The 72,089-nt window shown below is 40.3% G+C and overlaps 3 long non-coding RNA genes across 5 annotated transcripts; 2 read left to right on the forward strand and 1 right to left on the reverse strand.

The window, feature by feature from the left end:
- Positions 1-8,314: 8,314 nt before the first annotated feature.
- LOC109145520 lies at positions 8,315-12,460 on the reverse strand. The gene is made up of 3 exons (XR_002046927.1): positions 12,375-12,460; positions 9,734-9,814; positions 8,315-8,574 (listed from the first exon to the last, which is right to left on the reverse strand). It is a non-coding gene; the product is annotated as an uncharacterized LOC109145520 (long non-coding RNA).
- Positions 9,797-22,846, forward strand: LOC109145518. Of its 2 annotated transcripts, none has more exons than XR_002046921.3 (3): positions 9,797-9,940; positions 12,427-12,682; positions 13,810-22,846. It is a non-coding gene; the product is annotated as an uncharacterized LOC109145518 (long non-coding RNA). The 2 variants fall into 2 exon arrangements; XR_002046922.3 differs by having other exon boundaries at positions 14,863-22,846.
- A 906-nt stretch (positions 22,847-23,752) lies between these two features.
- Positions 23,753-39,444, forward strand: LOC109145519. 2 transcript variants are annotated; one of them, XR_005603961.1, is made up of 7 exons: positions 23,753-25,453; positions 27,993-28,094; positions 31,662-31,890; positions 34,334-35,236; positions 35,348-35,516; positions 37,339-37,537; positions 39,227-39,444. It is a non-coding gene; the product is annotated as an uncharacterized LOC109145519 (long non-coding RNA). The 2 variants fall into 2 exon arrangements; XR_002046926.3 differs by lacking the exon at positions 34,334-35,236 and having other exon boundaries at positions 35,348-37,537.
- The last annotated feature ends 32,645 nt before the right edge of the window (positions 39,445-72,089 follow it).

Here is a 72,089-nt window from a genome sequence, read left to right on the forward strand (position 1 = left end):
CAAACAACCCAAAAAGCTTCTTTAGAAGAGAATTCATAGGTAAAAATATGTTTTAGGGTCACATTAAGTTAATATCTAGGACTTTTTAAATTTCATACCCTGATTCCTAGGAACAAAGCTCCACTGCAGACTGGTGTATTGTGTGAACGTTAATTAACTGCATACACGGATTTTAGAAGTACGAATCTTGGAGTTTAAATCCTGCACAGCACCAGGTCCCTTGGCCTGTTCTGGCAATAAACATTTACACATGTGATTCACTGCTTCTCTTCAAAGCTTGAGCGCTGAACAGGCTACACAGACATGACCAAGGGAATAAACCAGAGAAATTCAGAAGGAAAATGTCAGGTCTCTGGTCATAAGGTATGTCTGTGATAGGAATATAATGAGAAGCCAAAGCACCTTTGTTCAGATCAGTGATCACCAGTCCTACGAGCCACCTTGGTTATTAATCTTTGTCTTGGCTGCTGAGATCTGGTCTCAAGATGAAGACACGTGGGATCGAAACTTTTGAGCATTTGGTTGTGATCTAAAGTGAGTAACAATTGCTCCCCCAGGGCCTGACTGAAAAATGAACACGGAACCTTGAGATGTAATGATCAGCCAACAAACACCATCAAATAATTCATATCAATTAAGGCATTGTGATGCCGTATTGTGATATAATTAGGGATTTTCCCCCATGTAAACTTGATGGTAGATTTAATTGGAAAAAATCTATCACTGTGGGAAAGAGATATTAGATTGCTTCTATTATAGAAAAGAGAGTGGCTTTCCATTCAAATATTTATCTGCTGTCCATAATCTCTCCTTTTGCCTTTGTTCCCACATCTGTGAATTGGTGGTTTTGCATATTTCCCTTTATTCAAGCATGAAGCCTCACAGAACAGAAATATTTTCTCTGGGTCATTGCTCTGTTTGGTCTATTTGATACCATTTGAGTTTTAGAGTTACGTTATTGCTTATTTAGTGTTAAGAAACTATCATAAAATAAAGCTTATAGATGTGAAATTTGCAGGTGCTAAATTCAAGCTCAGTTGCTTTTGGTTGTTTCAATACTTACTAATTTCTACAGAGATAAATGTACCTTTTTTGCTCAATATTTATTCTTGACATTAGGCGTTACCTTGAGTAACATCTAATAAATATGTGTGAAAATAAATCTGCTGACAAAAGAGTATATTCATACGGTCAGAGGATTTTTTATATGATCAGTCGTTTGCAGCACCAAGATTTTAAATGTGGGATCTTGGAATTTGGCCCATGTTTTCTCACACATTGAGTGAATTCAGTTGGCAAACACTGTGGGTGAAGATAACTGCTATTTCATGTGATATGGATTTTTGGTATTGATGTGGGTGGGGAAGCAGATATTGTTTCTGAACGGATCTTTATGCCAAACAACCCAAAAGACTTCACTAGGAAAAACTTCATAGGTAAAAATATGTTTTAGGGTCACATTAAGTTAATATCTAGGGCTTTTTAAATTTCTTTCAAACGTTACTGTACAATTAGTAACGACGGAGTAGAGAAGAAAAACACAAAACACTATAATGTAATCCAAACCAAAAATTACTTGTGGTTAATCTAAAAATAATAAATTACCAACTTCTGATCCAGCCACCTCTCTCTCTCTCCCCCCACTGAACCCAAATGTATGCAATGTGAGACCATGTAAAGTAAAAGAAAAACGTTATCACGGTTCCCTGACTGCTTGTTTTTTCTCTCAGCATCAGCTGTGAAGCTTAGATGATTTTTGTAGGTGATGTTGTTGATCCTGACATACCTGGAGAGAGCAGCAGCATGTAATTGTGCTGCTTTGAAAAGAGAAATTATCTCTGTGACCATTTCTTTCTCTGCGGCTGTTTATCTGAGTTTTTCCAGGGATGGGAAGGATGAGGGCTAAATCTCCCTTCCCCATCTCCCCTGTTTAGTTTCCTCCCCTGTCATGAGCATGTTTTGCTCATGGAGAGGAAGAAGTCTCTGCCACTCACAATGCAGAGAGCTCATACTCATTTAGTGCTTCCTACTTATCTCCAAAGAAATTTCTTCACTAGCCATTATTGCAAGAGCGTTTCAGTCAAATGTTGGCACTTTTCCTATTGCAATGGTTTTCTGCTGCTCTGGAGCTTTCAGATCACAGGGTTGAAACTGAGTCTCTTCTTACCCACTGTTCTTCTTTAAATTTCAGCCTCTGGAGACAGGCAAATAAGTGAGAACATTTTTTGTTTTAAGTAAGATTTGTTTTATCTTAAGTAACAAAGTTTCTTACTTTTTTATGGAAAAGGAAAACAAAAAAGGCAAGAACACATAACACAACTGCATCCATGCCTTCAGAACTTAAGGAAACACTGAGATGTCAAGCCACACTTCAAAATCATGGTTGTTTCAAGGCATTTAAGGAAGCAGACAACCTAATACACAATGTCTGAACACTTGGTGGGTTGAAATGGAGGTAGAATATTATTTTTTCCAATTAACTCCAGACTTTAGGACAGAATAAATGCGAGGTGTTTATGAGCTTGAGACAAGATGTTGTTTTTAGATGAAGAGCAAAATAAGGGAAGGTAGAATGGAAACTCCAAAGTTCTTATTTTTTAGTTTATAGGCATTAACCAAACATTACTTACCACTATCTATTTGGACCATACTAGAGAGTGATAAAAGTCTTTGAATTTCCATGTAGCTCCTGGCATTCACATGGGAACTCACAATAGGTTTTTATCAAATTTGAAAAGGTTGCTTTTCTCTCCAGGGATGTGGTCATAAAGAGTTGCTAGGCAAGAGGGAGGGATGGTTGTCAACATTTAAAAAAAAAAAAAAAAAGAGATTTTTCACCTTTTGTGTGTTGACACACAAAGTTACAAGCACATCACAGGAGGTTGAAGGGGAATCTCTGCCGTATGTCACATGCAGTCCTGAAATTAACCTGTCCATACCTGAGCTGTGGGATGAACTCAGTGCACCAGAAAAGCACTCAAATTACCACAACTCATTTCCTTCATTCTTCCCTTCCTATTACTTCTTTTTCGGTTTTTTTTGTCTGAAGTCAGCTTTCTTCTTTATTTGGTGACTCAGATCTTTAGCTGATATAGCTGATATTGTGGCGTATTAATGTATGTATTCTGGATTTCCCTTTACCCAAAACACCATTTATTCTGCTTTAAGCACATTCCTAACATAACTACATTGTGATTCCTACAGCTTCCCAATGTTCCCATTTGCTTCTTGTCCCAGATCACAAGGTAAAAAAATATCCTCAATAAACTCACTGTCACTCATAAACATCATCTTCCTGCTCCAAAGCCAGAACTTGCCCAAGAGTTTTCATTTGGATCACAAACACACAAATAGTTCAGCAGCAGTCCATTAAATACCATGGTAACCTGCTGCTTTTAATTATCCTCCTCTGTGCTATAACAGCTGCGAAGCACAGGGTGACAAGCCAAATGTAATTTAAATACTGTGGTGTGCTCCAGATGTGGCAGCAATTTGCCAGGTGTTTATTTTTAATGTATAACTTGAGGCCTTCCCCTGTTAGCTCATCTTTTGCCATAGAAAAAGTCACTAAAAGCACAAATACCTTTGTATAGTAATGACTGGGATTCTTTCAATTTTGGTGACAGGGGACAGCTTTTTTTCTTCCCCTCCAGGTCTAAATATTAATTCAGGACACTATTGCTACTATTTTGAACCAAGGCCACACCACACAAGACATGATCCAAAAGCAACTGAAGTGCAGGGAAAAGTTTATGGTGTTGCTGTATTTGATTGCCTGTGGGGTGCAGATTTAGCCCTTAGGGCAGGTACATATCCCATGCCCATAATTGCACATTTGCACACAACTTTTCCCACAATTCACTGACATGAAAAATATTCAGCTTTGGATGTTTGGTTTTTTTAGTTGTTTGGGGTTTTTGTTTTTTTTTTTTTTTCTGTTTATCTGGGATTTCAAAACCCTCTTTTTGGAGCCAATAAAACAAATGGTCAGGTTTGTCATGTGATAATGTGCTTTTCTCCACCTGGACTTGGAACTCCCTGTACACCTGGTGGGTGTCCTTTAAAATATTCTGTGAAAAGAGGAAATCTGTTGGCTTAGGCCTCATGATGATGAAGAATAAGAGGTGACTAGGCATTTTGCTGATCTTTTCCTTTCATGCAAAAAATAAGAGATTTTTCACAATGTTGGCAGAAAATGGCCTTCTCATGAGCGCTTTATTGAAATCGGGAGAGTGATCATTCATGGCAGGTATTGATTTGGCAGGGCCGAACAGGCTGGTGAAGATTACCAAAAAGCCAGGTCCCAACATGCCTAAAAGAATCTGTATTGTAGTACATGCATCTGTAAAATAAAGTGGTGGCTGTCTTTTATACTTTAAAAAAAACATTTTACATGCAAATGTAAAATTGCATTGCATTTCTGCCATTTAATCTTCCCAAAGAAATGAAGTGCTGACCTTAAGGGCCTTGTCAGCACCAGAGAAGCTGCAGCCATGCGTGGGCACCAAAAATTGGTGGAGGGAAATCAAAATGGGGCTCAGAGGATTTACAGCCGCATTTTCTACGGAGTAGGATGGATGCTGAACACTTCTCAAAAGACTTTTCCTGTGAATGCAGCTATTTCCAAACAAAAGGGACTCCATGTCCTAAAGCAGGTGACTCAGGCCTGGGGAGTCCTTATTCCAGTCAAATGGGAACAAAACACTAACTCCTCCTTTTTGAGCCAAACTTGAGGTGGTCTTTACTTCCCTGCCTCTGCTCTTGGTGTTCCAGATGGGATGTGTCAATATTTAAGTGTTTTTTCTTTCAGGCTTGGAAAACATGAAGGTTTGGGCCTTCAGTTTATTACATTTTTATTTGGTGACTCATCACGGCAACCCTGCACACACAGACACTGAGAAATGAGCACATTTGGCTCCAGAAATGTGGCTCGGGGAACAACCCAGAAGAACCTATGCTCACAGCTGTCACTGGAGAGCAAACAGCAGAAGGTGATGCCATGAAGATTTTTTGCCTTTTCTTTACACCCCTTTTATACCTTTTTTAAAACTTCTGTATTCTTAGTGCTTTTTGCCTACATTCTTAGACTTGTTTGTCAAACTGAGAGACTAAACATTTTAGAAGCTTCGTAGCTAGGCATCAGTGTGCCCCAGACCCCAAGGTCTTCTCCAGAACACGTTCTGTAAACCAAGATAGAACCATCCAGGGGAAGGTTCCTTAGAGAAGGGGGCTCACTTGAGCGTCTCATTGGGGAATCTTTGGTAGATATGCTAATTAGTAAGATCTTTAATGTTATACCAGATCTTTTGGGGGGTGCATTTTTGCGGGGTGCATTTCAGTGCATATGACCTGGACGTGTGCACCTAAGGATCCTTAAAATAAATACCAAGGTAAAATCCCTTTTCCCCTTCTAACTGTGTTTGACTCTTGATTTTAAGACCAGGAAAAGGCATCAAAGGAGTTTAGCAGAAAATGAGGTTAAACCAGCTCCAGGGCAAGCAAGCTCTGTGGTATCACTCAGGAGCCACACAGCTTCCTAGCACTGCTCTCAAGAGATAGTTTCCAAAAAGAGCAAAGCAAACCCTTTCGCCTGGTTTTCCATGGAGTAAATGACCAGCCTGGATTCTGGGAATGGCAGAAAAACTCCAGTGCTGCTGAAGTTTTCTGGTTTGGGGCAGAAGCAGATTTGGGATAACGTGTTTTCTGAGAAATGGTCTGCACTTCTCAACGTGTCTTTAATATGAGAGTTATTCCCACTTGCCAGTGAGCTTTACTTTTCCTCCAAATTTGCTTTGACAGTATTTATTAACATTTTGAACCTCATATTGTTTCCATTACTTTGTTATTTTAAGCTGGAGGTCTAACTTTAGACAATGTAATTCTCAAGTTTTAAAAGCAGAGGCACCATATATTCCATTTTCTTCCACAAAGAAAAGACACAACTTAGTCTGTCAGCTGATATGATAAATATCAGGCAGTTACCATTGGCTTTCATACTGACAATCAGAAATTCTGAGTCTTTTGGAAAAAAAAGTCCATGCTTTAGACATTCAGTCTGACCTATTGCTTAAAAATCTGAATGCAATGCTAAATTAAAAAAAAAAAAAAAAGTAATGATTGCCGTCAACAGCTGCAGGATTATTAATGTAATTCTATAATATATTTATTTTGGAAGTGAAAATGAAAAAGAGTGAATCAGAAACATCCGAATTTAACTATCAACACTCCATGAAAGAAAATTTGGAAGCCTTCTCTCTACATGCAGATACAACAGAACTTTATAGATTCAATTACTGATTTAACAAGAAAAGGATCTGCATGGATTGTGCTCAAGGGACAAATGTTCTGATCATCTGTGCCTTGTTTATTTTTAATTAAGTGAGGGATTTAATTCATGAGATCCTTCATATCTTTCTCTGGTGTTTCTGTCCCTAATGTTTTATTTTGTGAATGGTCACACCATTAGGACAATTATGCCTTCTGAGGAAGTGGCACAGCTTATTTACCTGAGTTATCTGAAGGTCTTTCACTACTGCTCAACACTGTCCAAGTGAAGTGATTTTAGCCATGCTCACCATCATGCAGTGGTACAAACACTTTGTAAGGGTTTATTAATCACGGATAAACCACCAATGTTGCTTCTTGTCCTGGACTGGATTTTGCACAACCTGCACAGGTTTTTCTGTGCTGTGACCTTTGGTTCCAGGGTGATTATGGGCGAACCTAACCATGGTGTCCCTGAGCCTGTGTGTGTGTCAGGTCAATTCACAGCAAACCTCAGCTCCTTGCACTTGGAGCCACTTCTGAAAGGCACTACTGAAGAGAATTTCTGGCCCTTTTCTGTCATATATTTAACCTTGGGCTTGCTTGTCACAGGCCTAGACAGAAAAGTGCAGGAAGTTGTCCCTCAGCCTCCTTTTCTTCTAGCTCAACAAACCTGAAGTCCAGAGCTGCTCTTCACAAGACATTCATGCCAGCCCTTAAATGGCAAACACTCTAATTACAGCACATTAGGCTGGATCTGGTTGTGGAAAATAATAATAATAAAAAAATTGCAGACACCATAATAAACTACAGCCTAGAAGACAAACTGTGGAGGCCAGGAAGACAAAGCAGTAATTGAAATTACATCTGGTGCATAACACTGTTTTTACAAGCTTCCAACTTCAAGGAACATTTAATTATTCTAGGATTATAATTACTGCATGAAAAAGCACTGAATCATTACATTTCCTTGAAGTTTTTTATATATATAGTTTGCCTGAAATCTTATCACAGGAGAGTATCATGGAAATGTACCTCAAAATCCTTGTTTCCAGAAGAACATGGAAATTGTCACACACAATAAAAATACATTGAAAATCAAGGATTTGCAGCAGATGGCTAATTTTGCCCCTGCTTGGATCTGATAAATGCATTCATCTGGACAAACAGCTGGCATAAATAATTAGGGCCAAAAGCACTAATAGGGTACACAGAGCTGCTCCACAGAGAGGCTGAAGAACACCTTCAAAAGGGGGAATACCTTGATATTGCTCTTTTTGTTGGTTTCAGTTTCCTTCTTCAGACACAGGAGATCTAGAAGTATTCCTGAAGAGTAACAGGCGCAGTTTCTGTTTCGTTCACAGGCTCAAGCAGACAAAGCTCAGTATTTGGACATGGACTCATCTTAGAATCCCAAACCAACAGCACTAATTCAAACTAGCCAAGAATAATGTCATTATTCTTCTATTTTCCATCGAGACAACTTTTGATAATTCACAGTTTTGCCACCTGGTAAACTCATTGACATAAAATTGCCCCTTTCTGAGCTATCCCTCTCAGTTAAGTGTGGGTTAATACAGTACTTTCCTGTATATTAAAGAAAAAAAAAGGGAAAAAAAGGAAAAAAACCTGGTTGTGCATAAAAAGTAGTCTTGTAGAAGATAAAAATCTCTAAGAAGGTTACATCTATGACTGCCCTTAATTTCAAGTTATGCAAAGATGCAAAATTACTGAATTCCAGTAGCCTTTCACAAGTGGACAGAAACAGTGTGTGGGGTGTTGCCAAGATGTTCTCAATTATTTCACCTTAGCCATTGCTTCTCTCTTTGGGAGCTAACATCAACTATTCAGATCTAGTGGCTGTCAGTGCTATTACCTGCACTTCTGCAGCCAAAGGCCACCTTCCTTCCTGTTCAAAACCTTACTCACTGGTGGAATTACGCAAGCACAGCGTAATAAGAGGGATCTAATTACATTGTTCCTTTTGGGTAGGGCTTCCCCCCTCTCCAGTCAGAGAATTTTTTTTACAAGATACCTTGTTTGTAGATTTTGTGCCAGTAGAGTTACAAGTCCTTTCTTAGAGTACTGCTGAGTGCAGTTTACTGATGGGTTTATACAATTCCAATGGTTTATTAGCAGTTTGAGGAAAGAGGTGGAAAACTACTGTCATAGCTATGACTTAATATTAAATGACAACATATGAAGATTTTCTGCAAGTTTTGCATGCTCCTTCCTAGTGGCAGGCTTTGTTTCATTGACGTGGCTTCTTTCAGAAATCTTTGCAGCCAGAAGATGGTTCGGGGAATGCACCTACCAAAATCAGACCAGGTTTTGTTTAGATGACTGTTTGGAAAGAGATCCTGCTAAAGCCACCCACAAGATATGATTAGTCCAGCTGACTTTCAGTCTCATTTCCAGTCTGTCCCCAGTAGTCAGAGCAGAATCCACGCATATGTGGGACTAATGCATTTGTCTGTTTGATATTTTGACCAAGCAAATGGAATTTAAAAACATTAATACTAGCTGGAGAGCAAGAGACCAAGGAAATCTTGTAAAGAAAAAATTTCAGTTGTGCCATGTCAAAATTTGTTTAATTTGTTTAGTTGTAGATTAGTGACTGCTTTCCAGGTTGGGTTTTCTCTTTGTTTCACCAAGAATTGAATCAGCTCGCATGCATCTGACTATCACGGGAGTGTTTGGGCTTAGATGAACAGTGTAGTGTGCAGAAAGGCTCTGGATGTGATCAGAGGAAAAGAAAAGAAGTAACTCTGCAAGCTCTGTTGAAAATATTTTTTCTTTTTTTTAGCTGTAACACAAAACTAACATAAAAATTACTGAAATCCATGCAAAGAATATTTGTTTGCACATGCAGATCAGTAGAACAGCATACACTCCATCAACAACAATTTGTTTTAAAGAAGTTTGAAGACTTGGTTTCTGTGTTATGTAGTAAATATTTATTCACTATTCTACTAAGTTACAAAAGGAAAAGAAAATCTACCTTTTTATTGCAATAACCATGGTGATATTCAGAATAATGGTACAGCAAGGGACATAGCAACCTTATATTCTCCAAACAGATTTTATATATATTTTTCAGATTCTATTGCTGTATTAAACTACTGAATATTTAAATGGCCAGGATAGGGAAGGACAAAAAAACCCCCAAATAATCTCTTCTTTATTCAGACTGTAGTTCATATTAGGCCACCTTTCCTGATAGGTTCTTCTTGAGGAAATTGCAAACTGTCATAAGGATCTGCAACCAGAATGGCCTTTCCTGTGGTATCTGTTTTCCCTCCTTCTTTATGAATCCAGTAATAACATAGATAACAGAACAAGCATCTTTCCTTACCATACCCTTGTGAGATAAGGTGGAGCTGTCATTACCATCTGACAGGGAGGGAGAAACCCCAGGGGTAGTTTTGACGTAATAGTGCAGAACATATTTCTCTGCTTAGTGTCTTACCTTCCAAGATAAGGGCTGCTCTCCCACTGCAGTGTAGATTGGTAAGAGGTGATTAACTGTGCTGGAAATTTCTTAAGGTGGCTGAGAGTAAACAGAGAAGAGAAGGATATTTCCTGAATCCACATCAGCCGCAACTAAACCCCTATTACTCTGCTTTACAGAAAGAGGCCTTCCCTCCTGTGGAAAATTTAAAGGGGTACTTTTGAGGTAAGCACATTTCTTTTCTCCCTTCAGGTCAAGAGCTTAGTCCATTTTTTTTTTTTAATTATTTTTATTCCTTTAAAAAAATTATTTTTATTTTTATCATATTGTGACTTTTTTTGACTTCTAGCTATTTTAAGAAAGCCTCGTGTTCAATGTCATGCTTTTCCTGGTGGTTCTGCATTGCCTGACCGACCACTTTCCATATCCATCCCCATTGCAATAAGTGCTCTAAAAGACAAACTGTGAGATAAAACAGGGATGGGAAACCTGCTTTACAGCTGACCACTGTGTCTTTAATCTGGTGTACAGTCTATTTTTCTAACCAATACATGAACCAGTGAAGCTCTGGATGAAAAAGATGTTATAGCCAATGTTTTGAGCAGGGACTGTTTGGGCAGGAATGTGCTGAACACACCCATTGGTCCAGCTTTGCGGGTCAGATGGACAAAGAGATTTCTAACTCAGTGTTTTCAAGTGTGAGGCAGTCCTGGCCCCACCAAGCAGACCTTGAGGAGCCAGGAGATTTTGTGGCTCTCGTCTCCAAGGTGAGACCACAGCTGGACAAGGAGTTTAATAAAATCAGGTTTGGAATTTGTGGCACTAAATGTGTCACTCATGGACCTGGAACACAGATGTTCACCACGAGCACCCAGTCCAGGAAAAGCAAGGTCTTGCTAACACAGACATGTGTGGACAGCCCCGAGCTCCTGTGAGCCATGTGTTGGAGCGGTGCCACGTGGCTGTGTTGCCATGACTTTATTTTCAATCTAACAAACCCAGCCTGTGAGCACAGGGCTTCCCAGGCCAAGCACAGCACCCTGCTAGCACAGGTCTCCACCTCCCCAGTAACATCCAGCCTCCTCCAAACTGAGCTGGATCTGCAGTTGGATCTGCTTATTCACCTCCATGGACACGTGTCTAAATGACTTCCCAGAAACCACAGAGCAGTTGCTGGAACAGGAGAGATTTATTCTCATTCATCAGACCAGGAAAGTGCTCTGCATAATGCAAAATGGAAGGAAAACAATTTCCTAGTCTTAATCCCACGCCTTAATCACTCTTTTAGCCTTTACAGTTGCAGTTTAAGTTTTCCTAACCTTCAGAGGGGCAGAGGAAAACAAATTTACTGCCAATTCCAGTTTAAGCCTTATTTTTTTTTCAGAAATATAATCATGCTCTTGAAAGCCAACAAAACTGCACTTTATATTAAAACGATATTATGTCTTGGTACTCCAGGCAACCCTTCAGCAAGATTTTCTGATCCATATTTAAGATCAGACAAGGGCAGGCAGTGTCAGGTGAGAACAGTGTTCAGCCACATCAAAAGGCTTCAGTCACAGTGAATTTTGATCACAAAAATAATTACACCTGCTTGTGTCCTGTACCTCAGAAACCTTACTCTCATACCACTTTGCTCTGTCAATAATCAGACCAAATAAGCTCATATGGCAATTCTTCATCCATGTTATACTTCCAAGTACATATACTTCCAAGTACATATTTGTTACATGCATTTCTCAGAGGTCAATGATTTATTAAGCATTCACCTTGTGGCATTTACATCAGTACCCTATAATAATGATGTGCAAGCACACTTTTACAAGACTTTCATGGGACACCACAAATAATATAATGGAATGAATCAAGCAAGTGATGACAATTAGTTAAGTAACGCAAGAACATCTGCTGTAACTTGCAGTTCAAGCAAAATATGAGGTGGAAAAGGCCAGTAGTATTAGGTCATCTCATGGGACAAGAATGTTTATAATACACTAATTGTGAAGTATTTCCTATAGATGTTACACAAATTCATCTGAAGAGCATCTCATTTCATAGCAAACTTTGCTGCCTTTGGAAGTTCTCACAGCTTTGCCTCCTGTTAAACCATCTTTGCTCATGTGATGTAATAGTCTATTCTCAGGAATTAAATGCATATTCTTTCCTTGAGGTAGGAAGATGAGTAACTTTCCATGAATCAAGCTGATGAGAAAATTTCCCTGAGGGAAAGCATTGTCCATTTACCTCAGCTTTATTTAAAAAAGAAGAAAAAAACCAGGTTACATCTACCCATTGCAATCCAACAGGCAGTGCTCCCACGTCCAAGCTGATTGTGGCCTAAAATGTTAACCTGGACAGGAAGACGTGCTGGATTTAACCACAGACTCATGAGCAGTTCTTATTACTGACAATGCAATTGCCAGTACATGCAGAAGTCTTAGACAGGCACAGGTCAGGAATTTCTAATGAAGTCTAGAGAGGAGTACAACTTTCTGCAACACCCACTCCCAGGGTTCATTCTTAAACCCAAAATATGCTACTTTCAACAGTTTAATCTTTGCCACTCACCTGAGCACCACAGAGAGAAACAGGAATCCCAAACCCATACACGTTGTCTCAAAGGAGAGATGATTAGCTCCATGGTTTTAAAAATACTTACCTGGTGTTTTTATGGTTTTTTGGTTTTTTTTAATATTTTCTCTCTTCTTCAGCCTGATGCAGCAAACATGCTTGACCTGACTGCTAGTGACACCTCCCTGTGCATTTCTGCAGTCCCTAAGAAAGGCAACAGTGTGCTCAGGTGTTACCAACAGGTGACTGAACTTGTGAGGCACAAAGGCAAAGATGACTCAGAAGTTTTGTCCAAGTGGAGAAGGGAGCAGGAACCTACAGGTACCACTGCTTCCACACAAACACCTCCCAGCCAAAACCATCTGTGGACCTGCTCTGTGTCCCTGGCTCCTGAAGGTAAAGACCAATCCTAAATATGCTCCTCTTACCCCCAGATTTTTTACAGCCAGAAGAGCACGCTGTTCCCTTGCTAGTGTAATAAATTGAATTAGCGTGACTAATTTAACAAAATTTGGTTGGTTTCCTCAGAAGCTGGGTTCGTTTTCCAGTGCAGGATCCATACCCTGTGTGGGGACAGCCCCTGGCTGTGTGTGTCCTTGGTGGGTCTCCACCAGCCAGGGTCACAGGCGCTCACATGCCCACGGGGCTGCATGCAGCCACAAGCTCTCCTCCGACCACGTAGGAGCTCCCATCCCATGGCAACGGGGCACAAACAGGAGTGTTCTGGGTGGCTGTTTGCAGGTTGTGGCTGGCAGTTGCCATGGTGCCTGGCAGGCAGGTGAGAGAAACCCTTCTGAGGGGCACTGCCAGCAGCTGGCTGCTCCTACCCGCCTGGCACGCAAGGTTTCCCTTCCCACCCTCTGCCCGGAGAGCAAAGGAGGTTGAATGGACACACACAGGTGTGTGTTTGGCCACGTGGCAGCAGCATCCTGCAGAGGCAGGTGCCAAAGGAAGGTGGCATTTCTGTTGGCTTGCATTTTGGATACGCTCTGCTGTCAGTCGAGCACGCACCTTCTGCCAGGAGGACAACGGCAGCGCTGTTCCTCCCACGTGGTGGAAATCCTTCTGCACAGTAACAAATGCTGCTTTCCTTGTATCTCCTGCCGGTGCTTCTGAGAAAGCCTTGGTATCCTGCTTTACTCAGAAATGTAGCATGGTCCACACATCAAAATTAGATGTTCTTGGAATGCTGCTTTGTATAAGTACGTGTTGAAAAAAGGCCCAGAGACAGCTTGTTTGCAAACCTGGGGTTTTGCTTTGTTCTGAGTTTTAAGGACAGGACTGACACTGAAAGCCATCCTGTCCCAACCTGCAAATAAATTCCTTTCAAAGTGAATAATCAGTATCACTAACCCCACTGAATTTCCATGGTGATGCCGACCATGGGGGTGTGACAAACCCATTTGCCTTATTTCAAAGCGACCCCTTTCAACACCACCCAACAATCACAATCTGCCAAGGTACAGATTGTACTCTCCCTCTGAAGATCCTCTCACCACCTCTCTCTCCTTTTTTACATGCAGTTCTTCTCGGCCTAGATGGCCTTTGACGATTTCTGGGAGAAGGAATGAGAGAATTTTGGATGCCTCTGAATTTTATGAATCAGCCTGGCAAGTTACTGGGAAAAGCATTCTCCTTCAGATTGAATTAGAGTTGACCATAGCAACAGGATATCTCAAAATGTGTTTGTCAATTAAGAAAGGAGCAAAACACTTCAGATTAACCTGGATGATTTGTTTTAATTGAAAAATTATTCATTTTATATTTGGATTTGTAAAACCTTTGATCCACTTGCCCTTCTTTAAGAAGTATAAAAGAGAGTATAAAAACAATGCCTTTCTAGGAAAGGAAATTTTCCTGCAGAAAAGTGTCCCAAGTTTAATTTTATAGATTAAAATATTTGAACTGTAAAAAAATTGATCCAACCTTAAAAGCACATTTGGTCTTCTCAGCATTTCTCAGTATAAATAGAAAAGAAATTAAATAGTATTTCTATCTCTATATCCTCTGGATTACTTAAGAGCTCAAGAGGTAATGAGAACATTCTTCTGGCTGTGTTTTAGGGTCTAACCTGCAGCAAACTTTTGCTGAGCTGCCAGTGCTCTTGTCTCAACAACGTTCTGTTTGAGTGAACTTATTCCAGGTATACACCACCACACTTTGAAGAGCATAAGGCCTTAAAATCAATGTCTGCTTTGTGTTCCTGTGACAATGGTTTACGGTTGCCAAAACCACAGTCCTTTTCCACAATATAAGTAAAAATTGGACATGCAGGATTAAGATTAGATCCCATTCCCTTTCCCTTTGGCTCTTGTAAAGAGCAGGCGTTTGGAAGAAAAAGGAGGAATCAGGAGTCTAGGAATCAGGAAAAGAGATAACATGTCCTTAGTGGGGGAAGAAATACAAAACCTGGATTTCCAGTGTGATAGCAAGCAGCCTTCTGAGTCAACAGTGTCAAAAATCCCTGTGTTTCACAAAGGGAAAAGGGCATTTGCCAGAAAGTCTGTCCAGAACATCATGTTTTCCTGTGAATCTGTGCCCCACAAGTTCAAACCCATCTGTGATCTTCTGTCCAGACACACTGACCAGGTGCTCTGCTGGTGACGGTCAGAGGAGCTTCCCAATCATCAGATCCTCATTTCCACATGCTGGTGAGGCCAGAGCTGTGCTTCCTTGGGAGGCGGTGACACAGGGGTGACACGGATTTCACCGCGGGATTAACGCAGCAGTCAGGTGCACGAATAACCAGCGGCTCAGCACACCCTGCTCAGCACACACAGGCGTAAACAGCCCTACCAAGGGGTTCCAGTCAGCAGGACTGCCTTGTCAAGGGGGAATAAACCCACTGCTAACAACAGGTTTACTCGTGGCACTGCGTTGTACAAGCTGCAGGAAATTGCTGACGTTATGCAACGAGTCTCGTCAGAGCCATGAAACCGACCGTGCTCTGTGTCAATTTACTTTTATCCCTGCTCATCAAAGGCAGAATGAGGTGTCATTATTTCCAGCGTAGGACAGAGGTGAGAAAAGTGCCTTGGACAGAACTAACAAACAGGAAAATGAAGCTTCCCTTGTTCTTTTTTGTTTTGTTTTGGTTTGGTTTTTTGTTAGATAGTCATGCCACAAAGCACTGCGTAAGATTTGTGTTTTCCAGCCAATAACATCTTAAACCACAAAACCTACTGATTTTGTGGAAAACACAAGTTAGGGCACTAAAGGATTTTTTGACCTGTTCTTTAAAATAAAACATGTTAATCAGCAGTGTCAACAAATCAAACAGATTGATGCTTTCTGCTGTTTTAAATCTTTAGGGTTTTTAAAGTCACCGTGCCATCAATTTTCCTTTCCTTTTATAATTAAAAAATAAAGTGATTAGAAATATAAGGTATTCACTTAGAATATATTCACTCTTTTTTTTTTCTTTTTTTCAAGAGAATCATTTCCTGTTGGCAGGACGGTTTGAAGCTCTGAGTTGCAGAATATTAAAACAAATGTGGCCTTCCCTGGTTAGTTCACTAGGAGCCCAGTTTGTGAAAACTTTCCTATTTGGCTGCTTATAATGCCTCTTTCAGCACAGTCCTAATTATTGGGTCAAATAGCTGCTGTTATCATATAGATGTCTTCACAATTTTGATAGAAACTATAACAACTTAAACACATTTTTCCAAATACACTGAACAGAACTGTGAAGGCATTTTCTGTGCTGTGAACTTTCTGGCTTTTGTGGGGTTAATTTTTTTTAATTACTTTTAATCTGCTACATTTTTATCTTTCCTTTACTGTGTTGTTACGTTAGTCTTTAAAAGCTGGTGATAAAACTCCAACAGTTTTCAACAAAAGAGAAAGAAGAAAAAAAAGAAAAAAAAAATTTAAAAATTGCATTGGTTCCAGACGACCAGAAGGCAAAAAGTGTTGGTGGTCCTTTTCCCTTTGGTCCTACAAGGAAACAAGAGTTTTTATTTCTGTTTAAATGCTTAGAAGGGGGGAATTAGTCTATCAAATACAATCTCATAACACAGTTTTGGAAGGGGTTGTAAGGAAATGACATTTCTATTGGCATTTTGGGGGCTACTGAAAACATGGATCATTACAGTAATGTCTAAAATATATATTTGAGAACTTCTAGATGTTTATTATTCACCCGAAGTACCACACCATAATACCAAAATGAGCATTTTTCATCACAAAAATTTGTGTATTGTGGACTGTGCAGCACAGCACAACCAGACTTTCTCAGTATTAGATCTGTTTCTGTTTGGGCTTAGATATTTTTGGGAGAGGAAGGAAAAGAAGGAAAGGAAGGAAGGAAGGAAGGAAGGAAGGAAGGAATAGAAACATTAAGACAATAATAAACAATAACATCAGAAAAGCCCTCTAAGATCGAGTCCAACCATTAACCATTACAGCACTGAACCATTACAGATGACCATGGCTCCTTGCAACATCAAGGAGGTTTATGGTGCTGTCCATTGTGAACAAAGACTGACAGATCCAGCTGTCTGAAAGACTGCAGAGGTATAGATGTAGTCTTACATAAAGTATCTGTACAGATGTGGGCTGGGAAGTATTTCCAAAAGAAGCTGCAACTTACCTTGGTGCCAAATCCATTCTCCCCAGAGAAGACACAGCTCCATTTTTGTATTTCAGACTCAATTGATTCAGATTGTGATCCATTGCTACTCCTCCCCACAGCAGTCTAATTAAGTTTTTGATGGAATTCTGTGAATTCAAGGTGGGGGATCCTGTCATCCAAGTCAAAGGCTGACAGCTTAACTCCACTGACCTGATTATGATGATATTTACAATGGTTTAGAACCCACTTTTGCAACACAGGTACTCTCACTCTTATATTGCAACTGCTACTTTTGGCTTTAATGGCAGATTAATTTCTGATCTATGAATACATTTGTGGATGTGTGCTGTGTACACATATACATCTAAAAACCCATTTTTTGAAGCCCACTGGAAAGATGAGTGGGACGATCACTCTCTTCCTCTTCCTAGGTGCTGGGTCAGGGCTTTGTTCCAGAATCAAAACCTCCTGGTTCCTGAGAAGCAGCAGTGACGAATTGATTCTGTTCAGGAAAGCTGACTCAGAGTCTGCACTTTTTCTTTTTTTGCTAATAGAATCTAAATTGCAGTGAATCAGAGGAGTTAAGTGGAATGAGACAAAAGGAAAGACTTGAGTCAGTCAGATGCTGCAGTCAGTGTGGCTCACCTTGAGCTGGTACTTTACAAAAGACTTTAAAACACAGGGAAGTTATTTTGTTCTTTGGTGACAGTGCAGTGCATCTTTTCCGTTCTCTGGCTGCTGTGCATGCTATAGGCTGTGGAGTTGATAATAGGAGTAGATGGTGAAAAGCCCATGCTTCTCCAAAAATGGATTTGCTTGGGTAAAAAACTGCGTTCTGGCAACACATGTGGGCTTATTTATTGTCAGTGTTTCTAAAGATGCCAGTCAAGGTCACAAGATTCAGTCACTCGTGTGCAAATCCATCTGGAATGACACATCCTCTGTCGAACCACCTCCTGTGAAATTCGATGTGAGCAACACTAAGGATCATGTCAGAGATGGGAAGAGATGAAATGACTCTCCCCGAGGCATGGAGTTGCCTGCTGCTTTCCCTAACACCACGTCTGTCATGCAGCAGGTAAAAAAAGGAGTTAAACCCAACAGTGTTGCTGAGGCATCTCTTGGCACAGAGGCATCTGGCTGGACACTGAACATTCTCCACCTGGATTAGACATCTTGGTTCTTTAAATTAGATTTAAAAAGTGTTACCTTCACTGGATTCGCATAAAATTGGTAACTCTCCATCATTTCCAGAGCAATACTCTCGTAGCTGCATCTCGTGGCACACAGAGTCTGGGAGGGCTCTGCCTGCTCCAAGTGGCTCTGTGCTCTGCTCAGACAGGAGGCTGATGAAATCAACCTTTAATGGGTCACACTGAATATGTGTTGGTGCCTTAATCATGCCCATTTGTGGGTCACAGGAATCCTGGGCTGAATGCTAGGTAAAAACTCCTGTTGTTGTTTTGTATTTATCCTGCAGGGTCACATGTACATTTACAGCTTGTTCCTTAAGACCTAGCTATGCCACAACTAGATTTTTTAAATCTACTCTATGCTAAAAGCACCAAATAAATGGGTGCTTAAACATGGGACATTTTCATCTGCTGCTACCTAGACCCTCTTTTCACTTTCACAGAACAAGACTCTGGTCTGAATTCCTAAGTAAAATTCTGTTTTTGCTGTGGCAAGCTTCCTTTTTTTCATACACCAAGGGAAACACTGCATTAGGCCAAATGACTCAATGTTGTTTGGGAAAATGTATAACTACTAAGGGCACTTGTTATGAAAGTTCATCTGATTAAAGCTGGTTAGGAAGCAAATCTAAGGATGAAAGGAGGCTTTTGTGAACTTTTCTCTGAAAGCACATTAATCCTTAATAAGATATGGTGTGATACAGAGCATGTTGCTGGTTTGACCTGTCGTAACACTTCTGAGATTATTCAAGGGATGAGTTTGTCAACAACAATCTGTAATCTTCTATTTATAGGCAGAGTTCAAATGGATTTTATTGTGTTCCTCCTCACCTTCCCTTCTCTAAAAGCCCAGGGGCCAAAAAAGGAAAAACACTTGTGTGGTATTAGTGGAACTTGCCATGAGTGACAATTTCACTTTCTTTCCAAGTCATATCCCAAAGCAAACTCTGCGACCTGCCAAAGCCTAGTCCTTAGCAAACCACTGGTGGTACTGCTACAGGGGGAGGAAACACCAGTGGTGAAAAGCCTATGTCCAAACAGAAACTTTCCCTATCATGAAGGGAGCAGTGGACAAAAATTTCTCTCAGCAGCTGAACATCTGATCTGAATTCTTGCTTTCCAGACCATTTAATCCATGCACAGATGGGCAAATGCCTCATTCCATTTAATGAACTCTTCCCTGCCTCTGTGCAGGATACAGAACCATCTGCATTGTTTATTTATATATCTTCCCTATTTTCTCTGTTTGCCAAATATTTTTTTTCCCTCTGTCTTTTTGCCTTCAGTGGTGTCATAATCCCAGCTCTTAGATTGAACTCTATCTCTTTATCTAGTCAAGACAATTTTCTCTGCCTATAAATTTCATGAAAAGCTCATAGAAAGTTTCTTGCACTAGTCCTCTAGCTAACTCAGCCTGGGGTCACCACGGAGCAAGAACAGGACCAGAATATTGTAGGTTTATATGTGAATTTTATTGTAATTTGCAGAGATAAGGTTCACAATATCATCTTCCAGATATAAATTTGATACAGACACTCTAGACCCGGGTGGAACTGAAAAAGAAGACACTCTGGATTTTTACATATTAACTAATCTTTCATAGGTTCTCTCATTGCCCTTGCCTGTGGGCAAAAAGATGAGAGGAGCTGTAATTGGGTTAATCCTCTGTATTGTGCTAACAGGCATAGGAAAACACATCCTGCTCCAAGATACCTAAATAAACTCCATTTATGATGTTCTGACTCTGCAGCCAGATTTTTTAAAACATGACATGTCTTTGGGGATAATGCTATCAAAATAGCTCATCCTTCTCTCAAAAGGAGAAAATTCCTGCTGGCTTGCTGCTAATCCAAGGTTTGCATGTACCTTTGCACGATTTATTTAGTACTGGGATCTGCCCCTTCCGAGTCACCTTCTCTTCACTTCACATTTTCATCCTTTTAGCCATATTTTGTGTCTTACAGACAGTTTATACACCTTGGGATTAACCCACTATGATGTCTTCCATCCCTAAATGTACTGCTACAGCTAATTTTGATCCTGAGCCTGTAGAGATTGAAGTTTCCTTGCTCTCCCCACTGCCAAATTCTCTTTATCATTAATTTATTCCAGCTTTGCCTTCTAAGAGGAGGCTTGACACTTTCTTGCCCATGAATCGTCTTCCTTCATTGCACTTTTACTTTTCTTCTAAAGCCCTGTGTAAACACTTCCTCCAGAGGTTATTCAGGAAATGTTCAACCAAGCCTGCAGAACATTACAGATTTCCTCCATAGAAGTGTCAATAATTCTTGAACTCATTGCTGATGGTTTTTTTTTCCCGCCAGAAAAAAACCCGTTCAAACTGATGTCTTTCAGGTATGATCATGGTGCTTCAGAACTACAAAATAAGAACATGCAAAGGCTGGATTTTCTCCCAGACTTGCATGCTGATTACATTATTACACCTAGAGATCCAATTCTTTATTTCTCGCCAGGGAATTGAGAAGTCTCCTCTCCTTTTACTGGTGAAAGAACAAAACTGTGGAGTGAGTTATGTTTAATATTGAATTTGTGTATGTAAAGACAGATTGAGGATGCCAAACATGAAATTACACCAGATGTCCTCTGTGAACACAACTGGTTTATTACACAAATCCAGAGTTCTTTCACTGCAGTTCTAAGAGCTTATACTGAAATCTAAATTTCAGCAAAATTCCTTGTGCATATGCAAACTTGTGTGTAGAAACTGGTTCCAGGCAACTCCCAGTGTTGCATCCTTGTTAGCCATTTGAGGTTTTCTTCAGAGATGGTGGGATAGGAGCAGTGGCTTGGATTTTGGATGCAACCTTTCGAGATTTTCCTCTGGTTGAGATCTCATTTATCATTGTACTTTTATACATATTTTGTGTACAAAACCTGTTGTCTTTCCTGAGGCTTACTCTGGCTGGTAATATTTAGCTGCAGATCAATTTAGCCTGTTTGGAAGACTTAAACTGAAGGTTTGGGTCCACATTTGACAGTGCTCACAACCTTACAAGCTCTTTTGAGGGCTTACACCTCCAGTTTTATTACCATTTACAAGTCTGGGAACCTTTGTAAGGTCTCATACATCTCCAAATGGCATCTCAGCCGGCAAAGTGGTACTCTAGGTTCTGATATCTTCAGGGCAGCTCTGATAGCTTCCTGGTTCAGATTCAAGTTTAGTGGTGTTTATTTCTGTGTCTCAATAGGAGCCTTTTGGCCAGGAAAATAAAAATCCTTCATCCCACACTTCTATTAAGGACACTGTTTTCAATTGTTTGTAGTTGATTTCATCTTTCCTGTGATATTTTGGCTTCCATTGCTGACTTTACTGGAAGCAGATTCCAGCTAGCTGATTCAGACATGGGAACATTACAGCTTTAAGGGAAGACACATGGTTCATTTCTTCTTTTTGAGGAAAACTGTCAGTGCAATCCCTAAATTCAAAGGTGATATTGTGGTTGGATTCACAACTCTTGGTACTCTAAATTCAGGCCTTCTTTGAAAACAAGTTAATGTGTTGAAAAGCTAATTCTGAAAATCTAACCATGAAATTACAGGGGAAATATTTTTTTAGCCACTTATTTAATGGGTTTTGTTCTGACAGATTTCCTGCATTTCCCCTATGATTTACTAGGTTTTACGGATACTCCAACCTTCAGACAAATCTGTCAGCTCTGCTCCTACAGGCTGAATCTCTGGTTTGAATCTCCCAAAACTGTTTGAATACCATCAGTCTTGTGATTAATACTCATTCTGACATGGGATTTTTTGACTCCTGCATCCTTTTCTTAACCCAGCTCTATCTGTGTGCCTGGTTACTTGATGCAAACTTTCTAGAGCATCTTTCACTGCTTCCCTGCTGTGGTGCCAGGCCTTGACAAGAGGTAGGGAGGGGAAAGGAACATCTTCCTATTGTGTGACCTGTTTCCTCCTCTGCAGTAGCCTGCCTTAATTGTGTGCCATGTTTGGCCTAATGCATCTTCTGTGATTAACAGGAGTAAGTCTTGGCTTGAGCTTGTGCCTGTAGGGCCCCTTGCAATTATCATCAGGCACCCACAAGTCTTGCCAACTTTGCAAAAATGTATGTTACACAAATCTCAGGCCCCAAAAGAATCTGTTCTCTTCCCTTCCTTGTTTTTCCTTTCATTTTTTGGTAGCAATTCAGTTACCATTGTCTGTTTCTCCCGAAGAAACCAATTTTTCACATCTTACACTCTACTACTTTGCAAAGTGAACACTGTTGAGCAGAAGGCACAAAAAAGTCCTTGAGCTGACATTGCAGAATGATTTCTGGTCTCCTTTTCTCTGTGCTCCCTTTCAAAATAATTTTTTCCAGGCACTGTATTTTCCCAAGTGCTTCTGGGCTGTTTTGCTTGCTTAGTCTGCTCCAGCAGATAAAACCTCCTTTCTTCAAGATTTCTGGTACTAGAACAGAATGGAAGCAGAATCCACTCAAATATTTCACATTCATTGAGAAGACATTCTGCTGGACTTGAAGAAATTTGAGATGTTTTGGTGAAATTAGCTATGATTTGACTTGAGTCATAGACCTCTGAAGAGCTTTCTCTGCACATGTAAGTAAAATATAATTTTCTTGCTCACTTCCTCAAGTGCAGTGTGCAGTAAAACAGCATTTTTCACATGGTTGTGACTTGCAGACACAGTGACTTGAGACACAACTGTGCTCCCCAGTCCCACAACTGGAGAACAAAGTTAAAAACTTCCTGCTGAAAGGTTTAGTGATCCAAAACTTAGGTGCTAAAGTACCTGATCTCTAACGTGTTACCTTTATTTCAGGACTCACAGAGGACTGTGTGAGGTATCCAGTCTGTCTACAAATGGACAAATGGTTTGAGAAGAGATGATGGCTTCATAGGGAGTCTGAGACGTGGAGTCACACTAAAGAAGGAGAGATAATCATGGACAGTGAAAAAAGCTGACATGAACTATGGAAACGAGGGGTCTGTCTGAGACCTCACCATTCGCAGTCATCAACATTTTACTCAGATTTTTTACTCAATTTTACTGACCTCTTGTCTGTGTAGAACTTAACCACAACACCGAAAAATCAGGTTCAGTACAGTCTCTTCTCTAGCATACATCTCCTTGCTTCCTTTCAAACTGTAGTAACTATCAAATAACAGAATCATAACATAGATTAAGTTGGAAAAGGCCCTTAAGATCAGTGAGTCCAACCATTGACCCAGCCCAACACTAAAGTCAAGTGCCACATCCACATCTTTTACATCCTTCCAGATATGGTGAATAATCTACTTCCCTGAGCAGCCTCTTTCAATGCTTGACCACCCTTTGAGTGAAGAAATTTTTATTACTATCCAATCTACACCTACTCTAGCACAGCCTGAGGCCGTTCCCTCTCTCCTGTCCCTGTTCCCTGGGAGCAGAGCCCGACCCCCCCGGCTGCCCCCTCCTGTCAGGGACTTGTGCAGAGCCACAAGGTCCCCCCTGAGCCTCCTTTGCTCCAGCCTGAGCCCCTTTCCCAGCTCCCTCAGCCGCTCCTGCTGCTTCAGACCCTTCCCCAGCTCTGTTGCCTTCTCTGAACATGCTCAAATTTTTGTCATGAGGGGCCCAGAACTGGACACAGCACTCGAGGTGTGGCCTCAGCAGTGCCAGCACAGGGACAGTCACTGCCCTGCTCCTGCTGCCACACCACAGCTGGGACAGCCCAGGGGCCATTGGCCTTCTTGGCCACCTGGGCACCCCTGGGCTCATGTCCAGCTGCTGTCACCAGCACCCCCAGGGCCTTTCCCAGACAGTTTTCCAGTGACTCCACCAGAGTCTGAGTCTTCTTACCATTGCAGTTTCAGACTGCAATGTCACATGTCTATGACAGACCTAGTCCTGAGACAATGGACTCCACCACATCCCATAAATATGCTGAAAATAGATTGGTAAACATGAATGCATGGTTTGATATGCTCTTGATATGGTCATATTTGCCCAGGAAAATACTGCACAGGTCTGATGAACTGCCTCTGTTCAGACAATAAGCTTTGCTGCACATACTTCTTACATGACCTTACAGAGGAGTCACTGACCTGATGCACCTCATGTTGTTCTGGCCAGAATGTTCCCCAGTAATTTCAAGGGTAATCAGAAGCAGCCCAATATTAAAATTTTGAGAGTAAAATAAGGGAAAAGTACTACCTATATGCACATCCTTAGCAAAATGGCCCTCCCATTTAAAGAGAGGTGGAAATTAAAGTAAACTAAATCTTTAAAAGTCTGTGTTGCTCTGCCAATCACTCATCAGCATTGCTTTTCTGTAGAATTATCATTATTGGAATGATCAAAATGTTCCATGAACTAGAACTTCTTGGAAAACCTCTGCTAAGGAAATTAGGTGTTTATCCCCAGCCGCACAGGGTGTATTTGTAACCTGGAATATACAAGCTGTCCTGAGGAATTCAGTGATTCTGTGGATCTGCTGGCACAGGATTTAATCTACTCTAAGGTGATTACACCTGAAACTAAAGGAGGTTAGATAACAGCAGAAGCTAATGGACCAAACTGTGTTGTATACATCCTGTGCAATGCTGCTGAACTCACCTGACTGCACAAAGTATGGCAGAGGCAGAATTTATTCTGACAGCCCTCAACTCAAACACAGTCTTCAAAGTAAGTTTTGGAGTTTGATGCCCAGGTCAAGTTTTTTTTATGTAGGTTTTAGCATTCATCATTCTCCATTCACCTCTGGGACAAAGAGTTTTGGAGAAGGGTGTTCAGACATGGTCCAGGAAAGGAAGGACCTCAACATTCAGTATTTCAAAGGAAAAAAAATTAATAAATCAGTGCAAAAAGTTAATATTTATTGCAGTTGTTAGTTTGAAAGAGGTGGATTTTCTAGTCCTGGCATTCTTCCAGTGCGACTTGTCAAACCAGGTTACATATGAAATGTGCCTGCAGCCAAAAATGTGAGAACTCAGCGTGACGATGTGCAGAGGCTTGTTTGATTTGGGGTGATTTTCACTTTTCATCAAAGAAACTACATGATCCTCCTTCATGGGTAATATTTCCAAGGCTCATTATTATTCCCTTGTTTGCTTTGGTTACTGGGGCTCATTGGAGGAAACATTTAATTTAGTTTCTTCATTATGAGACACTTTTTGTCAAGGTGCAATGTTGTGCTTTGTTCTTTAGACTTCTAATCCATAAAACCCTCCCTGGCTTTGCCATGTTTATTGACACCCAAGGGAATCTGCATTGCATAATATGTCAGATTTGTTTGTTTTTCCTTCCCAATTGTCTCTGTTTTTCTAGGGAAATATTCTCCAAAATTATTTTTTTTTAGACACAACAACAAAAGCTTATGTTTGAAACATTATGGATTTCACAGTATGAAGAAATGTATTTCATATGACAACATCAACACAAGAGGTAAATAACCAATTTACTCTGTTTCTGTTCAGAGGTGATAGCACACAGGTCAGGGATTGTAATTTTTTTAAACATGCTAGCTCAACAGGCTGTGATTGTCCAAGCACACTTCTAATTAATTTTTAAATATAAGTAACTATCATAGTTTTTCTATTTGAATGAGAATCCTGTTTACCAGCCAAAGTAGTTGCAGCAACTTAGGTACAATTTTAGTGATCCTGTTGATTGTTATGAACTATACTATTTTTATCTTTCACTAGTTCATGGCTACAAAGAGATACTTGCACCAAAGAGAGAAAAGAAATCCAGAGGTCCATGCCATGACAGGTTTTCAGAGTTTCTGTGTGCGAAAAAACAGTTCTGCATAGACTGTTTTACATTTTTATTTAAGTTCTTGCTTTCCAGTTAGTGGAAAGTTGTTACAACTTGTTAGGTGAGAAAGTAATGAATATATATCGAGTGTTAATCAAATAAATATTATGGTTTTGTAATATGTCCTTTCCATCTGTTCTTGATTGTTCTTCTTTGTCCAAACACATTTTCCCTTCCCTATCACACACTACTTTTAGTCCTCCCAGTTTCAGTTTTCACTCCTCCTTACTCACACAAGATTTATTGTTTCACCTGAAAGAATCTTCCATCCTGCCCTAATTTCCAAAGTCTATAGCGAAAACCTCTTTCCTTTTTTGCTCTGGAGGTTGGAATCACATCTAATTTGCAATTTAAAATTTCCCTTTTCACAGTCTTCCTTACTAAGTTTTCTTGCAGATGGTCCTCTTGAAATGACCTTTTTGCATCTTCTACCCCCCTGTTCTCCCTCATTTTGTTAATGGAAAAAAAATGCAGCTTATTTCCCTTCCTTTGTGTATTGTTCAACCAAGTTTCTGCTTCCTAGAATAAGTTGCTCATGGAAGTCAGTTTAGCAAATTATTTTCCTGACAGTTTTGTTCTTCTCTTTGTCGGGTTAGGTGGGGCTGCTCATCTTTTAAAAATCTTTTCTAAAAGGTGCACAGCTCCCAGTATTTATTGTCCCTTCTATTAAAAGCATTCATCAGTGCTGACACTTCTCAGCATCCCTATGCTGAGTTTAACTGCAACTTGCAACAGCAGCGTGGAGATAAAACTAAATTGAGAGATGTCAGGTTACTTATTTTGTAGAATAAGTGTGCTCTGCAAAACATGAAAAGCCTGGGGTCTCCTTAAATCACTAGAGGTAACTGAAGGGGAAAAGACAAACATTTTTTTAGAGAGAGGAAGGAGGAGAACAACCTGACATCAGTAAAGTGGGGGAGCAACCTTCCAGAACAGGTTGGAGCCGGTTGTTTTGCACCCAACAAAGCTGATTAAGCTGTGCCAACTGGCTGCAACCCTGACAGCAGGTGAAGCTCATTTCTGTCAGACTTCTTGACTCTGAGTGGTTCCAGCAATGTAGATACTGGTGATGGACCAAAGAGAGAGAGATAGGATCTGCTCCATTATTCTGCTTGGAGCAGCTTGGGCCCAATTTTTTAATTAAAAAAACATTAACTAGGGTCCAGGTATCCCTGGCTATTTGCTGTGCAGGGAGATTATTCAAATTGCCAGGCACATTTACTCACACTGGGTGAAACCACTGGAATTGTGTACTGTTGCCCCAGGTCAATGCAAATGAAGAAGGGACACTACCAATGAGAGAACTTAAATCAGGAAGTTATTTCTGTGAGGAAAGAGGAAGGAAACAGCATACAGGGAATGGAAGATCCTCTTGAAGACAGCTTAGAAACACCACACTACTTTCAAGAAGAGCAGTGGTCTAAACATCCAAAATATAGAAAAAAAATCAGAAATAAATTGACCAAGCTAGATTTGATCTCATCTGAGAAGATGGAGAAAATACATTAAAATGATAGCACACCTTTCATCCAGGGGCAAATTGGCTTTTGGAAGCCAGTGAGATATTGACAACTTTTTACAATATTGTCCCAGACTGCAAACTGATCGAAATCCCCCTCCCCCCTCCTCCTCTCAACCCAAGTCCCACCCATTATCCTCTGCAGAGTGAGTCAGAGCTTCCCAAACATCCATGATGTTGTGTCAACACTTTCTTGTATGAAAGGAAAAATGTCCTCTACCCTGGAGTCTTGTAGCAGATAAAAATAATTTCAAATATATGTTGAGCTGGGGCTTCTAAAAAACTAGTGTCCAAATAAAAACTCAGGTTTAGGAAGCAGATCTTGGAGTGATCAAGGAGAAGGTAGAGGAACAGAGATGCTAAGAAGTTCTTACTGGAAGCAAGTTCCCTTCTTCCTCACCCCTCCAGCATCACTGAGCAATGTGTTCCAATATTATTTCAATATATGACTAACATAATTAGTTTAATGCTCACTCCTTCCTCACATAAACCTGAAAGTAAACTATAATTCCACTGCAAGCAAACAAAGGATGGCATGTGAGGCGTCCCTTGAAAAATGCTGGTGCAAAAGAAAATGCAGAATTTTGTGAAGGCAGCAAAAGCAGTGACAACTGTTCAGCTTAATAAATTTCTTCTCCTCATCTTCAGTTCCAGCAGAAATACTCTGTTTCAATGAAGAGGTGCGCTGTGGGAAGGCCAGCAGACCCTCAGGTCTTCCCTCTACGTCCGCTGAGAAATGTGCCAGAAAAAGTGAGTATCTTAGTGGCAGACATACAACTGTAATTTTCAAAGGCAGGAAACACCAGCTTCTCCTGAAAATTGAGACACATGATGATCTATTTTTCTTAGAAAATGTTAAAGTGTATGCCTGAGCGTATAAATACCTGTATAACACACCTCACACATGCACACATGTATAAATGCAATACATACATAGGTTGTAATTATTATCCTTCATTTGTTTGTGCTTTCTCTCTTACCTCTGTTGAAGTGCTGTTAAATTACATAGAAAATAAAGAAGTGTTTAAAATCTGTCCATTTAGCACTCTAGGAAATTCAAAAAGACTGAAAAAACCCAGTGTAATTTACAAACTTTACTTCATCTAACTTCATTATTTGCATTCATGCATCTGCTTGATGTAATATTTATTAAATATGAAGCTTAGGAAACAGACAGAAAATATTTCTAATGTAGTTGACTGGCTGACCACAGAGCACTACCACAATTTTGTAATAAACTTTAAGACAGTGCTTGAACACTATTAAAGACAAATGCTGTTGGAAGAAACCACACAGAATCAGAGAACCATAGCATGGTTTGGGTTAGAAGAGACCTTTAAAGATCATCTAATCCAAACACCCTGCTGTGGTCAGGGATGTCTTTCACAAGATTATGTTGCTCAAGGTCCATCCAAACTGGCCTTGAATATTTCCAAAAACGGTGAACCCACGACTTCTCTGGACAATATGTTCCAGTGCCCTCACCACTCTCATTCCAAAAAACTCCTTCCTTATATCCAGCCCTCTTTGAATTTTAAAATCACAGCACCTTTCCCTGTAAAAAGTCTTTCTCCATCTTTCTTATAAGCCCCTGTTACAAATTGAAAGGCTGGAGTATGTTCTTCCCAAACTCCTCTCGCTTCCAGAGTGAACAACGCCAGTTCTCTCAGCCTGTCTTCACAGGAGAAGGGTTGCAGCCCTTTGGTCATTTTGGTGGCTCTTCTATGGTCCTGGTGCAATAGATCCAGGAATTTCCTGTGCAAACTTACTGAGAGTGCCCTTGATCTCCATTAATGGTGTCTACACCATTTATGGGGCTATTAAACAGTATTGGTGCCAGTACAGGTTCTTTAGGAGCACCACTTGTTGCTGGCCTCCGCTTGAACCTTGAGACATGTACTGCCACTCTTAGGATGTGGCCATCCAGCCAATTCCTCGTCCATCTATCCATCCATCAATCAAATCCATATCTCTCCAATGCAGAGGCAAGAATTTTGTGTTCTTTTCTGCCCTTTTCCAAAAATGGATGTGATATTCCCTTTTCCCCAGTCACTGGGCACTTTGCCTGGCTGGCATAACTTTGCAAATATGACAGAGTGGCATGACAACTACAGGGTACTATGGACTATGTATATTCAGGTTCCCCATGTGGTCTCAAATGTAGTTTTCTCAGGATACTCTCTTCTCTGATGAGACACTCTTTTCCAAGAAAGAATGGTCTCAGTTAAACCACTGTATTCACAGCTTTCCTTAGAAGCCTTTTTAGGCATCTTAAAGGAAATAAATATATTTTCTGATGCTGTGCTTCCCCACATCCTCTCTGACAAAGATAAAAAGAAAGGATCCAAGGAAATTCCTGGATTTATTTTTATGAATCACGGCATCTCTATTTTTTTAATCACACATAACCCTACGTATTTCTTCAAACAATTTACTTCTTGTAATACTGTAAAGGTGGGTACAGTACAGTCATGTCTAATAATTTATTTACTCTGAGCTGATTTATTCATCGCATCCATATCAGCTTTAAAAGTTTAGGTACTCTGTACTGGTATTGTGGTATTTCATAATTTTACAATTGCTGTTTCAGAGATGCAGTCAGTCAAAAAATGTGATTACACTTATGAGTATCCATCGACCTGTGTGTAGAATCATGGAACCATAAAATTATTTGGGTTGGAAAATACCCTTGGGATCATCAAGTCCAACCATTAACCCAGCACTGCCAAGGCCACCACTAACCCATGCCCCCAAGTGCCACATATGTCTTTTAAATCCCTCCAGGAACAGTGACTCCACCACTTCCCTGAGAAGCCTTTTCCAATGCTTGACTAACCTTTCAATGAACAATCTTTTCCTGATGTCTAATCTAAACCTCCCCAGTCACAGCTTGAGCATATTTCCTCTTGTCCTCTTACTTGCTGCCTGGGAAAAGAGTATACAAATTGATATAAATTCCCCCAAATTTTAGCAGTATTCATTTTACACACAATCTTTTATAAAACATGAAATTTGCAACAATCATTTTCTGAATATCTTCCCAAGTTTTAGAAGTGAATAAAACACTAGTTTTCTTCCTTATATGCTGAGGGCAGCTTACTGTCAGAATTTCCACACAACAGACACCAGTCTGTCTAATGGCACATAATCTGTGGGTTCCCTTCCCATGACTGTTTTATCCAACTAAACCAGCATTTTCTAGTCTGTCCTGAAAAGGTGATTTCACTTTTTTCCAGAAGCAACAAGTAAGTGCTTATTCTACCACCTGGACTGTGATCTGGAGCTGTGCAACATTCCCTGAAATCACACCCCTTCTGCTAAGGCAGCTTCACTTCCAGGAGCCACACTTGACAAACTTTGGCTAAACTTCCCCAAGAGGTTGTGCTCCCAGTGAGCTGAAAGCATAAAAAATGTAATTGATAAGGTGTGAGTCAGGGGTGCTTCACCCTAATGTGCGTAGAACCCAGTGAGATCACCTGGCACCTTCCCACATAAACACATCAAAAGCATGTGCTGAACAGGTTTGATTAGATAAATCCATTGCACAATGATAATATTGCTGGAGCTGAAAGAGGAATGAAAGGGTGGATTGCAGACGGATTCAAAAACGTGACGGTTGGGTTTCCATCCCTGCTTCAAGGACGTGGTGAAACCTGGAGTGTTTGAATGATGCTCAAAATTACCTTCAGATGAGGCCACTAGCAGAATTCTGAGTGTGGTATCACATTTCTAACAGCCTCAGGATTTTGCTGGATATTTCCAGCTTGCCATTACTCCCTGATATCCCAGCATACGGTTTGACGAATTATTTGAATTATCTTCAAAGCCCTTATAATTAGCTGGGTTTCTTTTGTCTCTGCAAATCTTGGCAAGTTTTGTCTTGTAAATCAATCCCTTCATCTCCTCCAGCAAAGCATAAGACAAAAACTGTGGAACATACAAAAGTCAGGTGAGAACAAAGCACTCCCTTTTCAACACATGACATAGAAAGTGACTGTAGATATTAATTTTATTCAAGTATGCCCAAATGCAGTAGTCACTCTAAATTTCAGACATCATAAATGCTGAGAGCTGTTATTATCACTGGTATTAACTTTTATTTGTGCAACTCTAAACAAAATTGCAATGATCAGTGTGTTTTTGCCATGTGACAATATTTTTCCATTTCCCCCTCAAATATTTTATCTCCTGCATTTGACCCATCAGGCTTGAACGGCGGAAAGGACCTTGCTGAGGTCTATGACTCACTTCAGCTCTTCCCCAGCCACTCCCTGGGTGTGTTTTATGTTTTGTTTTGTTTTGTTTTTATTTTAATAGGAGCAGCTCTTCTGCAATCTGAGGCTGCACAGCTCTGTAACCGCGTGGCATCACCTGCCTGCCACAGGAAGGGACCTTTGTGATTAGCAGTCTCAAGAGGAAAACGTGACACCCATTCACAAGGGTTCCTGGTGCAATTTTGACACAGTAAAATGCTTTTAAAGCATCCATCCAGATGCTCTGAGAAGTGCCACTCCTGCAAACTGAAGATGCCTGGCTTCTGTGTTTGGTAATTGTTTATTGCTGGAAAACACTGACCTTTGAAGGATTTCATGTACACAAGAGTCACTCAGGGAGAAGTTTTTTGCAGACTCAGGTCAGTTAGGTCATGATGAAGCATGTCATGAGCTACAGAACATCCCTCTACATTTCGGGGGAGAGGTTTTTTTTTCCGCAGCCTTTGCTTTCACAGGCAGACTTCTTGAGATGGAGCTTGACTCTCTCTGATGGCATTTGGAGTTCAGCACATGTGGACAGGCTAATTTCTTAGTTGGTACCCCAAAGCGTTTTCATTGAGAAAAACCTAGGAAATAATGACATGAAGCAGCATTCTTCTGGTCCCCAGGGTCTGTATTTCTTATTTATTGTAGCTGACATTTGACTCCTGGCTGGAGGAGATGGTTCACAAAGTCCACAGATATTTCAAGTGGCTGCAGGGGTCCAAAATGGAACCTACACACATTTCTGGGGACTCACCTAATTTCCTAAAAAGGAATAATGTGAAGTGAATAAAGTATGTGAGAACAGAAAAAACGAGAAATGCCCGGCTCCAGAGCAGCTTGACATTTCAACATGAAATTACAGACTTGCCTTTTCTTCACTGAAGCGTTCTCTGCTTCAGAGCCAGAGGAAAACGTGTATTTAATCTGCAAATTGTCAAGGGAAATATAACATTATGGTAAGAAACTGAAAAAAAACCTCTTCATGGGAGCACAGGAGACACAGATGGCACTTGCTGTAAGATATTAAGTCCTTACATTTGACTTCCTGCCTGCACCAAAATACGTATTCAGTACAGTGATGGCTGGGTTGTTCAGAAAGCAGATTTGCTATGTGAAAGGCAGTAAATGGCTGTCACTTGACCAACAAACAAAAACGAAACCCAACCCCTCAGGTCAAAATACTGTTCCAAGCCTAGAGCTCAGGCACTTTGTTTTCCATTGCATTGCCATTAACCTTCAAAGCCTCCTCAGTCAATTGAAAAGGGGAGCATGAGTCAGAAAGGAGTTTTTCCTTCTAAAAATCTCCATAAATTGCAAAACTATAAGGTTTGTATCACCCATAATAATGGTCATTAATAAAAATCACCTAAGTTTTGTGTTCGGAGGAATGCATAATAAGCAATCAGCTTTGATGGAAGCATGGCAAGGTACTCCAAAATTTTTTGATGATGGCAAATGAAATTTAGCCCACATGAAATGGCCCAAATACCAGCACTGATTGAGCATCGTTTGGGGTCACCAGTCAGATATGGGCACAAGTTTATCCACCATATCTGTTAACAGAGATCATGTCTCAGTCGTAAATGATATTTGCACAGCAACACTCTGATGTCAACAACTCACAGAGCAGCCTGTGAGATGAAAAGATTTTTAATGGATTATTTGTGTATTATCCAACAGCACCTTCAGCATCTTAGGGCAATCAAGATACCCCAATCTCAAACTCGCATCTTCCTTGACACGTCAGTTGTGCCCAGCTGGGTAATTTATTCTCCACCATACAGCCTTGAGTCAGGGAGAGACGTCAGCACATGTGTAATCTCCAGCACGTTCGTTGTCCCCTTGATTTCAGCAGGTGATTCATAAACCTGTGGAATTACAAGCGTAGCTCTGTTGTTGTGCTTGCCAGGGAACGATCCCATGCAGTTCAAATTCCATTACATCCCCTAGAAGCTCCTTGGGGCATTCCATGCTTTCAAAATACTTAGCAGTGGAGCCTTTGGGGACCACTCATTTGCAGCTTGTGGGTCTTTGGGGAAGGAGGAGAATGCTAAACTAAGAGTCAGTCAGGCTGTTCACAAAGCACTTACTCCAACAGTTTTTTAATTGCTTTAGTGCATCCAGCTTTGCGCCCTTCCTAATCCAACCACTCTTTAATTGTCATTTGATTTTTGTTTTTGTATTTTGTGTTTTGTTTGTTTGGTTTTTTTTAAGGTGACGATGGTAATTCATTGTTATTGTTTGTGTTCTGTTTGAAAATACAGCTGGACTGTTGCCTTTGCAGGGGTAAACTTCCTTCTGGAAGTTCCCTAAGTCCATGTGCTTGCAGAATCCTTTTCTGCCCTAAATCTTCTTCCCACAGGCTTTGGCAGATGACCTAAGCACAGCCTGCTCATGCATCCAGGTAGGCATCTGGCAGGATCACAATTTAACAGCATAAACTATTTCTGCTGGGATTAGCAGGCTCTTCCCACCGGCTTTTTGCTGTCAAAGCAGAGCTGCAGCAGAGAGGACCACGAGGTGGCAGTACTGCATGAGCTATAGGACGAAAAGCCAGCATTTTTTGGAATTAATTTCTAGGGAAACAGGTTTTCTACTGGCACCTTCAGAGCTCGTTGCAAATTCAGTCTGCCCTCAGCCTGCTTTGCAAATCTATACCCCCCAGATTATGGAGTGAGGTGGTTAATGGCTCGAATTCTTCTGCTAACAAAATATTGTTGTTTGTTTTAGCACAGTATGTACCAACACGAAGGATGACACTATATTTTAAGGCACCACAGAAAGCTTGTAAACAGGAGATAGGATTTCCCCTTGTCCTCTGTCTTGAGTGGAAGTGTTTCAGAAGAAAAGCAGTGCAAAAATACCGAATTTCACTGCAGAGCAGAAGAGGAATGGGCTCTTTGAAAACATTTCTAGAGAACTGTTCTTCCTTGTCAAGTGAATGTTCTTCAGTGTCAGCACAGCAGAGTTAATTACAGAGGGGAAAATAACGTGCTAATGCAGCTAAATTGTTCTCAGCCTCCCCAGGCTGAAGAACCTGGTAATTTCTGGATAATGGTCAGTCCTGAATGACAAAATGGGTGTAAGGCTGACTCAGAAGGTGGTAGGAATATCTGAGCAATAAATGCTGAGCTTTAAATGTCTGTGGAATTGGATCTTTCCTCTGCTCCTTCACGCTGTAGTGGCACTAAGGAAAAATGCCTTTTATGAATGAAGCAGTCACAGTGAGTTGTGGAATATAAGTATAGGAATGCTTCGTCTTCCCAAACCTTGTGCCTCCAGACTTCCTTCCTCCAGGTGAGGAGAACAGCCATCAGCTTTGTCACTTTGAATTATGACCATGTTCCATGTTGATGAGGCACCTCCAGCCAGCCTTCTCATTTTCTGGTGCTCAACAGCCTTCTGTCTGTGAAAGCAGAGTGAGAAATAGCTCTTTCCTTCAGATACGAAGAGACAGGTGTGCTGTGCAATGCAGGAAAAAATGGGAAAAGGAAATAAATGAGGAATTATTCAAATGGGCAGGAGCTACCACCTGTCCTGAAAGGAAACCCTGCCATTAAATCCTGGAGACTGATGCACTATGATCCAATGTAATATGACCTAGCAAAGAGAAGACTGAAGGACTCAGTGAAGGTGGGTTTCCTTTCCTCAGTATGAAGAGACAGGAGGAGGTGAAAAACAGTGGTTTCTGTCTGCTTGATATTTAACAAGTAACAGACACCTTTCCTTGTCTTTTCTCCTCAGGAGGATGCAAAGCAACCATTTCACTGGCAGTGTTTGCTCTGGACATATTCCACCACCAGAGGAACAGTCAGCACTAAAGCACAGACAAGAGGCTCCTGTCAGATCCATCACTTCATCCCCAGCATGGTTAAAGGCTCATTGAGAGAAAGACATTCCTACACAATGGCTAGTATGTTCATATCCATGCATGTGTGTGTTTGTTTACAGAAATACACGTGCATTCATTTTGTTATTACATTTTGCCTGGAGAAATATGCTGAAGTAACCAAACTTGTGCTGGGAACACCACCACCAGCTGTTGAAGGACACAGAAATTTACACCCTGCCGCATAAATGCTTTGTTTACTGTAGTTTAAGAAATACTGTGAAGGGGAAATCAAGCAAGACTTGAGGACAAGTTTTACCTTTGCAGGTTGCCCTCCACTTGCAATGGAAATCTCCAACATTTGAAGATTTGTTTGAGCCCACCTGGATGGTTGTTTTCTGCCTTGTAGTGAACATTTAGTATTAATTTTCTCTGCAAGGTCATTGGTACACAAAGACAAGGAAGGAAGAAATCCTAACATGACTGCCTTTTTGAAATCCTTCCACCACAGGGCTCTACCCATTTATCCTCTGAGGGAATACAAACAACAAACTGATTTAAGTGTTGCAACAATAGCCACAAAAGTGTGTTAGGACTGTAGCCCTCCTAACACCACGTGGAGGAAAGTGAGACAGCACCCAATAGCATTCCCTAATTGCCCATTTTCTGTTGATTGCCAAATCCTTCACCGGGTGCCTTCACCCTTGTCTGGCAAAGATGAGGGGTTCTTGCTGTCTTTGCTTGCCCTGGCCATCTTGTGTTGGACCTGCACCTCAGGAGATGTGTCCTCCACCAAAGCCAAGGCCCATTTCCAAGTGCAATTAAATTGTGGCGCAGGAAATGACAGTGCAAAATGCAAGGGAACAACATTACCTTGGAGGAAATTATGTATTCAGCAGGTCCTCCTCACAAATCTTCCACAAAGCATTACTTCTCCAGGGTATTATTACTGGACTTGGTAAAAGCTGTGCTCTTCCTCTGCAGGACACTACATTTTTGAAAAAGCAGTTGCCTTTGTGTTGTTTTCCGATTCTACATTTTCGAATATTGAATTCTCGAAACTGAAAACACATGGCTGAGTCTAATTACTATTCCTAATTCCTGCTAAGATAGCCTGAAGCAGATGTTTAAATGAACTTCCTCACTGTGGAGAGAAAGCAATCAGCAGGTAATGATAGGCTGGACATAATAATGTCCTTTTTTTGCTGTTGTCTAGGCCACTGCCAAACTGCTACTACCGCCACAAATAATCAAAGAAACAACAAAGAAAACCCCAATAACAGGTTGGTTATTGTTGGTTCACATTAGAAGATGCAAGAATTCACACATGCCACTCATCCACTATTTTCATGATACAGAGAATGCCATTAGTCACTAGAGAAAAAGAAGAACAAATTTCAAGCCATTTTAAAAATAAATATATTTGTGACTGAAGATTACTGTCTGCCAAATATTGCTTAATAATTCACCATGGATGTACTCAATATTTTCTCTTCCCTTCTGCCAGTACATATCTCCCAACCAAAATTCCTGCGTGGGGCTATGCCTTGGTTTTCATCAGCCTTGTCAAAAGATGACACAACAGATGTGTAAATCTTTGCAATGCATTTTGCTTCTAGGAAAAGATTTCAGGAAAGCACACATGCTTGCTCCATGTATACTCAAAACTCAGCAGATGTATCATGATGAGTTGCCTTGATTTGGCTCCAGAATTAAATTACAGCCATCAGCACACCTCCTGCCAAGAACAGGGAATGAAACTCTGTTTAGCCCAATCATCCTGCTTTAGCTGCAGTCATGATTTCGTGCCCTTTGCAGAAATATTTCCTTCTAAAAGTGTTCCACTAACATTTGTTAATGTAAGTATTTCAAAAATACTGACAGTAATTGTTTTGTTCACTTGCAGGGCTTTCATCTCTCTCTTTGTAGGTTATTACAGCTGATTGGAACTGAACTGATGAAAAACATTTCACTGTAAGAGGCTGATTGATGAGCCCAAAGGATCTCACTGGAAATGTTTAGTCTTGAGCAGCCTCTACCAAATCCCAGAGCTGGTTCCAAAGTGACTGAGCAGGGATTCCTGACGAGCCCAGTTCCAGAGTTGGGTATGTGGGAAACACAGGTTCATACACAGTCCAGGAGATCCTGACTCCTGCTTTTTTCCTAAATTTTATTTTAATTCTGAGTAATTTATTGTCAGCCCAATTGGTGCTTAAAACAAAGTTTTCTTTAAGGTGCAGAGTGAAGGAACCCTGATCAGCTGGAAATGCTGACTTTTGTTTTTGGTGAATTCCAGTACTCCTCAATAGAGTTCAAACCAATTACTGCAAAGATTCCTGCTAGAATCCTCTTGAGTAGAAAAGAGTCTAAAAGTCTTCTCCAGATTACATTCTTCCATTTTCTTCTATTGTTTTCTTTATGGAATACAGCTAGGTCAGTTTTGGAGAGATGCCACATTGCAGGAATAAGTTCTTCTTGTCCCAGTGTGGCAAACTCTTCTGCAAGACGCTGGTTTCACAAGATTGTTCTCCATCTGGACTAAAATCTGAAAAAAAGACCATTTAAAGGGTAATTTAATAATAAATTTTGACAGGCTTTGGTGCACCAACTATCAATTGCAATAAAAAGCATTTTTCTATTTTTGCTCCCTAGTTTTGCTGTCTCTGTGTAGATGAAACCTTTCAAACCTTTACTTTGATACACATATCCAAAAATATATATTTTCAGTTTGGGATTTCCCCATTCATATAACCAGAGTACGACAGGTACAAATCAGCACAGATTTCCCTTGGAGGAATTTCGTTCCCTCTCAGTCCTTTAATGCCCTTCTGCAGCTGAAAGAAGGACTCAGCAGCATCATAATTATTCCAGCTCTCAGCACAGTTCAAGAGACTAATGAGGAAACTGAGCAGTGGAAAGATGAAACATAAGACAATGCCATAGTTCAAAAACTGTCTGAGAGGCAGAAAATGGGGCAAGAAGCTGTAATTGGTGTCAAATCACAGACAAAAGCAGTGGCTGTCTGTAAAGCTGCCGTCTTTGTCTCATGAACCTGTAATAAAGCTTTTGTTAGTGGCACATTTTGCAACAAAGCAAACTCCAGACAATATAGGAGATGGGAATTATGAAGCTGTCCCAGCCGTGCTGCCTCCTGTCAGGCACACCAGCCCCAGAAGAGCTTCCAGATACTGAATGATTTAGTGGCATCACATAACAACTTGAACCTTGGTTTTTTTTTTTCATATTAGATGCCCAGCATTCTGTGCTACTAAGACCTCAGAAAGGCCCCTGCTAGGGCATCTGGACACCCAGACCTATTAATAAGTGCATGACCAGAGGTGGCTCCAAAATCCTTGGCAAGGCCTTGGCTTCTCCTGAAATCATGGTTATTTCAGTCATTCAGCATTTTACGTGTTTTCTTTCTTTCTGACCCTGCAGACTGAGTGATTTTCAATGTATGTGGTTTTCAATGTTTTTTCTTGATGTGTCCTACTGTTTGTAGGCAGGTATTGGTGTAATGTTGTGGCAGATAAAAAGAAAAAAGTCATTAAATGGAAGATAACTTCTATGAAAAAAAATATTCTCTGAAGAGGATATTTTACACTATTTCAATAGGCTTTTCAAGACAAATTATTACATATTAGCAAAGAAGGTTCTGCCTAGCTTTCACTGGAAAAAGTGGGAGAGAGAGGCAGGAGACCATTTCTGCTTGGGCACCTTCTGTTTTGCTATCAGGCAAGACAACAGATTTGTTTGGGAATTCTGTGATTTATTTTTTGAATTTTTGTTTTCAGGTCGAACGCAAGAGACAGTAGGAGGGGCAGGTACTCACTCACGGTGGAAATCAGTCTACTGCCACACATCTAGTTAGAAACGCAACGTTATCTGTTTGCTGCTGCTGCAGTGCGCTTTTCAATGGCTTGTCTAGCCAACATCCCAGCAGTGACCAAACGACAGCAGTTTCATTTTGTGTAGCAATCGAAACCATTCAGTTTCAAAGAGCGATTGAAGTTTAATAAAGCGTTTCATTGCTAACCACCAAACGGTGTCAGATTTCCACTGGCAGGTTTAGGCAAAGAAACCTCCTGCCTTTTTTTTTTTTTTTTCCCCCAGGACCAACTGAATCAGGGATGTGTCATCAAGAACCAGCCTTTTTTTGGTTTAGCTTTACAGTCACTCCACAGCTGGCTGGGAATGGCAGGCTGTGTGTTGGTGAAATGAGTATTTATTCAAATTCTGCATGTCCTGGAAGCATCAGGTCAGGCTTCCTGGGGCACTGCCATAAAATGAACCTTTTTTTGTGAGGGAATGATGGAAATTAGTTGTGCACAGTGCCAGAAAAGGCAAAGCTGTGGAAGGTGACAATATATGCAGAGCCAAATGCCACGTGGTGGATTTAATTCACTGCTAGAGCAGATCCTGAATGGAAAGCACTGGCCATGCCCCATTCACAGCCAGACAGGCTTTAGGATGATTTCAGGCAGTGAAAGCAGGATAAACTTGGAGCCTAATCCACATTTTAAACCCACTCACTGCTGCTCCATGTGTAACTGGCAGTGGGGTATGTGCCACAGCTCCTCTGTCTGAGCTCTTTGCAGCTCACACACAGGAGCCTTCTCTCATTAACTCACTTCAGCATTGCAAATCAGGCTTCCAGGGCTGGGAGGACAGGTCCTCAAACTTGGGCTCACATGACGCAGTGAGAGCTTGATTTTATTTAAGTTTCTGTGCCCCAAGTCCTCAGCAAAGGAACAAAGCCGTGTTTAGTGTATGGACCTTTCTACAAACAATTTGAACAGAGCTTAACCAGCTGGGCTTGCAAAGCAGAAAGGCTCCAGCTCTGTATTGATGAAAAAGGAAAAAAAGCCAAAATCACTCTTGTCCCCACCAAAATAAGTCATCGCCAGAAGCTAATTCAGAGGCTGGGAAAACTAAGGGCCACTTCAAAGTTAATTCTGGGGTTGCCCAGTGTGTAAATCTTATGAAATATACTGGAAAAAGTCAAGATATGAGTCATTCACACCAATCCATCAAGACATTGTGGGAATCTACTGCTATTACCCTTTAGGCTAAATGACTCTCCAAAGAAATTCCATTGAAAGCAAGTCACAAGGGACCACTGTGGTCCTCTGTGTTTAGTTCTTTCCTTTTATTTATTTCCTTCTTTCTTTCCTTCATTTTCTTCCTTGCTTGTGCTCTTGATTTGCCTTTCTTTCTTGCTGTCTTGCTTTTCTGCTTGCTCTTTCTCCCTTTTATTCATTCCTTCTCTCTCTTCCTCTGTTTTTTTCTGTATTCTTTCCTTCCCCCCTCCCTTGAACCTCAGTGCAATAGGAACAAAGGATCGAATCAATGTTTGGACGCAGATCTGAGAGTCTGGTGTGACTTGGAGGGGGAGCTGTAGCAAATATAATCAGTGCAGAAATGCACAGTGAATGGCAGTGATGGGCCCAGGGAGATTTCAACATGCCCTGGACCAGGCAAAAGATGGAAAAGAATGGCAGTGAAGTGACAATTTCAGCATTATTCTCCTACCTTATTATGTATTACTTGAGCCAATTGACTGAGAGTTTGTTGTCACAAAATCAAGCTGTGAATGCAACTGATCATTTTCCCAGTCTCCTATCTCTGCCACCAGTTCTATGCCATGCACTCTTATTTTTTACCCCTCCAGTCTTTCTGTGTTTCTTCACCCTGAAAAAATGCATTTTAAGGATGTCAAAGCAGTGAAAATCTGATAAAAGTGCTCTATGAGGTGTCTTCAGCTTTTATGAAGACTGACAGAAAAATATTGATGGAAACTGTCTGAGAGGAAAATTTAACTTTCAAATCTCAGTTCTGGTCCCTAGACAGCATGCTTACTTTCCACAGAAAATTTAGTATTTTTTTCCCCAACAATTTAATCCTTTTAGAAAAAAAGACAATTCCCAGGACAGCTGAATAGGAGCCATTTTATGTTACTTTCCCTCTACCCAAAAGCATGAAAGCAGTGTTTTCTGGATTTTGAGGCCTAGAATTGGATCCAGACTCCATTGAAAATGGGAATGTCAAGGAAACCCAAATTCTTGTAAAGGTCTCTGTAGGCACACTTCAGAACAAGATTTTTCATTTATTGGATTTTCAAGAAATCAAACAAAGTAACACAAAGAAAAAAATGTTTTTACAAATTTTAACATCGATAAAAACATGGATATACTTATGGGCATGTTTTATTTCATATTTGATTTGCAGAAAAGTGAAGGTTGGAATCTCACTGGTTCTGCTTTGCACTCTGAAACCCAACAGGATGAAAAGCCAATTAGTTTCCTACTCTTGTAAACAAACAGCTCTTGCATCACCAGCTTTGTGTACTAATTTACATTTGTGCTGCATGCAGCTGGAGATTACTACACATTAGGGCTAAATTAATTACTAACTGTAATTAATTTGTCTGAGAGTTAAGGCCCTCCCTCCTGGCACTGGGTGTGACTCCCCCTTCAACTGGCATCTGTGCTGGAAGTCCCAGTCCTCTTTGTCACATCAGCTGCTGCAACAAGGCAGCAATGCCTCTTTTCTAACCCCTTCTTGCACTCCCCTGCACCACAAAGACACCAAATCTCTTTAGGATGTGGTTGAATTCTACTAGAATTCTTGAATAATGCCACTGAGAAACGTTTGGAGATTGGTTTTTTCCTCCCCTCTGCAGAAATCAGGAACCTCCTTTGCCATCCTGCTTCTTTCTCAGCCAACTGGCAAAGTTTTAGAGGGAGAATTTTCCAGAGCAGTTTCAACATAATCTGTGATGATTTTCCTCTCACTTTTGGAACAGAGACCCTACAAGGGGTTTTCTCGGACGAGCTCTCTCCAAGTGCTGCCCAAAGGCTCTGGTTTAAAGCCATGGTTGGTCTGTACATATAAAGACAGGTTTCGTGGTCATGTTTCTGTCACTTCCAAAGTCTCTGCCTCTTCAAAGACAGTAGGCACCATCCTGCCAGGTTTATTATGAGACTCAGACAACCAGGTTTGCATTATAAGTATAGTTATGTAAGCATGCAAAGCATTGTTGATGTTCAGCTCATGCCAATGCTAACAAACTGCTGTCAATGAAATGTTTTGTTGCTGCTCAAAGTAGCAAAAATCTGTAGAAGGAGAGGAGAAAAAGGTCATGAGTTGCTGAACAACTTTTTAAGTTACTCAAAAGTTCAAAAAGAGTAGTTCAAAATAGTCATCTATGAAATTAACATACTTTCCATTTCTTCAAGTATCAGAAATTAAATTGTGCATACCAGTACGTGGCTGGTTTAAAAATGTAGACTGAAACAGGACTATGGCCCTCTGCAGAAATTAAATCTCATCAGAGTTCAACTGCAGACCCATTTGAAAGAGAAAATTGTCATCCCAGGTCGAGAACACCTGGAAATGAACTTTCTGTGGTTGCAGAGCCTATTAGTGGCAGAATCTGGTTCCCTGAACATCATTATAGGTATAAGGCCACCAGAACTACGTTTTCTCTTAACCAGACAATAAAAAATTGATAAAAATTTAATCACCTAACATTATCAGAGATTTTTGGCCCTTCTTATCATTGTTATGAAAGTTTATCACCAGAAATCTGGTATCTTTTAATAATTTGTATCCTTTTCCACCTGCTGGAAAGACCATGTGCCTGATGCCTTTTTGATGTTCCTATAACTAAATGCACCTAAATTTAAGGGTATCTTTGCTAACATCAACTTCCTCTCCTAACAATTGTCTAACAAGTTATATTAGACCAAGACTGATGTGAAACCTCACTTTCCACCCCTCTCATGCCTATACTTGCAACACATGACCAATGCTACTTCTGCCAGATTTGATTTTTCCTCAACCTCTTAGGGCTGAAAGCTTGTTTGATTTCTAATAATCTGAAAAAGGTAGGCATGATGATACAAAAAATTTCTATGCTGCTGCCCCAAATGAGAGTTACAGGCAATATCTTCTCAATTGCTTCTCATTTTATATGACAGGTAATCAAGAACTCAGTATTGTCATGGTCTCCTGTGGTCACTTAAAAAGGGGGTTAACAATTGGAGTTTATCTTTGCTGTTACACCCTGCTTTGTGACAAAAGAATTAATAGCTCTTCATTTGAGCTTCACCTATTTACAAATGAATCCATGAGTTTATATTGTTAAAGACAACACCTTTTATTTTTTTGTCTTTTACCAGCATTACAAGGATATTGCCAGCATGGTGGAAAACACGGCATCTAGTGAGAGAAATTTCAGGGAGGGACTAGAGAAACTCAGAAGGTAGCACATGGCTGGTTTATAAATATGGTCCCTGAGATGTGAAATTCAGCTTAGGCAGTTCCTAATCCACTAAACCTGATGCACTGAAAGAGCAGGGCATCCATAGGATTTTGCAGCACTTGTCCTGGCTCTGATATCCTTTGTTCACACATTTTCTGGTGGCCAGTGAAGGAGGCAGAGTTTCATTTAGCCCCTTCCAACTACTCCCCTGCGTAATTATCCTACTGAAGCCACTTTTCCTTGGTATTGGTGTTTGCCCTTCTGATTCCGAAGAAGTTAAACTTATGGTACTACCAGAAAAACACACTGCAGTGACAGAATTCCTTCTTCCTTCTAAAGTTATGTGCCAGGAGTGAGATTCTCCCTTTTGAGTCATAGCCACTGAATCTATTTTGAGTCAAGAGTGTTACTACATGAGGTTTTGCAAGTGACTGAGAACGGAGCATAGCACAATGAGCACAGTGAGCCAGCTCCTGTCTGTCCCTACAGAAAGCACAAGGAAAACGTCGACTGTGTTGCATTATCTTAGATAAACATAAGGCCGTGCCTAATTGTTTTGAGATATTAGTTCTGTGCTATCACACAGTAGAGGTTTAACAATTCCCATGAACACAGCACCTCGTAACTATTGAAAGAGCTGGAGACATGACAGGTGAAACACTGTCCTTTGCTGCACTAGGTGTGGAAATAACTACTTGCCACGCAGAGGACAAACCTGAAATTGTGCAAGAGCAATTAACTAAATCTTGCCTTCAGAAGAATCTGTAGACACACCTTGCTCTCTGTAACGAGATCAAAGAGCTCCAGAAATATGTTTGCCAGGGCCTCTGCAGAGCATTATCCCCAGATCGCTTGGAATGTGAGTGACATGGAGAAGATGTTGTTTTTGCTGGCATTTCCAAGCTCATATCTGGGATGTCATGCAACTCACATTTGTATCTTTAGAGAAATGAATTAGGTAGCATTAGAAAGCAACACGAGCAACCTGCTGTTACTCAGTGGATTCAGGACTAAACAGAACCACAACATTTTGTGTTATCTGAGCAGTCCTGCCTGTTACTTCATTATTCTCTTTATTGTCTCTCAAATTTAGTTTACATTTATTGACTTACCTCTTTTTTTGTCGTTTGTTTGTTTTGAATTAGAAAAGCACTTACAAATACCTTGGCTAGGCACATATTCTTTGTGTCTCAAGACATAGCTGTCTTTTCAAAGATTCCCAGCAATTTGCCAAAAAGATGGGTCTGTATTGTGTAGATTTTTATATGTGCTGAAAATGTAAAGGAATCAGCTTCTGATGTGCAGCAGTTACAAAATAAAATACAGATAACAACACCTCTGGTGGAACAATGTGAATACAATACTCCTAAGATTTTACAGGGTTTTACTTAAATATGTATTTTATTCCTCTGCAGATTTTACCAACATTACATGTTGAAAACACTAAGCACACTGTCAAAGGATTATGAGGGTATTAGTAGCCTTTTCTAACAATTCGAAGGAAAAACAATTGTAATTGTCATTTTAGGCTCTAGGTGTCCATAATCAACCTCATATGATACACCTGGGCACTGATGGCTCTGTTGTGTTGTACCCTTTGGTTACATTTAACAGAGAACTCATGGAGGCATAACTGGGTAGGTAAAATACTGCTGCAAGCTCAGGGTTTAATTTGGGGGTCAACTGTAAAGCCAAAACAAAATAAAAATAAAATAAAATAAAATAATAATAATAATAATAATAATAATAATAATAATTATTATTTTAAACCAAATATTGTTAGCACTGGATAAGTTTGACTAAGAGGCCTTTAAACTCAGTTACAGATTCTGCTCCTTTACAGTGCCAGCCACAGCTCTTTCTAAATACTTTGGGCCACCCAGGGCACTCAATTCCCCATGCATGGGTTAGAATCTCCCCTTCTCATCAGGCACACGCAGCTCTGTTTTGCCTTTTGCTGACACAAATTTAAGCATTTACAGAAAATCTCCTTTCTTAAAAAAAAAAAAAGAAGGAATAGAAAAAAGGGACACTTGAATGAAGCAGAAATTAAACCCACTCTACAGCCCCCAGGCTCATTTCCAAAGCAGGTCCTGTTCATCTGCTGAAAACTCACCTCTTTTGCCACCAGGAGTGGTCTATAGAACCATTTTCTTCCTGTCACTTTTATTTTCTTAATTTTCCTTTCACTTGTCCACAGATGCACGCAGGCTGTTCCAGTCCTAGTCTTTTCCCTCTTCAGCAGGTGTGGAATAGTTTTACCTTACAAGCTGCTGGTTCCCTGTCCTAATGGGAATCGATGGTGCTGTTGGAAATGCCAGTGGACGGAAAAAAATTTGAGTGGTAAAATTCTCCAAATTCTCTACAGTTCACTCTTGCTTTGACAAAAATTTATATGGAAAATGCTATCAGGTTTTCTCCTCTATCTGTGCCTCTCTCTAGGAGGGAGATCCTTACTTTCTCAAAATATTCTTGCATAAATATCAGCAAATCAGAGATTTATCTACAATCAATCGTCACCGTCCCATTTAGTACAAAGTGACATTTAAAGAGCTAGCTATTTAAGGAGTTAAGGATAGGTATTAACATAGGTAATTGTCTCACTGAAGTGTAAATGGACCAAAGTCACTCTACAATAGTCATGATTATCAAAGCAGATCACTACATTAACATTAGAAAGGGAAAGTGACACTGACAGAAATCGTGCTCCCTCAGAACAAATCAAGTGACTTCTGATTGTGTGCTGATAAGAAATGGGACTCAGGATTCTTTAGGACAGACTTTTAAAGAGAATGGGAATGTAAAAGTACCAAATCTCTGCAAATTTTTACAGAAGAGGACCTTCTGAAACAAAGAACAGCTGCTGAGTCACAGAAACACAGAAAGGGATGAAATTAACTCCCTAAACATCTCTGTTTGAGCCTGCAAACCACTGATCTAATGATTAGGGACCCACAGGACGGGAATGGGCTCCTGGTTCCAGTTTTCTCTCGAATGAGTGAACATTCTAGACATCAGCAGATTTTGGATGAAACCCTTCTTCAGCACTTCATGGATCTTCAGAGCAGGAACGGTACAGCCAAACTTTGCACTCTTTTAAATTAAAGCCTTCATGCCTGTTAATGTCTAGTTCAATGACGCCTTTACCATGAGGAATTAAAGTGTTCATGACTTAAACTCACCTACAGTGTCCTAAATGGGGGAGGATTTTTGTTCAAAGATATGTGACATATGGAAGTGAAGGCAACAGTCAAACAGCGTAAAACAGTCTGTGAAAATGTCTATTCACTGAGCTTTGAGTAAAATTAGGAAGACAAGTGTGATCAAGCAGTTATTCTGCCACTCATCCCTCCCATTCATATTCCTGCTGTCATGGTATTCCATCCTTTGATGTGCGTGCAAACATTTTCCAGCAGATTAGGCAAGATTTGGCTTAAAATCAATGCAATTTAACAGGGGGAGCCAACTGAGTTGTGTACCAACACGAGAAGGCTTCGACGAAGTTTAGATATGAAGTTAGCTTGAACATTGATTAGTTCATCCTGTTTTGGAGGACAATAATAAATAAATAAATAAGAATTAAAAAAAACCAACTAAAACAAAACAAAAACCCCCATAACAAAACCAACCTAAAACATAGACTGCTCATCAAAAACAACACAGACACAGTGGAAAAGACAAAGAACCATCCCTGAGACCAGAGCTAATTTGAGTAATGAGATCAAATTTTATAGTCCTTATGCATAATAGATACTAACCTTAACTTGTGCAAAGCACTGCCTACAGGTGCTATTTGCCCTACACTTACTTTAATCTTCAGTTTAATTAGTCCAGATCACTAGCAAAATGTATAATTTGTTCTTTGATTAAAAACAAAACAAAACAAACTTCACAAAATTGTTAGAGGATCAGGCCTTTTTGCAAGCAAATAAGACTTCCTCGTTTCTTTCCTCTAATTTTCCTCAAAATGCATTGGGCTTTTTCAATTCTTCGGAGGTCAAGAAACCCACACAGAGCACAGAGTGGTCAGATGTTTACAGTTCAGCAAAGGACACAGCTGTGTTAGTGAAGAGCAAATGGGATGCCTTGAAGAGTGCCAGACAACTGAGATATGTCCATTAATATATATATTTTATAATTGAGGGCCCAGGCAGGGAAGTTGTTCAAAACTCAGTAATTTGCCTTAGGTTTTCTGCTGCCACTAAGAGCAGCATTTCCAAGCATTCCTATGGGCAACACGGCCTTTTCAAGGGCTCAGGACAACAATTACAACTCTGACAGTTGCCTGTCAGGTTTTTAATTCAGGTCAAATGGGATTGTAATTTTTTCTCAAGTATATTTCCTCCAAAGACAAATAAACTATACACTGAAAAAACAAGAGAGAGAAAGGAGAGAGAAAAACTATCAAAATATAGCTGATATATTGATATATATATATATATATATAAGATATATATATATACACAAAAAATCTATTGCTAGGTTACTTCTTGAAAGAAATTGTCCATATCATCTTAAACACAATTTGTTGTATTTAGCAATTCCAAGTGCTAAGGAATGTGCAGCAGAAGATAGGGTAGCATGGAAATAAAGTCTAAATCTTGTTCTGTAGCTTAGCCCCTAAGTAGCCAAGGAATTTCTACCTCAAATATCTGCAATATTGGTCAATCTTCAAGTGCCCACTGGATTTCATGATACTTCATCCAACTCACTGAACTTCCTCATGAAAGGGTTGCCTTTCTTCATGTTCTTTAATATGTTTATATTTAGCTAAGGATGAAATTTGAAACATGAAGTTCCTTGGAAGTTTTTCCACCTTTGAAGGTAATCCTCACTGCAGAACATCTGCAGTAAATAATGCCAGGTTATTGTGCTAAAAGTCTTAATTTCTGAAAGTCAAATTTATCTGAAACTCAAGTACATAAAGCCATACCTGTTCATTTGGTTAGGGAAAAACTGTGCTTGTGTTTAGTTTTACAATCAAAGAATTGCCAAAATACCAGTTCACCTGAGTTCTGATACTGTTCTAGTAACACACAGAAATACAATACAAAGATTTATCATTTTCAGCTGCACGGAAATGCATGAATGTGTCTTTCACCATACTCACTGCATCAAAGAGTTTCATCCTTTTGTTCCCATCTCAAATCTAAAAATTTTCAGTTGAACTTTATCCTGTGTTTTAGGAAGTGATCTGTCCTTGAGGTAGCAATTCCAGGTGATTGAGACTACGGCTAGCTGGGAAAAGAAATTCCCTTAGAAGAAATCTCGAGTGAACTATCTGAGTTCAGACTTCTTCAGCTGAGATTGAGAACTGAAAGCTGAAAATTACTGTATAAGAGGAAGTTTCAACCAATCTTAAATACAATAGCATGGGGATTGGGTGTTAAGCACCTAATCTTTATCTGATAATAGTTTTTTTGGCAAAAGAAGAATAATATTAAACATACACTTAAAGAAAGTTCAAATCTGAGGAAAGGAATTAATGTTTTCCAAAAGTCTTTCCATAAAGCTATCAAACCCTGCAAAAAATAAAACTTTGAAGAAAACTTTGTTCTCTGTTGAAAATCCCAAAAAACCCCCTTTGATAGGTTTAGCAGTTAATTATTCTCATTTATAATTTACATTTAAATTTAATTTTTCTGTTGCCAACTGCCAGACAATCATTCCTCTCTTTGCTTCAGAGTCAGGAAACTTCTTCTATCAGCCCCTGCATATGCTGTTTCAGATCGTAATCAAGTCATATTTAAGATTCTCTTGTTTTAGCAACCACAGTTCTCCAGTCTTTCACCAGAGAAAAGTTTTAAAAAATGCCAATTTTTCTCTTTAAAGGAGATTAAATGTGGTTTTGAGAATGTTATTCAAGGAATTATTGAACAATTCACTGAGGGGTTTTTGGCACCATTTCCTTAATATTTGTAGATAATTATCTTCACTTTTAAACTAAGCACTTCTCTGTGTAGAGAATGTAATAATGTAATTTCTAATCTGCACTTAAAATATCTGTTTACACAGTTGCCAGAATGACGGTACCATACTTAGAAGATGAACTGAACCTTTCATTATCCTTAATAAAATAAGAATCTTTTTAAAGAAGACCTATTGTGTTGTCTCACTGCGCTTTGGAAGGAAACAAAAGAAAAAAAATATTTTTTTTTAAGTAAGTTTGACAGGAAAAACATGTTCAGCAAGAAATGTCTCTTTTATTTAAAGAGCTCAAATTCTGAACAGACTGCTACTAGTATTTGCAAATTTCAATTTCTGATGTTTCTCATTCTTCTATAAATATTAAGGGTGTCTCTTTTAAGGGCTATTTTAAGCTGGTTAAAAGAAAAGCTTCGTTTCCTGCAACTCATGAGTTAGGGAAAAAACCATTAGTATAACATTTAATCAAACTGCTTCTTGTCTGTTTTTCTTTTTAGCTCCTGTTCCATGCTGGGATTACAGGGGAGATAAAAAGTAGAATTCCTTCCTGCAGCATCATTTGTATGCTTTATAGAAATACAGAGCTACACTTGTATAAAACTGGGATAGAAAAAAATCTTTGCTTGGCTTGTGTGTGCATCTTTGCCTTGCTTGTTAAACTGTCTTTATTTTGATCCATTTTTCTTGATTTTGCTCTGCTGATTCCCTTCTCCTTCCATCCCACTATGGGACAAGGAGTGGGTGGGGCTGGGAGTAAGAGAAGGGCTGGTGAGTGGCTGGTTACTCATGTATGTGATGAGAGGGTTCACGGAGACTGCTTAACCATCCTCTGACTCTGCAATTGGCCTTGCCACGTTCTGTGAGCCCACACAAGAGGTGAAATCCATTAATAAATCAGATTTAACAGCACAAGCCCTCTCCCTGTGAGATGCCGAGACCCAGCCACGCCAGATTCCTGCCACTCACCCTCACCTGGGCAGACAGAGCAAATAGCCCTGAGGAGGTTTAGCTCTGCTATTTGCATAGAGCTGGTCAAAACTGCACCACCAAACAGCATGGACTGGTTTGATTCCTGGCAGGGTAGTCACAAACCTAATTTACCTGGAATCAGAATGTGAACCTCCATGGAGGGTGCTGTGGTGGGGCAGAGAGCTGGGTCTGAAACAATGACCAAGGAAATTTGTGTTGCCTGCAGTGCATGGAAAAACTGAGGCACGTGTAAGAGAAATAGTTCACTGCAGGGTGTAAAAATGTCCAGTGGCAGTGCTAGAAGAACAGCAGTGCACACCAAGCATGTTGCTTTTCCAAGACATTTGCTGCTCCCTCAGATTATCTCACTGCCTTGTTGGAATTCAGTTTGGCCCTTGGGACTCGGAAAGATCTTGCCAAGGGTAAAGCACTGCAAGTGCTGAGAGCACAGCCTCTCACTGTGACAATACCCAGAGAAACACCGTGGACCAAAATCCCATTTCCTTCCCCTTCTTCAATGCCTGTTACAATGCCTTTCCCCCTCACCCCTTCTCTGGCTGCTGGAAGTGATGATATCCCACAAACGTACTACTGCTTTGCTGAATTTGCAGATTCCCGCGTTTGGCTGTTGTCTTTTTAATTTTGTCTTTTTTTTTTTTTCCCCCCCCCCGTGTCTCATTAGGTTTATAGCTTTGGAACTTTATTAGAAGCCTTGCAGCCTGTTTCTGGAGGACTCTGAGCACATCTCTGGGGTCCCTCCCCCAGGTCTCTTAAAGGACAGTTCATGACAAGGCTGCAATGCCCTCTGCCTCTGATGGACTCGCCAGTTCTGAAATGCACTTGTCCTTTTCCAGGAGGTGATTTAGTATGGGTAATATCTCAGATTCTGTCCTTTCTTGCTTTATGCCTAAAAGACTTTTTTGTTCATCTGCTGAGTGCTGTATTCCTCTATATTCCGCTATAATTGTTTTCCTGGGAGCTAAACCATTCTGATACCATTCCAGTTACCTGTGCCCAGGAAGAATTAATGTGTAGAACAGTAAATAATTATTGGTCAATGGAAATTCTTAACAGGGAAGGAAATAATTAATGCCTTACGTATTCATGGCAGTGCAAAGAACAAAAATGACCTAGGGAGTATGGCCAAATGGCTGGAAGTGGATGGGAGTTTTGCATGTTTTGAAGTCACTTTAGGTTTTGTTTATCTCTTCTTTCTAGCCTTTTGTTTTGATTTCAATTCCTTTTTTTTTCCTTTCAAAAAAGAATTTATTATTTATTCTTTTAATTAAATATACACTACTTTACACATTATATTTGCCTCTTCATCTTTCTGAAACAAGTTCGAAAAACCTTCCTTCCTTCCTTCCTTCCTTCCTTCCTTCCTTCCTTCCTTCCTTCCTTCCTTCCTTCCTTCCTTCCTTCCTTCCTTCCTTCCGAATTCCTTCCTTCCTTCCGAATTCCTTCCTTCCGAATTCCTTCCTTCCTTCCGAATTCCTTCCTTCCTTCCTTCCTTCCTTCCTCCCTTCCTCTCTTCCTTCCTTCTTTCCTCCCTTCCTCCCTTCCTCCCTCCCTCCCTTCTCACCTCCCTCCCTTCCTTCCTTTTTCTCAACTGCAGCTGAAAAACTTTTTGTTTTTTTTTCCTTCTTATTCTTTTGCTTTTCATCCTCATTTTCTTTCTTCTCCACTTTTCCCTTTTCTTTATTTTGTACACAACAGACGCCCACAAAGCCCAACATATTTTACAATGCCTGTAAATTAGTGCATATTTTGTGTCGAGACAGAACAAAGGTGATTAGTATTGATTATAAACTTCAAAATACTGGTGATGATTTTACCTGTATTTACTTACTGTAGCTGATACTCATCTCCAAACAGAATCTGGTGGATGGAGTAGGAATGAGCATACAGTAAGACACTATTTCTCCCAGCTGCAAACAGACTTTTTGTCAACACATTTAAATTCTGTCCATGCTTGTATTCCTGAGAGCAGACATGAATTATTTTATTTTTTTGCTTCAAAAGCAAAAAAAATACATCCCAAGGTAAGTCATGAATGACAGTGACTAAATGGGTTCAAAGCAAGTGAGAAAAACATTAAGGATGTGAGTAAACAAAGGCTTTATGCCAGGGGAAGCTGGGGAATGGAAGAATCTTCCAGGATAAAAGCAGCTGTACTATGGTTTGAGCCTTGATGAACTGCATGGCATTTTCAGCATCACATCAGTTCTTCTTCTGAAATTCCATTCTTGCTTCCAGGCCATTACAGCTGTGGCAGACCTTGGACCTTCTAAAAAGAAGCAAACCTGGGAAACAATGAAAAATGAAAACATGCTGCACAGATTGGCATGACCCTAATGCACTTGCTGACCTGGAACTGGTGTCAAAGTTGATCCAATTGAAGTTTTTTGCTCAGGATTTTATCACCCACAGCTTGAAAACCACACAAACACACTGTAAATTTCGTAGGTCATCTGATGATATTCAAGAGCTGAGCATCCTTGTGAGACCCTAACACAACCCACCCCCAAACACTAGGCTAAAATGGTTGGCTTGCATCCTACAGAAATGAAATGTTAAGCTCTTGACTTGAAATTTCATGCTGTGTCAGTAATTGGCTTAAGAAGAAAACACAGTTTATCAAATTCTAGCTGCCAAGAAAAAGAAAAGCCTCCAAAAGAGACATAATATGTAGGGCAGGCCTGCACTGCAGACTGGTGATCCCCCAAACAAGCCCTGTGATAACGATGCCTGAAAAAATCTCCAGCTGTGTGTATGAAGCATGCTGAGGGCTGAAAAATGTTTGTGAGAGGCCAGATAAAGCATTTCACAGAACACTTGATACTCCCTAAACCGGGCTGTTAGCAAGAGCCCTGCTTGAAATTATGAGGGTTCTTAAACTACAGATCTGTTCACCCTGGGGAGGTTTCATTTTAGGTAAAAAGAAATAAAAATATCCTCAACAATCCTCAGTAATCTTTTTGGAGTTTCTAAGCCTCCTGCATCCCTTTTTTTTTTGCTGTGTTAAAAAAAAAAAAAAAAGGGTTCATGCAAAAACTGGCCAAGAGATACAGCTCAGCTGAGGGACATCTTTGAGATCCTACAAGGAGCAGCATTGGTAAAATTCCTACAGTTGCAAGGGACCACTGTGTGTGTTTTACTCAGGATCATGATAAACTAGTTTTGGAGTGTTGGAGAAGTTCCATGTGCCAGCGTAGCCGAAGGGCTGTGGTGCTTGAAAGAGGGGAAGAAAGTAAAAAAATACCAACTGCATAAAGAGGCCCATGACAGGTTTGGAGCTTGGAAAGTTTTTTGTTTAGGAGGTTGTGTTCTGCATAGACCTGGGGGCAAAAAATGAGTCTGTCTTAAAGACATCTTACCATCCTCAGAAATCTGGGTACATCCAGCTTGAAAGTGACACAGGAGTTCAGATTAACCTGGGGGCTTTAGAATTCACTGAGAGCAAAAGGCATGCTCTGAATTCTGCATTCTGTTTTAACACTGCTAATTTATTCTGACTTCTGGTTTGGCTGAGGCTATGAAGAAGTTTATAAACAGGCACCACCACTCCCCCAAGAGTTTAAAAAAAAAAAAACCAAACAAAAAACTGTTCACTTATGTACATGTGTATGTATTTATATTTAGTAATATACAGGATAATACATTCCTGAGCCTTCCTGTTCTTGGCCCATTGTTTGTTCTTCACCCTTCAAACCATCTTCTGGGAAGGTAAAAAGAAATTTTTGGCATGAAAAATTGTAGATCGTTCAAGAAATACTTTTGTATCCTGAAAAAAATTCCATGCTTTCCAAGGTTTCACAGATGAACACAGAGAATTTACACCTTGAACTTTGAGATTGCAGCTGCCTTCGCTGAATTTTTCACACTTTGTACACAGAAAGCATATACAATTTTATTCAATAAATTATTTGGCTTTAAAAGTATTCCAAAAGATATCCTTGTCATACCACAATACACTTTGGGAGGACAATAAAGTGCCCTACCAAAGTTTTTTTAAATAATCAAGATCTGATAGCATAACAAAAGTTGTATATTACAGTGTTTCTATGCACAGAGGAACAAGTGGGTCCTATTTAGCTAAGCCAATATCAATATTTTCAATTAAATGGATTCCCAAGTCTCTTTATATATATATTTATATATATACGCACACACATATCTGTACTTACATACACACATTTGAAAAACCCCAAAAAACCCAATGGACTAAAATACAGTCCAAAATAAGTAGGTGTTTTTTTTTTGTTGTTAACTATTTAGATTCACCACAGTATGGCTTCACCTTCACGCTGTGGTTCTTGCTGGCAAAAAAATGATTTACCACAGCTGTATTGTTGAAAACCTCCTATGTCTGCAAAACTGAATTTGAAATTTGACAGGAAAATCCTCCTTTTGCAATGCTGCACCACTTTTATTTTGGTTACAGCTGGAAAAGCCAAGAACTGTGGCCCTGGCAAGAAAATGGCTGCCCAGATGCCTGTAGGAACGACTTAACTCAGGGCTCACTACCACTTGAAAGGCAAAATTAAGTTGACTTTTCCTTCCTTCCCATGGACTCTGCCTTGCCTGTTCTTGCCAGGGGCACAGCAAGGCTCTGCTCAGCTTGGCTCCTGTTCTGCACTGTTGCACTTACCCAACAAAGGCATCACAGCCATTATACTGGCTGAATCACTGCCTGCCTGGATGTTGGCATGGACATGTCTCCTTGAGCAGGTGCTGACAGACCTGAACTCATTCTGCCTGCCTTCCTCACTGCCTGGGTGAAAGCCAGGTCCAGTCTAGAAACTATTTCATAGCACCTTTTTTTTTTTTTTTCCTTTAAATTTTTTAGTTTTTTTCTCTAGATAATAGAAACTGCCTGCAGGTTTGGCAGGGAAAGCTAGCATGAGGTCAAAACATTCTCTAAACAGTGGACAAAACCAGTTGTCACACAGATGGGACATCTTCTGAGCTTAAACTATGACAGGACAGGGGTGCTCCCAATGCCAGGAATTCCTGACAACCACTCCGGAGTTCACAGCTCCTGCAGTTTCTCTCAGCTTGTGTATCACAAAAACCATAGCAAAAATCTCATTAGGTCAAGCTTTCTTCAAAGCTGTGTGGCATCCAAAAGTGCACTGAAAGCTGCTGGGGCTTTATGGTTTTGGATTCCCAGGAGACTGTGTCTCCTTGTCACCTCCCACTGTCATAGCTTGTCACCTTTCCTATCTCAGCCTGGTGGAGGCACTTTTGGGAAGCGTATTTTGTTTTGCAGGTGGCACATAGGCTGTCATAAAAGCAAATCCAGAAGTTTTTAGCCTGTAGGTGTGAAGAGAAACCATTAAATGGGTGTGCAATGCACCATAAGAGAGTCCTTGGCTGTCCCCTGAGCACCCTGGGGTGTGGTGGGGGGAGGCAAAGGCACCTACTTGTTAAACACAGTGACAGTCCTACCTTTTATGCTATTTAGTTGTTGTCTCTCATAATTTATTTATTTGTTTTCTCTCTGTGCCACTGGAAAATGGTAGAAAATACAAACCAGAAGGAAAAGAATCTTGTGCCCTTATTTTACCACCCACAGCATGCTTTCAGTTTTGAATTAAATGAATGCTTTTTGTTATGTCCAGAAGCAAGTGGGAAAGCCAATGGTTTTGAAACTGCTGGAGATGAAGGTGGCAGTTTATCTCTGACTCCAGGAATTCAACTTTTTAAAAACACTTTAAAATATTATCCATTTTGACTGCAATATCTCTCAGGTGTCTTGGGTTATGGCCCTTCTACAGCTTGCACATTGAGCAGTTTCATACATGACAGCTATGCAGTGGAAAGTACACATCCCCATGTATATCCAAACCTACTGGCCTGTTGCTGTCACACAATGCCTGCTCATGCTACAGAGGAAAAACCCCTAAAACTTGTGTTTTATGTAAAATTCAAGCATTATAGTGAGGTATACTTTATGTAAACGGGATGAAATTCAGATCTCTTTTGTCAACACTTCATTGCAGGTGGTTAAGGAGGAGTGTTAGAGGCACCAAGCTTTGTCTTATCCCAAAACAAGGCAGCTGTTCAGCTGTACACTACAGGATAAGGTTGTCCTGTCTGCCTTGACTCTGCTTTGGTCGAGCAGCAGTTCAGCTGGAGATGATTCTGCAGCACGTATTTCCCAGAGAAGAGACGTGACCCCAAGAGCGGTGCATTTTTAGAGATGGGCACGTGCAAACATTCTGCCCAACACCAGAGAAGTGTCACAGGAAGTTCACAGGGCCAGGAATTGCACCTTGAGCTGATAAGCTCAGCTGGACCTGGGTTATGTAGTTAGCATGGAGATTTTCACAAACTGTGAAAAACTGCTGCCTTCCATTTTTTGTCTAAACTCAAAGAGGGTCTTCCCTACATGGAAGTGCAGTCTGGAAAAGAGGAATGGGGGGAATTCACCACCACAGGAAGGCAGAGGATGTTGGCCAGTGCTGTTTTTAAAGCAGACTCTGTTTCCACTCCACAGACCTGTGCTGTGATGTGCTCCCAAGATTTGACCCTGACTGGGCTCTTCTTGTGTTCTGCATTCACAGAAATAGGAAAACTTCAACAGGAGAAGTAGCAGAAGCTGGGGCCTCAGGCAAACCCATTATGTTGATAACCAAGATTTTTTTTCCTGCTTTAATTCACGTATTCAAACATATTTGTACATAAATCCTCTCAGGCACACACTCAATATGTGGTTATTTATCTCTGTGGGTCACTGTGACTAGGAAAGTGACTTTCATATGTCTCCCTTGACTAAACAGACAATTTTGGCTTGCATACACTGAGAAGCAGAAAAATACAATGAAATATGAAATACTTTTAGAAAAAAGAACCATTTCTAAATTACTAATTTTTCATCTTTTCATGTGTACACTAGAAAGTAAAGAAAGAGTGAGGATTGTCAAAATTCTTAATTTGAAGTCTTAAAGGGACTATCACAAATGCTCAGTATGAGATACTGGGCAGATTTTCCTGCACAAGCTGTCTCCAGCCTTCCATTAGAAAAAAAAATCTGTGGATGTTCACGAGCTTCCCTTCTCTGGAAAGCTATTCCAATATTTGTTTAAATAATGTTTAATCTTTTCTTTCCCCCTCAGTTGTGTTTTCACTGCCTATTTACTCATCACTTCCACGTTTTTAAAAAAAGTCACATAAAGATATAAATTCTCACGAATATATGGCTGTCAGAGATTTAAGAGGCTGTAGCTGCTTTTTTATGCTGAAGACACACGAGAAATCATCCAGGTTTTTTAGGATGTCAGTCAGTCACATCATCCTGTTTTGACTGTAGCAGCGTATTTTCGTGAAAGGGCTCAGACAGAGCTCTCTGGTGCCAGGCACGTGGTTTGATGTGCACAATGCCCCATGGTTTGTACATTTTGAATATTTTGATTATGAGTCCCCAGGCAGGGTGCCAGTGGCACAAGTGATGCTTGGATGGGTCTGGGCCATTGCTAGTGCTGCTGTATTCGCCTGGGTCCATGCAGAGTCACAAAAATAAAATCTAAATAAAGTTACAACTCAAAAAGCAAACTCTCTAAATGTGTAAATTTTTTTTTTTTTTTTTTTTTTTTTTTTTTTTTATAAACGTCCTTTTATTGCTATATTCTTTAGGTTTTGGAGTGGTTGCAACTCACTGAGTTGGTTTTCTCACTGGATAACTTCTTCAAAGCTCCATGTGAGGCAGTGCCGGGACTGTAGGGTGCACTGATGGAAGCAGGAGGAGACTCTGTCCCCTATTTTCACCTGTATTTAGAAAAGACTTGTCTTTCCCAGGAACAGCCAGACATGCTGTAAGTGAGCTTCCAGCAACAATTTACAGTGATATCACTGAACAACTCATATTATAATGAAGTAGCCTGTGTAAACATGATTAAACCATCCCATATCACATGTTGTCACTGATTAGCACACTTAGTGATTTGGTTACTGTAAAATTTTGCTGTTATTATCAATTATTTTAAAAGATGCTAATATATAAGGGTAACTCCAGAGCTGTGCTTCCTTCACAGCTATTCCAGGATCCTGCCTCAGGATATCATTTCAAGAAAAGCCTTGTGGTCCATGTTTCACCAATAATTACGTATTGCTTATTGCGTCTTAGGATCACCTTCGAAGAAATACTCCGAGAGATAATCAATCCTGGGAGTCTAGAGTGTCCCTTTCCTCACAATAAAACAGGATTTATTAAAAAAAATCCAAGCCCTCTTTGAAAAAACAGTACATGGGACAGTTTTTGCCTTGTGTGGAGGGAGCCCCACTCTGCTCTGACACGGGGTGCCGTGGCCCCTGCTTGCACAGTTTACTCCTCTTCAGATCAAGAATGTGTCAGTGGAATCTGACTTTCCCACCAACGGGCGAAGCTCTTAGTCACCAACCCAAACAAAAGGAGAGGCAGCACTCTGACATTTTTTGAAGAGAAAACAGTGGGGTTAATCCTCAGATTGGCATTGAATCCTTCTTACCAAGGTGTTAATTGTGTTTAGGTTCTGCACTCTGGTTTGCTGTCGTTGCCTCACCTTCTTTCTTGCCCACTCTTAAGGAGAGTTAGTGTGCACCATTATGTTCAGATAAATTAAACCAGCACGAGGACAAGCACTCCACAGGATTAGCCTTGGGAAAGAATGACTAAAGCCTGGCTTTGCTCCAAAAGCTTAAAGTGCTCTCGCTGCCTCAGAGATACTGGCTCTTACCTGTTACATGCCTGAAGCACAGGCTGCCTGACTGTCTGTTTCTGAGCTGTAAAATGCCACACAGTGGGAATTTAACCCATTGTGGATTAAATTAAGCGTTTGCAGGATCTATCAGAAATGGTAAATTTTTGTATAATACAGGTGTGTACACACACAGAGAACAGAGGGACTAAGGTGTTAAGAATGTTTCTAGCACCTCAGGTAGCCTGTGTAGAGGGGCCAGGGTCTCCAGCAGTCAGGCCTGGGGGATGCCAGAGTGGCCTGGATGGCATTTTGTGTCTAACCTCACTAATTTGTTGTGTGGCCTCTCCAAAATGAGGAGATGCCACATGTGCATACGCTGTATTAGCACCAACACACCTGATAAGAGTTCAGACCATCAGCAGCAGGGTTCAGGAGAGGTCATTGATCTTTTAAGGATTCTTTCTTGTAAACCCAGTTGCCTCTGTCCCTTTTTCTCCAAGCAGATTCTAGGTCAAAGAGCCACATCCATGAACTCTTTTTCCTTTTTCCTTCCCTTCTCCTCTGAATATCCCATTCCACGCAGACTGCTGAGCTTGGAGCATGCTTGTGATCCTTTCCATGCAAAGTTTAATCCCCTTTTTGACTGTGATCAAGAGCTGTCATCAAAATGATCTCTCCTTCTTTTATGTTGGATTCAGGGTTATGTTTACTGCTCTGAATTTGAGCTCAGACAGTGATGCACCAGAGAATCTTTGCTAAGTAAGAAATCCAGCTCATGTGGTCAGGGCTGTCAACTCAGAGAGCAGCATCTGCCTTCATGTAGACTGTGGAAAGGCTGCCCTTCTAGGTTTTTCTCCAAGGTGGTAGTCTGGAGATGGGAAAAAAACCTTAAACCAAAGAATGGATAAATCAGGTGTTCACAGCAAGGCTTAAAAGCAATCTGAGGTCCTTCAGGGGGAGAATGCAGGTAGGCTTAAGAGGAATGTAAAATGTAAACATGAACACAAAAGGCAGCAGAGAAAGAAAAAAAAGAAAACTTTCATAGCTCAGGACTCAGTTTAAAAATATAAAAAAAAAAAAGCATCCACACAGGAAGCAGAGATTTGCCACAGGAGCCATCTTCAGGTATCCTCATCTCAGAAGGATATCTGAACCCAAAAAAGGGACTATGAACAGGAAACAGGAACAACAAGAAATGTGTAGATGTTGTGTCAGTTTACCTGATCTCGTATTTCTTTTATTGGTGAAATATGCAACTACATTGAGCAGCCCTTCAAAGCCATGCATCTCGACAAGCTTGCTCTGTATTACACAGTAAATTCACAAAGCAGGAGCTCTAGGGCTTATGGCACTGCTACTGGCCTGGAGCAAGGAGATTGTGCATCTCATGAAGAAGTGATTTTGAAGATGGAATTTCCTGGAAAAAGCATGCTAGAGTGGCGGGAATGGGAGAAAACAGTGTGTCTTATGGCCTTTTTTTTTTTTTTTTTTTCAGTTAAATTATGCATATCTGCCTTCAAGCATGCTGTTTGACCCAGGGGAAGTTTCTCCCATCAAATGTCCTCTGCCCGTGTTGAGGCTGTGACTATGGAACCTGATCTGACAGCTGACCTGTGTTTTGGAGTACATCAGCAAGGACAGATCCCACTCGTTCAGGGGGACTGTAGCAATCCCAGAGCTGTAAAAGCCTGAATGCAGGGTCCAGTGGCAGAAGTGGGGCTGGGAGTTTTCTTACTGAGAAGAAATGCATGATACCTCATCTTGCAAGTCACCTTCCCTCTCTCTGCATCATTCTGAAAGGGCTTCTGCTGAAAGAAAAAATTGTAAGCACTGCTTTTGAGCTCCTCCCTTCTCCACCTTATATATATATGTATCTGCTACTTCCTACCCGTTCTTTCCATGGAAACAATCCCACCAGTTACTCTGAAACTGGCTTTTACCACCTGAGTAAAGCCCCGAGATGCCACATTCCTGCTTTTAGAACTCACAACTAAAGAGCAGACTTAATCCACGAGAAAAGCAATGCACATTTAAATACAGACATTGCAAGGTGGCCCCTGTTCCAACTCCAGGAATTTTTCACATGGATGCTTGTTGGGAATAGGATCTTCCCACTGCTTGTCTCTCAGGAGTGTTGGGGAAGTACAAGACAGGCTGCTGTCAATCCTTACACCTTCCCCTCTCCAGAGAAGGGGCTTCCACGGAAACCTGAGCTGTAGCCTTACCTTGTAAAGGATGCATTTGATGCATCATTTTTTGAATGCCACATTTTTTGAATGCCACATTTTTTGAAGTCTGTGGCCTTTTTAGCTGCTGTGACTCTAAACCCATAACTCTGGGGAGTTTAAACCTGCCATTCACCTCCTGCCCCACAGTTTCTACCATTCTATAAAAAAATGTAGGTGTCAATTAATCACTTCCATGACAAGCTGTGAAGCCCCAAGTTTTAGCTGGAAGCTCATTGCCCATTGTCAAGCCCCTTACTTTTCACAACTTCCTGAATTTCTTAAAAGCATGCATTCTTTAAACAGAGGACACACCAGCTAAATAAGTGGAAGAGTTCTCCTGCTTGCCTTCAACACGATGTTTTGGAGTGATAAACTCACCCTTTTGACACTTAAGGCAGCTTCAAGCCAAGATTGTGCCAAGGAAAAGGGGCAAAAGAGAGGCAATAAGTTGTGGCCATCTGTTAGAAGGCAAAATCATGTCCCAGGAAGGGGTATGTCCTCACGCATTTGTAGTTCCCATTAATTAGCATGTTTCCACTCTCTCTTCCCCTCCCTGACCGAACTCAGGTGCCTTAGAGTCTGAAATTGTCTCTTTTGTCACAGGAGATGAAAACTCATTAAATTTGGGCTGAATCCTCACCTTATTACAGGTTTTTTTTTTTCCTTTATGACCTTTGGCATGTCCTGTAATTTTCATTTCTTTTGTCATGGCTGTGAGGTTTTCAGGACGCATTTATGCAGAGGTTTTGCATAGCTTCTTTGTGTCTTGGCCCTGATTTTAGTGTGTACTTTAAAATACACCATCACAGAAGTGACAACCATATTCTGCCTTCTTTGCTGAATTACTAATTTTCTGGCTTTCTTTCCTCTGAGACTCATAAAAGATTTGGCAGAAAATGACCATCTGTCAAACAGGAATAGCTTAATCCAGCAATATGACCTGCTTCACAGGACAACACCACCAATGAGAAAGGTTTGCAGCTAAACTTGACTTTTGTTTAGAACAAATCTCGTATTAAACACCTAATTTTAAACAGTAAGAAAATCGGTTCTTGGCCAGAAGAGGGCATTTGACTTCAAGACTTGGGCTCAAGGCTGTGGGCTCCTCATCTTGAAATAAATAAAACCCAACAAACAAACAAACACACAAACCCATTCTACATTACTGAAAATTCATACCATTAGTGGTTCCTTCCATGCTGCACCAGATGTTTTAACCTTTCAGTCAAAGTTCCCCCTGAAGCCAGCAGAGGCTGAGAACACGACAATGAGATAAAGAATTATGGATTCATCCTTCCCTGAATTACCCACTTCCTACTTTCTAGCACCAAGATAAGCAGGGTCTCTACTCAGCCAACGTTCAAGGAAAAGAGCCACCTACAAATGGTCTTGTTTGTCCCAAGCTACAGGGAGTTTCTTGGTACTCTGAGCTGGTGCAGTTACTCCTTTTTATTTCCTTTATTGTTTGTCAAAACCTTTGAAGTGGTGAGCACACAGGGGTTTCATGTAATAATTAAGCTTCAAGTGGGGGATATTCACACCCTTGTAGTAGGCTCTTCTCCTTCTAAAACATTACAGCAATTAATAACCAGTATAAGACCCTAGATGTGTGAATGTGGCATTCCACAGTGTTGACAGCGAGCCCACTGAAAACTGTGGGCTTTTGAGATCTTAATTTAAAGCAATGGGAGGTACCAAACAGAGGAAATACCCACCTGTAGCAGAAGGGCCAAGAGTGCAGGTAAATTGCAGATTTGGGTGAAATAGCTAATCCAAAGAGATGCTGGAGCTGCCAAAACTTTATGTTTCATGATGTCACATTGACTATGCTGTTTCTCCTCTTCCTTGAAGACACCAAAATTCTTAGCTTTGTTACTTTTTTTAAGGAAAAAAAATCCCTTTCTTGGTTTTCAGTGCCAATAAGTATACCAGTATTACAAGAAATTTGAAACTTGGTTTGGGTCCTATTGATGCAAACAAAACACAAAATAATTTCTGATCCCCTCCAAAGTTTTAACATTCTCTTTGCTCTACTTGTATGAATTGGAATTGTCCCAGATAAAATTGGTAACAGTAAAGACAAATAAATCTGCTCCCACTTCCCTCAGTTACATATTTTCAATTTTTTTATGAATACTTACCGCTCAATTGTCCTTGACCTCAACAAAGCCCCCAGTTTTATGCCATTCCCAGGAGAAATTCCAGCCTTGAATATGTTAGGATGTCCTGCATGGCTAAAACAGAGTCAGGTCAGCTGCAGCTCAGGTACTGACAGCAAAAAGTAGATTAAGCCAAGAGCAGACCCAGGAGACCAAAAGGGGGAATGTGAAGGTGTTGGTAACATAAGAGTTTAGGATCGGGTTCCTTGCAAAAATTTGTTTTCCAAATGGGTTTAGGACAAGCTGGGTTACTTTCTAGGTGATGTCTGAAGCAAAGAAAAGAAGTTGTGATTTCAGCATTTTGTAACAGATCCATATTTTTCTCTTGAGGTTGCTATAGATACGCACATGTGCCTGTGAATAACAGGAATTAAATGTTAGACATATGTTAGCACTGGAAACCAGAACAGCAATGAGTGCACCAGCCCATTGAGGAGATCAACACTTTGGTTTCAGCGTGACATGGAGAATTCCCTAAAATCCATGGAGCAAGTTTGCCAAGTGCAGCCGAGTAGGTGGAACTGGCAACTGACACAGCTCGACCTAAAGCACGACAGGCAATTTTGCAAATAAGGAAACTCAGTCACAGGAGATAATGACGATGGTGATGGCAGGGCACATTAAACACTCCATCATGTGGTATTTCCAGCTGGAACTGGCATGCCTTCCCCAGAAGAAAGGGCTTGCTCAGTCACCAATGGCCAGAGAACGAGGTGGAGTCACTTGGAGGGAGAGACATCTGTGGTTTGCCTCCTGCAAGGTGCCAAAGTCCATTTCTGTAATGGCTTGCTCCTGGCCCAGGTTCTACTACAGCAGCTCTTCCTCTAGAAAACTGAGCAGCACAAAAACATCTGCAAACTTGTGGTGCCTCTTGGAATAACAGGGAACTCAGCTCGTTAGCAGATAAAGCAATGTGCTGGTTAGTCAGGACAAACAGTATTTGGGGAGTACTTTTTAAATAATTGTGGGCAAACAGATTACCCTTGCACTCCACAGCACTGCTTCAGCCCTTGGCCATCGCTTTCATCATCAGGTATTTCACCTCTTTTAATTCATGGGTGTGGTGTGGAAAATCTACCACAGAGGTATCAGCAACACCTTCACATCACTCAGTGTTTTTGGTATCACAGCAAGGCATCAGTGCTGCACTGCCACACACCTGTGTTGTGGTAATCACCTAAAAGACCCAAAACACCACAAAAAATATTGATATAAAGCAGCCGCTGTCCTAAAATGGCCATCATTTACTACACTGATGTGACACACCATGGAAGAACTAGAAAGAAAACAAAAACTAGAGAAGAGGCTAGTCAAAAAACAAAAATCAAACAAAAAAAAGTTCATAAAAGCAGCGATACATGACTGCTTGAAACTTTGAAAAAAGTTATAGACCACAATGGATATGATAGATATGTCCAAAATCATGAGGGATAAAGAAAAAGATTTCATCATAGAGGGGTATTATTTTTCCACGCATATAATGAAGGTACCTGGACATTAGACAAATTTACTGAGAAATAAGAAAATCTTTGTTGAAATCTTTGTTGATTTCAATTTCAAAGCTTTTGGGTTTTATATATGCACTAGTAGGATTTTGGGTCAAAAACATCTGATAGCTGTACTTGATAAACTGAAGGAGGCTGACCAGGCACTATAAATGAGCAGGGACATACATAACTTTAGCTGCCTACATTGTGAAAAAGGTAAAGGACGTAGAAAGCCTTTCTGAAGTGCAGGAGGAATAGCCCAGGAATGCTGAAAGAAGTGAAAATTAGTTAGGAGGCAATAGAGAAAGTGTTTTATCATTGGGTTTTTCTTTAATCTTCCCTAAATTGGTGCCCTTTCTCATGAATAACACAGGTGTAGGAGCAAGTGTGTGGTCTCTGCAAAGCCTTCATGTGTTTCTGTATCCTCACACCCTTCAGACAAGCTCCTCATGGGTTGTGTAACCAATCTGAGGGGTTCCCCTCTCCCAGGTGCATAGGAGAAAATGCCCACTGGATTGGCTGAACACTGAGGAGATGAGGTTTTGCTCCCTGACCGCCACAGCCACTCGAACTCCAGCGCTGAGGGGAGATTCTTTGCATCCTCAGAGTGAGTTCAGGCACTGAAAAATGGATGGATACATTAGAAATGTCATATTCTGTTTGGTAAGATCTGTTCTCTCTGCTCCTTTTTAGGTGGTGTCTTCCTGACATCTTCCAGAGATCACCACTCTCTTCTCATGGAGTTGGTGGGTCCTGTTTATTTTGCATGTGACAGGCTGGGTTTTTACAGAACACAGCATGCCAACTCCATCTCTTTGTGTTTGTAAGTGGTATAAACAGTCATTAAAGGCCTCTCAAAAGCCACAAGTGATTCAGAGTAACCTCTTCAGTCAAGAAGGTTCCTGCCTCTCACTCTGTGAGTTACCCTTTTTGAAGGAATATTTTTCAGCTGAAGGTGTCTGTCAAGCTGCCAACAAGGCAGGACTGAAGTATCTAGGCGGAGCTACAGTCAAAATACAAGTTTCAGTGAAGTTTAAGCTCATTCAGAGCCTGTCAGCAGCTGTGCCCCATGTCTTTTCTCCCAGGAAAACTCTTAGGTACATTACCGGGACCAAACAGTTGACTGGAAATACAGTGAGAGTTACACAGAAAGCGTCAATGGAAACGTTACACGCTTTATTTCCACTGAGGCACTTAGTATCCCCCTCAACAGATGTGAGGTGTGAAATGTGAGACTCTGGTGCACACACACACGATCCAGGCTCATCCTCAAAGAAGGAAGGAGGAAGAGAAACAAATAAATTAAAATTCCACAAATGTATTGAGTGGTATACCTCCCCATTGTGGTCATTCAATTCAGAAGGGAAAGAAACCAAACCAAAACCAAACAACAACAACAGCAAAACCCTTTAAAGAAAGAAGACAACAATAACAACAAGAAGGCATATCCAGGTCGATTTTACATACTTTAATTAGATTCACAGTGCTTTTAGAGCTTGACCATGTCTGTGTGTGATGGAGCTAAACACACATTCATTACTTTTGCAAATAATTTAACTGAAATCAAGAGCTCTGTAAATGTGAAAGGTCAGGGGGTGTTTTCAAGCTGTAGATTATTATTTCCAAAACACACTACCATTTTCAGCTTTTCTTAATGTATATGAGTCCACTGATGGCTCCTTTTTATTTCTTCCTTCAACATTTGGGCTTTACATAGACAGAATATTTATGTGTGTACATACGTGTATTAATTCTTAATGCTCAACACAAATTCTAATGAGTTGCTGATCAATGAAGGCAGTGTACCTTGTAGTATAATCCATTTAACACAGAGTGGTTGCATAGATCTTTCCAAAACTGGATGCACGGTTGTTTTAAATAGATGAATAAATGATCAATTTGGTGTTCTGCACTTTCTGCTGCTAAACTGAGACTTCACAAGCATTCAAGAGTGAGAATTTTCTCTGGGCAGCAAACCATAAATCTAATGAGTAAAAAGCACTTTCTGTTGTCCACTCAGATTGCAGGGTCATAAGAATGCTTGATAACAAATAAGATAAGCACCAAATAAATCATGTGGCACATCAGTTTTTGCCCAAAATTATTTTAGGTGCTGACAAGGGAAAAGATTCCATCAGTTTTTTCAGAATCCTTCATGAGTTGGAGAGGAGGGGTGGGAACACCCAGCACCCTACCAACAAAGGCCGTTATTGTTTATACATGGGCTGTAAGATTCTGGGAGTTGATCCAACATTCAGTTCCACAAGTTACTGAAAACTGAATGGGTTGACAACAGTCATGAAAACGGTTTTATTTTTTCTTCCTCTTGCTGTAGGTACAAGATTCACCCAACTTTGACATCAGCTGTGATTTTGGCACACCTGTTTATCACCTAAAAATTTTACAGGGAAATCCACTTCCATCACAAAAAAACTAACCAATTATTTTTACTCCTCCAACATTACAAAGCCAGTAGTTTAAGCTCCTCAGAGAAGAATGAGATGCAGAAGGCCTGGCAAGAGTTTTTTCTACCACAAGTCTGAGAGCTTGAACCTTCTTCGTATCTCTACATATAAAATGAAGTAATTTCCATTTCTAAAATGTAGTAAAGAAAGTATATGCTGCCTTTTGTAACCTACACATCCCTGCCTTCCTCCCTGGCCAGTAACTGTCCATTAAAAAAAAAAAAAAAATCTATATAAAAAAAGAAAATCTTCCAAGATGTGTCTGTAGCATTCTGCAGTGGAACATAGCTACATATTGTAGCCCTTACCAATCTTGATAAAGAATTTTGAATTTTGTATTGCAGAAGCCAAAAGTGTCTATAGTAGAAAATGGCTTTCCTGCCCCTGTGACACTGAGACCCCTGTGACACATTGCCCACTACTCAAAAAAAAAACCCCAAACCTCTCATTTTCAGAGTGTTTGTGATTTTCTAGTACACTTGCAGTTTTGAAAAAAACTGAAAGCTTTCAGATGCCTGTCAGAGTTTACTCTCAATGAAAACAGCAGAAGTTTCCACCCAATAATATATCCTGTGCCTTGTTTAACTATCATTTTGGCATTAGATCTCTAAGACCCAACCCATTTAAGACAATGCTGATTTACCCCAGCTGAAGTTCTGGCTCGCTGTATCTTTCTTTTGTTCCAAGCCATTTGTTGACTTTACACGCACTTAAAAGAAAAGTTGAGACCCTGGCACATCCAGCATTCATGGACAATGCAAAGTTTCTTTTATTTGACAATGCTGGAATTTCGGAAAAACCTACTAACTGCTTTTCTCCTTATAGTCTCTCCAGGAAATAACATGTGCAGGGCACTTTATAAATTATAAAGCATTTTTAGGCAATCCTGTTGTACAATTTGACTTAATATAAGAAGTATTTTTGATCTCACACAAGCTCCATTGGGCATTTGGAGTCAAAGAAATATAAGGTGGTTTGTTTGGGGTTTTTTTTTCTTTTTTGCCTTTCTTTCTTTCCTTTTTCCTCTTCAGCTGATGGACTTTTGCCCTTGTCCTTTTCCACGGCATAGACTGAGGCTTCTTTTCTACATTCCGTATTCAGAAGGGAGTGCTGAAAGAAGCAGTTTGAGGGAATTTTATAGAGAAGTTTCTGGCCAGGTCAGAGGCCGTAAGTTCTCATATCCAATAAGAATGTGCCACATGAATAAAGCAAAAAAAATCCCCACCCCACCAACAAAAAAACCAGAAGGGCAAAAATATATTAGTCAATAACAAGTAATTTAGGATGAATTTAAATTCCCACCCAAAAACCTAATTTAAATTCAGATCTCAGTTGTATCAGGGCTGTTTAGGCACATGATGAAAGGAACATGCCTTGACCCACAGAACATTCTTTAGGGATTACGCAGAACTGCTGGACAAATTGGTGGGATTGCTCTCCAGGGATGGAAATAAAAACCATGAATAAAAGTATGACCATAGCCAAAGCCAGCAATAAATCTCAGCCCACTGTTTGTCCAAGCAGTGTCAGAGAGAAGAACCACGCTCAGTTTGGCACAGCTGGTGCAAACTTAGAAGACTCATGGATGCTGAAACTGCATCATCTGAAAACCTTCCAGTCTTTTGTCTCTGTCTTCAAAGGTAGGGAATTTGTGTTGCCCTGATTTAGTTACTGGGATAGAGCTGCAACAAAAATTGTCTAGGGGGCAGAAATCTTTTCTACCAGCTGACTTCACCCTAGTGTTTTTCAGTACTGTGTTATGTCCTTGCATTTCTTTTTAGGACAGAGAAGACATGCACGGCGAAATCTGCTCCTACCAGTTCAATTGGTAGAAATGGGTTTACCCGGGCAGCTTGTTCCACTACTAAAATGCATAAAACTATGCCCTACTCTCATCTTTTTTTTTTTTTTTTTTTTTTTGTGCCTGGCAGTACTTAGCATAGTAAAAAAAAAAAAAAAAAGATCTTCAGCTCTTTTTCTACTGCACCGTTTTATTCTGAAGGTTCATATTCATTCTTAACATTTTTCAATTCCAAAGCTGGTCTAGCGCTCAGGAAGAGCAGCACCACTACTTGCTAAAATTAATCTCATGCTTAAATATCTGGATATCACCACCATGCATTTTTCACATTATGATTTTACTCTGTAAAAGAATAAGGTAGAAAGAGCAGGCAGGGAACATGGGGGTCAGTGAAGGCACAGCTAGTGAAGAATTGAGGTGAAAAGGGGGAAATAAGCACAGTGAGAATTAATGTAGCAGAGCAGAATATAGAAGCATTGCCTCTGCCAGTGTACACGTCTCCTGATGGTTGGGTAAGCTATATATTAATATTCAGTTTACTACCACTAATAATTTTGGGGTAGAAATAATAAATAATTTTGAATAAAATGTCTTATGCTGGGTGTCAAACCAACACGACCTGAATGCCCAGTCAGGCAACACTAAGCAACAGATTTTGGTAGTGTTGTTCTTCCCACGTGATGAATATGTCCTTGAGATCACTGAATGTGAAGTGACATGAAAAACTTCAATGGACTTTCAATCACAATAGTAAAACCTAATCTCTGCTAGAAGAAATCAACCTGCAATACATGTTTTCTGACCAAGAGGTTTACCCTAAATTTTACCAATGAATAAGAAAATTTGGTGTTTCAGTCCCCACGTAAATCTGAGTTTTATTTGCCCAGTTCCCTGCAGTCACAACTGATGCCACACCTAATTCCTGAAAAATGGCAGGAGGGAGTCCATTGGTCTTTTTACTTTTTGTATCACTGTATCACATGAGTGTGGCATAAAAGTTTAGATGGACAAGAAAACTGCAATCCTGCACAAATGTTATGCTCAGGGCAGGTATGGAATGTGCAGGGTGTGTGCTGGTGCTCTGACAGCTGCATCTGTTTTTAATGAAGGCAAAATGTAAATTATGGAGCCAGTAAGGTGCGTGTGAAACAAAAATGCATCTAATTATAAATTTGTCCTTCTCCTAACTTATTATTTAGATAAATCTGACAAGACCACACTGAGTGTTTTCCTTACTTTCTCCCATCCTAATTTAGTCTTTGAACAGGAAGGCATGTTGGTAACTCAGTTAATTCAGTTGGACACTGTGTTTACTTGTTTGGTTAAAAGCACGAGAGCTTAAATTGTGCTCCTCTATTTATAAAAGGAAGAAGATCAGTGGAGGAGTTAAAGTTGACAACCAGATGACAGGGTGAATAAGAAAGAGCCACGGAGAATATTTAGGGTCCAGAATGTCAGTGGAAATTCCGATTTTTTTTTTTTTTAATTAGAGGTTTGAAAAATAAGCACTAAAATTCTGGAAATTCCCATGTTTGCAGGTTTCGAAACCCCTGCTGCAGGGGAGGACATTGGCTGTCTTTGCCCTGGGGGTGCCTGAGGAATTTCTGAGCATTTAACTCTTAATCTTGCTTTGTAACAGGAGCCAGTGATGCAAGAACTGAGAAAAAGGTTTTCACATAGTAAAGAAATTACAGGGCTAGTAACACATTTGGGAGCTATGGTGACTTGACTCCAGTTGGAATAGGCAGCATTTTCCATATGTAAGCTGTAGTTCAAATTGCCAAAACACAGTGGGATGTAAATAACAACTGCATTCAAGAGATGCAAACAGACTGAAAGAAACGACATAATTATATAAAATCTCCCCAGCGAGGCAGTGCCACAGGAATGGATCACAAACCCTTTCTCTAGGTACACAATTTCTTTTACAAAAATTGTCTGTTGTTTCATGGAAGGGATCAGAACCAGAGCCAATGAAACAAGAAAAGCAAATTAATTAAAATTTTGCTTCTAGTACTTTGGTCAAAATAACCAGGAAAAAAGTGCCTACTTTCATTGAACTTAAAATTTTTCCTTGGAAAAAATAAATATGTCCAAAACTGAATGGTTACTGTGAAACATTTGGTCTTTGGCAAAACCTTCTATCTGATTTAGAGAGTAAACCAAAAAGATTGGCTGTGGCGCCAGGAGAGTTGAACCAATGACTTCAAAAGATTTCACCATTAAAATGTCAGGAAAACGAAGAAGGAACACAAGAAAGTTCTGGCTTAGTATAATATTAACTTCTACCATTCTTTGGTCCTCAATTTTTTCTCTGAGTCTGAGAAAAAATGACGAAGTTTGCTGGGCATGAGGAGCTGGGTTTAGGGCTTTTTTTCCTTTTCTGTTTGTCTTCTAGTTTTTGCCTGAACTTCCCATGTGCCTTAGCATTTTATACATTTTTGGTAGCTGGGCAGTTTTAAATTAATGGAAATTTGTCTCAAAACGAAAAAATAATGCTCCGTGTCACTCTCAAGAGAGAACCAAAGATAATAGAGATAACTTTCTATGGGCCAAATGTAGGAATTAGTATCTTTGGCTAAGAAATTTCTTGAAACCACTTACATAGTGGTCCAAAATGCATTTTTCATTTCTAATGAGAGCTCACTCAGGAGGCATACACTAATTGCAGAGGGA

The sequence above is a fragment of the Corvus cornix genome, chromosome Z (assembly GCF_000738735.6).
Source record: "Corvus cornix cornix isolate S_Up_H32 chromosome Z, ASM73873v5, whole genome shotgun sequence".
NCBI classification, from domain to species: domain Eukaryota; kingdom Metazoa; phylum Chordata; class Aves; order Passeriformes; family Corvidae; genus Corvus; species Corvus cornix.